General features: G+C 38.4%; 2 protein-coding genes, 1 long non-coding RNA gene and 1 pseudogene across 3 annotated transcripts; all 4 read right to left on the bottom strand.

Moving 5' to 3' along the window:
- Positions 1-14,397: 14,397 nt before the first annotated feature.
- Positions 14,398-18,722, bottom strand: LOC140925670 (contactin-associated protein-like 2). Its single transcript, XM_073375576.1, has 4 exons — positions 18,632-18,722; positions 17,637-17,890; positions 17,342-17,456; positions 14,398-15,005 (listed from the first exon to the last, which is right to left on the bottom strand). Exons 1-4 carry the CDS (start codon positions 18,720-18,722, stop codon positions 14,398-14,400), a joined length of 1,068 nt encoding a protein of 355 aa, XP_073231677.1.
- Positions 18,723-24,425: 5,703 nt separating this feature from the next.
- Positions 24,426-32,083, bottom strand: LOC140925669 (contactin-associated protein 1-like; annotated as a pseudogene).
- Positions 32,084-33,252: 1,169 nt separating this feature from the next.
- Positions 33,253-40,600, bottom strand: LOC140927801 (contactin-associated protein-like 2). The gene is made up of 3 exons (XM_073377485.1): positions 40,360-40,600; positions 35,749-35,863; positions 33,253-33,860 (listed from the first exon to the last, which is right to left on the bottom strand). The coding sequence occupies exons 1-3, from the start codon at positions 40,498-40,500 to the stop codon at positions 33,253-33,255; spliced, it is 864 nt and encodes a 287-aa protein (XP_073233586.1). The 5' UTR covers positions 40,501-40,600.
- Positions 40,601-57,475: 16,875 nt separating this feature from the next.
- On the bottom strand, positions 57,476-58,179 carry LOC140927818 (uncharacterized). The gene is made up of 2 exons (XR_012164582.1): positions 58,069-58,179; positions 57,476-57,687 (listed from the first exon to the last, which is right to left on the bottom strand). It is a non-coding gene; the product is annotated as an uncharacterized lncRNA (long non-coding RNA).
- Positions 58,180-71,096: the final 12,917 nt, after the last annotated feature.

The raw sequence follows: 71,096 nt of genomic DNA, 5'->3' as shown, positions 1-71,096 counted from the left end.
CGTTCTGTTTTATAATCTAAAAGTATCTTTTAATTTTCACTTGACATTTCTACAATTAAATGTGATTAAAATGTTCACTGTGCGGTAAAAACTGTTATTTACCATACTCTCGGGTATTTTCTTCGAACTCTCGATAACTCGAACTCCCGATAACTCGAAGCTTTTTTCGATTTCCCTTGAAGGTTCGAGTTATCTGGAGTCGACTGTACTAAGTTCCTTATCAACACTGCTATTGATTTTCGTCGACTGTACGTTAGCTTAAAACGATACTGAAATAAAAAAGGAACATCAATAAACACTAAAAACTTGAAGTTAATACTGACTTCAACTATATGCAGAACTCAGCTTTTATCTTCTGTTACTGAGTTTTGTGTTATTAAATTTTTTTATAACCTTTAATGTGGCTTAAGTTTCCCGGAGGAGGATACTTCGTTATAAGGGGCTAATGGGGATGTGCCGCTGGATGGGGTCGCATCTTCTCGACTGGTTTGACTATAATGGATTGCATTTTCAATAAGGTTACTAGAATGGGGCCGCACATATTGGAATTTTTGGGCTAAGAAAGTTCTTCATGATATTTACGGTTAGAAAACGTACCAGAATGTTTGTATTGTAGGTGAAAAGTAAAGAGATCTTCATTCAATTTAAAACTGGGTCAATTCATTTTAGGATGACTTATTTTTTAAAGAGGATTGATAAGGATTGATACATAAATAGAGAGTGACTAAGTTGGGATCGAGAAAATTACGTTTGCCCAAAAGTGACTAAGATGGGGTCTATAATTGGCCACAGAATAAACTATAATGGGGTAGGGGCTCTGAGAGGCCAGCGGCACAAACTGAAAATTAACCCAAGTACCCCTCGGGTTAAGTGTACGATGCGAGCTTCAATATATCTAAATACATTTTACTTGAGGTTAGTCTTCGTCTCTATAACACATATAATTATAAGTCGATAACTCAGTCAACCTGGCCATAAAAAAGGCGAAAACTTGCGAGGACTGTTGCTGGTGTTCTTTCTTATCATGTGTAACTGTAAAGCACAGAAAACTATAACCCTAGTTACTGGCATGTTATTAATAATCTTATGTTAAGTGACAATTTTTTCCTTGATGAAAGAAACCAGTTATCAAATATTAACTTCAACCCTTCTTTTCTTAACGAAACTGGTTAATAAAAAGAAAAAAATACAAGTTTTATGTACGATAAAGCACATGCGCGGTGTAGCCAGGTTCAGACACAAGTTCTCTTTAATTGGTTTAATTTCTTGTCACATCGTCAAAGCTGTGAATTCCCTGTACTTGTCTTGTCTTTCCTTTTTAATTTGCATGCTTGCCCAAGAAAGTTAGCTAAGCAAAACGTTTTTCATAAAACAACCAGAACCGTCGGCTCTATCATTCGGTTCCGTTATGTGAATCATACATGTGGCTACACACTTAAAAAATGTCCTTCCGTAGCTATGTAGAGTATATGCGGCGCCTAAGAGAATGGTTTTGGATCCTTCTGCTCTGACATCATATTTTAAGGGTCTCAAATAGAGTAAGGTTTTGTTTTCACTTGAGAACAGCGAATCAGTTAGGAAATAAGGTAGAAAAAAAATCAGATATTTTGGTCCGGGGGGGGTACTCCCTTATATAAGCTATAAAGGTATGTGTCGCCAGATCGGGTAGGGTTTTTGTGCCGTTTTGGTCTTAAAACGGGTAAGCACTTTGCCCATTTTGGTCTGGAATCGGGTATTTTGAGGGAACTACGGAAGTGCAACTGAGAACGTTTTTATCGTTTCAATTCCAAATGAGTAAGAAAGAAAGAGAAATATGCGAATTTGAAATGGCTTTGAAGAATTTTTTGTTTGCACTCTGATCTAAGTAATGATAACATAATTTCTGTCTAAATGCCAGGTCTGAAAACGGTGTGGATTTTAGAGGTCTAGTCTGAAAACGGATGTGGAAAATTACATTTTTTGGTCTGAAATAGGGTCGGGATTTGGAAAACCGGGTGACACACCCCCACAAAGAATTCTCAGGAGTACCCCCCCCCCCACCCCCTTTGGGATTTTGGTCTGAGATAGGATCAGGGTTTCAGGAAACATGCCGAACTGTCAAGGAGTACCCCCTCCTAGAGAGTGCTCCGGACGGTGATCCAACATGTGCTTTGTTTGTCAAGAGTAGCTATAAAGGGTCGGAAAGCTTGTAAATTATTCTTGTAAAGATTTTGTTGAAATGACCCTGAACAGCACTTGCCTGTATTATACAGGCTTGTTTTAACATTCCACATCACACTAAATAACAATTAATTCTGGTATTAACAAGTTTCTTTGTGTGTGTGATTACCCAAGTGATTATGCTGTACCATAACACTTGAATTTTCCCAGAGTGAGGTAGCCTTCCTCATCAAGCTTGCCATTATCACCAAAGAAGAGCTCTTTTACTGGAAGTTTTGTCTTGTCAGTGAGAAGACCGCTGTCTTCACGCCATACGTTGTCATTAGCATCACAGTTATAGCCATAATTGGGGTTTGCACTTCACCGGCGAAAAATGTCTGATTGGTCGACGCACGACCACGTGACATTGCCAAATTCAAAATGGCGGCAACACCCCTATCGTTTGTCTATTCCAGTGGAAAGATTAATTGCGGCTTAATATTAGTTGCAAATGCATATACGGATATTTTTAGAATAGCCTAGACTTTTTATTATCCTTTTTCACCTATTCCTATGGGATTCGTTCCCTGCGATGCTCGCGTTTTGGCCGATTTGCTGGATTCAACTTTGGACTCTTCACGATCACGATTAAAGGACAACAATATTTTTGATGAAAGCCGGGTCACTAGAAAGAACGGCCTTTGTTCACATTTCAATGCAGCGTATAAATAAGACACTATGGGTCCTTTGAAATTGCTTAGACACCTGGAAGTTATTTTATTATTTTTTTACCGAAAAGATAAAGCAAAATTATACTTTCTCCAGCAAGACTTCCTAATTTATAAAAATTTCTTCAACATGAGCTGAATGAACTGTAGTGTCTGCATTCATGTTCTTTTCATTGCAATTTTAATATCAAAATTTTAAAGCCGTTTATGACCGAGCAGGATTTTTTTTCTTTTTTCTTTTCAATGGTTACTGTGCTTGATCTGAATAAGATAATGAAATTTTTAAAATTAGGGGAATACTATATATAAAAGAAGAGAACTTTGATTGCAAATATGTTGATTGGAAAAAATAGTGATTATACTATATGATCTTTTTACTATATAGGTTAGAAAAGTGATGCGTGGTCAAAAGTGCTACAAAGGAGTAAAAACCCAGATCTTTCCATTAATAAATTTTATTGACACTGTCAGGGACATATACTTTGCTTGAGTACATATTTGTTCGTCAAAAATCTTGTTTGTGAAGCCGCACTTTGTTTGATTCAGGATCAATCAATCTTTTCTGAAGAGAAATGAACAATAAAGTATGTTAACATGTCACTACTTCAACACTGCCTTAGCCAACATTACTAAGAAGAAACTCAACTTCATATAAAAAAAAAACAAACTGAAAAATACTTCACTGTGAAACCACAACCGTGCCTTCAAATATATATCACATTAAATTCATGCAAAATGTAGACCTGATGAGAATGTTATAGGAAAAGAAACAAACGATAATTACAATGAAACTATAATGTTATAATATATAATTATGTATAATGAATGAGATCTGTATTTGAGTGTTCTCTCATAATTCTGACAGAAGATCAAAATTGGAAACTGCATATCCTAAACAACTGCATTCATCAACATGATCCAACTAAAATAAGACTCAAAGTTTACTCTAAACTTTAAACTCCTGTAAGGTTAATTTGTGAGGATTATTTTTTTTTTTCTTGGAAAGAACTTTTGAATACTTAATAGCATGTTAACTCTATCATTCATTCATAACTTTGCGCCAAAAAAAATTAAGCCGAAAACGATGGACAGAAAAACAAAAGCATTCACAGGAATATTACCCTGTTCATCTCCTTCCAGGATCCAATTTTCAAGCAAAGAAGCACCCTCCACAGAAAGCCTTGTGTGCAACAATTTAGTACTAAAAAATTGTACACGGAGGAAATCATGTCCGAAAGTGCGGTTCCTAACGAAGTAACTCGTTGTGTGGATAATCCCAAGTCAAATTTATGAGCAAAATAATCTAAACTTCGATCCTTCAATTATAAAATTGCAAGCCTAAATGTACAGCAGCTGTGCACATTGTAAACAGAATTTTTTTTTCACAAATCAGAATGTTGCTGGACCTATCGAACTGTAGCTCCAAGACGGTCTAAGTGTTTTAATGAAAACACTCTTACATTTTCTCATTCGACAGTTCGCATAAAACTCAAATTTCTATACACCGTATTCACAAATGGCGGACACGCGTGAAAAAACTGGTGCCCAGTCATGAAAGCGAGGCGTTGGAGGGTAAACAAAAATTGCAAATGAAGACTTTCAGTGAATTTGCAGAGTGTTTAGCACGGATTCCACCTAAAATAACTTTGTATGGACGTCTTTTTAAATACAATGACGTGGGACGTCTTCTGCTTTTAATGTTTAGTACTGATTTGCTGTTTGCAATCAAAAGGGACGCGTATATCTTCAAGGAAACAGGATGATTTTGTAGGTTGCCGAAGCCTCAGAAGCTCGACAAGTGGGTGATGGCTGGAGAAAAGCGGCAAACATGTTGGCCAAAACTTCACGCTGAAACCGAATACGAAAGCCAGCTCACTGCAATTATGTAAAACAGAAGTAAAAACAGATATTGGTGGCAAGAAAAAAAAGAAATAAGCGACGGATATATGGCCTACTTGACAACGGAAGAGACCTCCGCTATTTCTCAAAACAGGTCAAGTCGAGAGCGGGTGAAAGATTCATTCACGAGACTCATTCATTCATGTGAGTGTCATTTTACACATATCTATGTATGTCTGTATTTACAACTTCCTTTGGATGATATTAATTCCGTCGCTTTGGAGTGAATTGTTAGAGGTACCTTGGCAGAGCTTAGCAAATTCAGTGCAAATTTAAAATCTTTTGATTTCTTTGTCATTGCGAAATAAAATAATTTTATCAAAACTAGAAGCTCTAGTGTGTGAATCTTATGGCTTGCTATTTGCCTGGTCTCCTTTACGGCATTATCTCGGAGAGCTCTTGATAAAAAAGTGGTATAAAGCTCACATTTTACTAGGTTAAACTTTTAAGGCAATGTTTGTGTCAGGACTGAACACGGCAAGCTTCTGTTTCGAATCATTAAATGCGAGTCTGGATCCGTTTAAGAAGACTATCATTTTATTTATTTATGTATTCTTCACTTTAAAAATATTATGGAACATGAAGTTAAAACTCTTAACAGCCAAAGATAAGAAATAGGAAAATTACTCGCTGAGATGAAAAGTGGCCGGCTTACCGAGTCTGCCGAGTAACAAGTTGAAATTTTGAGCGTACTCCACTCGATCGCTCCTGCATTTATGCCAAAAATATAGTTCTAATTGATGTCCTTCATCGATAAAGACCAGAGAATAACGTCCTGGCAAATAAACACCAAACATAACTTCATCGAAACCTCAGTGACCGCTTCTTTCCTGTCTTCCTTTTTTCCATCTCGATTTGAACTGTTTTGTTCAATGGCACACGTCTCTTGCGTTAACAAGGAGGCCATATATCCATCGCTTATTTCTTTTTTTCTTGCCACCAAGATTGCATTGTTTATATTTCTGTTTTACCGAATTGCAGTGAGCTGGCTTTCGAACTCGGTTTCGATGTGAAGTTTGGGCCAACATGTTTGCCGCTTTTCTCCGGCCATCGCCTACTTGTCGAGCTTCTGATGCTTCGGAAACCTACAAAATCATCCTGTTTCCTTGAAGATATACGCGTCCCTTTTGATTGCAAACAGCAAATCAATACTAAACATCAAAAGCAGAAGACATCCCACGTAATTGTATTTAAAAAGACGTCCGTACAAAGTTATTTTAGGTGGTGCCAAACACTCTGCAAGTTCACTGAAAGTCTTCATTTGCAATTTTTGTTTACCCTGTTTTTTCCCGCGTGTCCGCCATTTGTGAATACGGTTTATGTGGTAACATACAAAGCTGTAATAACGTGCAACAACAATGAAATTTGCATCGATCGACAAAATCACGTTTCGAACTACGCACTTTAAAAAACTGCGGCAACCCGGCCGCTTTCGATCCACTAGCCACAAGACAATTTACACAGCAAGACAATCGCTAAGAATATTTCTTTACCTCCTTTATAATTTCTTTTTGTACCGAGTGACACGAGATTAAGTTGAACCAAGCGTAAGCGTATTTTTGTGCCTTAAACAGTGTAAACATGCGGAGATTAAGCATCTAAATATAGTTTTTCCTGCAACAAAGTACACGCTAAGTCATATTAACAAAACAAAGCCCAAAAATGTCTGTCCCTCTACTTTTTTTTGTTGAATCCATGATAAGAAACTTCATATAAACAATAAAAACATTTTGGATAGCATTGTACTACGCTCTTCGATCAACAGTCGAATGTTATCGAATGTTAGATTCACAATCAAAGTCGAATTTTGACACAAAAACGGGATACACATTTAACAAAACTGTCGCTTCCGTGCAGCTCGGTACAAGCTAATTTATATACCAAAACAAAGCCCAATAATTTTTCTTCCACTACTTTATAATTTCTTTTTGTACCGAGTTGCACGGAACATGCAGTAAACAAAAAGAGCAAAAATTACCCTTCTTTTCGGCATGTCTTCCACATGCAAACCAGCGATCTCAACGTCAATAACACTGAATCAGACCATGCTAATGCGATTTTTCACCAGTTTCAGGACACTATATTCTCTTGAGAACACACTTACGTCAAAACTTTGACCAAAATAATTTTTTGATCTCTTACAGCACTTGGCAAGAAATTGCAACGCTGTCACTGCCAGAAACAGCTGCCATCGCTCCTTTCATCTCAACAACATTTCCCGGGCATTTTTCGCTCGGAGCCAATGACATTGCCCGAAATAGATCACGTGTCATTTTTAGTAGAGCATGCGCAGACATTTTTCGCCGGTGAAGTGATGCTCCTCCCCATTACGTCATTTTAGAATAATCACGTGACACCCACCATACTTTTCCACTTCTCAGTAACTTTGAATCATAACACTCATACTTGATAAACTGCTCGCAGTGTGAGGAGACACTGGTAAGACTGGCCAGGTGAAACAGACTCGCTCCAGTGTAATGAATGTTGCGTGAGTAGCATCCTGTCCCTTTACATCCTTTCACATGTGTATTGCTCTCACTGTCGTGACTGATAACTGTCACGCCAACTCCATTCTTGTCAGTCATGTCACAATATAATATACTGTGAATGGCACCAGGCCTCCCTCGCCATCTGGATCAATGTCGTAATTTCCACTTGATGCTGTAGGGTCGCCGTTCTTTAAGTCACTGCATGATAAGGCTGCGGAAGAAGGTTCGAAGTTATTCATTTTATTTATTATTCTTGTGGTTAATCACTATTTCAGTGACTTTCTCGTGCTTATAATTTGTATAAGATGCTAGTATATCCCGAAACACCTCTAAAAGGGTTTTTTCTAGCACCGCGCTAGTTTGCGGGACATTTTCTTGAAGAACGAAAAGAATACAAGTGCTTGGTGTTAAAAGGTTACTCACGTGACATTTAATTACAATGAACATTTCACCGACAAAAACTTCAATGGAACAATTCCAGTTTCAATAGACTGGTTATAGATATATTTTAAAGTTATTGACAATGGCTGGGCAGCTATTTGGATTAGTTTATTAGGAATATTTAAGTATGACTTTTGATCATTTAAACATTTAATTAGTGAACATACTTGGGTTCCAGTAACACAGGACATAACAAAGCTGGCTACTGGAGTCGATCTTATGAATGGGGTTGGACGTCCCTCACAATTTTCAATTCTTTTGGCCAGGTTTTGACCCAAATTGACAAAATGCTTTTTAAATTGGTCAGCGATCTCAGCCTTATTAGTGTAAGCTCTATTGTTACGTTTAATTTTCGAGATCAGCGCGCCATCCGCGCGGCCATGTAATATCGATCTTCTACACTATTTTACCTGGCCGGGCCTTCTCGCAGTTCTGTCCTTTGAAGCCAAAAGTGCAAACACAGAGGTATTTCTTGCTCGTATATCCTGTGAAGCATGTCCCGTTGTGAAGACAAGGATTACTGACGCAAAGGTTCTAATGGAAAATGTATATTTTTAAAATCACATTAAGACAGAATCCATCAGGCAATTTAATTTTAATTTTCAGTGGACAAAAACCTTGTACCAGAATATTTAAAGGATATTGCATTCTTAATTACACTTTTCAAGGGCTATAGATGTAACAAAATAACAGCTTGCACATGAAATTTTTAGAATTTTAACTGTTTTTTCACAATTCCTGTGAAATTTGACATTCATTTTCTCGGGCTCCCATAAGAAATTTTCTTTGGTGTTATTACAGATAACTAATTACATCTCTAAGGCCTGTTTCATACGTCATGCTAATGCCGTGGTAAGCTGGCTCGACTGTAGTTTGACTGCAGCACGACACAAGCACGACTTGGTTTCAGACGTCGCATTTAATTCACACAATGACAGTCGAATGAAACGGCTGTTGCCAAAAAGAAAACACAAAAATGAAGAAACGGTTTAGAAAACTTTTAAATATATTCTAATGTATTTATAATTTATGAATTGAGTTCGGCACACGGCGGTAGCACGACGTTTGAAACCAAGTCGATCTACTGCCATGTAGCACGGCAAGGCTTGCCGTGCTACACGGCAGTAGCACGACTTGGTTTCAAACGTCGCGCTACTGCCGTGCTAAAGTCGAATTTAATTCGATCAATTGAGTTCGGCACGGTAGTAGCACGACGTTTGAAACGGGCCTAACACTTGAAAATTTTTAAAAAGAATACAATATTCTTTAAATTATCCTGGTACAAGGTTTTGTCCACTGAAAATTAAAATAACTCAATTTATTTCCGGGTGGATTCCGTCTTAAAAATTATGTACCGTGCTGTGATCATAGGAAATAGAAAAAGGTATTATTTAGATATCTCGAACCTCTCAATATTTTCTTTATTTTTCAGGTGAGGTTGAAACATTTGGGATTTTTCTGGAATTGTCGATCTATGGGAGAGAAGACATATATTTTCATGTCATAATTGTTGTAATAATAATAATAATAATAATAATATTATTATTATTATTATTAATTGGCTTTTTAAGTAGAGAGATTCATATCATTATGTATATTAGGATTGTATTAGGTTTCGCACCGACCTTTTCTTACTTATAAGTATAGCTTCTCAAGTGGTGTAGGTTACGTTATGCGCCCTATACTACTCATAATGTGGACAGCACTCCAAAGTTTTATACTGCGAGGTAATACTAATAATAACAAAACTTTAATGGCTGTCACAATTACTGGTAGATCTAGAACCAGTAGTTTACATAGTGGGCCCAATGTAATGTTATCAGTATCAGTATTGTCATCATCTATTTTTCTAGTCGATATCGTCGTCATCATCATTAACAGCAGCATCAGCAGCAACTCATCCTTGGTAACATCACCCGCCTGTTTAAAACCTTCATTTTCTTTATCGAGAAATAGCGAAACATACAATCGGCTGTCGTTGGTTTATCTACGTATGTTTTAAACCTAATTGTCATTGGTACCTCTGTGATGCCTCTATAACTCCAGCCCTGTCTTGGTTTAAGATGTTGTGGGTGCTGTATGTGATCCGAATCACTAAGCTCACACACAACTTTGTCGTTCACAGGCGGACCAATGTTTATTGACACGCATCTACTCTCCATAACGCATCTGTGATGACAAGGCGTGTATATTCCAATAGTAAGATTTAAAAACACGTGATCTGCCAAATAATGGCCATCGTCCGGTGGAAGGAACTTGAAGCGACGACAACCATCTGCAAAGAGATAGGAAGTGAATGGCATTAGGGTCTTGTAAGGATGTAGTAAGTATTAGACAATAAAAGAGAACCTCCGTGGAATAGCTGATACCGACTCGATGGGATACCAAGTGACAGGAGCAACTGTTCTCACATTCTTATTTTACCAAGTCAAAAGTGCTAATTGTAAAAGTCATTGTGAACATCCCCCCAGTCTTTGACGGTCGATAGAGTGCTGCTAAGAACATGCTGATTTCAGAAAGGTCGGGGCTGCAAAGAGCATATTTAAACCTTGAGAAACTAAATGTAGCAGTGTCATTTGAATGGCAGGGAGGATTGTATGTCAAGTTCGTCGATTTCCACGGTTTGATAGCGTGCACACAGAAAGCTTATGGAGTATTCTCCGGATATATCGCATACTTAAGCACATTGTCCGAGTGATTAAGCAAATATTCTATGAAAAGAAGAAAGAAAAAGAAGAAATCCTCGCCGGCGAAGATTTTCCATCGAGACTCCTCTGGAGAACGCCGTTTAAAATTCATGATTCGATAGTGTGTGACATGTGTTACCATGTGAGGAAAATGAATTATTTTCCCCGTAAGGGACAATTTAACAAGTCAAGGAATTTCACAAGTAATTATTATTACACTTATTATTAAAGATGGCATGGGTTAGCTGCATATTTGCCTGCAGTTATTCACTATCACACCCATTTTCTTTTGATCATAGTCTATACTTACACATGTAGAAGGGTCAAATAGGGTGAACACGGGACCCATGAAACATTGGCTACCCTTCCTTAACAACACCAACCCCATTTAAATCCCAGAAAATCCTTTTTAACGACAGAGCACTGGATTCAAATTTACTCCAACCAAAAGAAGATTAACTAAATCTCACCTTCCAATATTTATAGAGCCAGTGTTGAAACCCGCCCTCCTAAGCTACACAACTTACTCCAGTTCCCGCCCCCCTTCCATTCCTGACATTTTATGGGCCTTCCGCTCCCGAGCTTCGCGAGTTTCAACGATACACGTATTTCTAGTTTTTGATGAGTTGAAAGGGAGTGTATATTCCAAAAGTAAGATTCAAAACACGTTCTCTCCCAAATAATGACCATCGTGTAGTGTAAGAAACTTTAGTCGTGGACAACCATCTACGAAACAGTAATTAATATGTCAATACGACATTCTTCTGATACCCTATAGGTCTAGACTTGACTTTAAATTCCGCTTTGTTGTGTCTAGCATATCACAGTTCAATTTCGTTTCTACTGATAACTTGTTTCCGCAATTACGACATTCTTGCTAAAACTCGTAGTAGAATGACGACGGTTACCACAGCCCTTTGAAACTTGCGACTGTCGGCAATGTACAAGGCATCCAAGTTTAGTCTCTAAATGATTTACATTCATCTTTAATACTCGATCCTTGTAGTTATAAACAAAATGATAACATTTTGCAATAAAAGTCATTGCTGGATCCAAAAACATATGCAGATAGCGAAAAAAAAACAGCTTTTTCACCCGAATTCGTAGCAGCGATCGAAACAGAACGTCTATAAATAAAGTGACTGAATTTCTTCCAGCCTTTCTTTTCGCGACTGCTTTTAAAGAGGCCTACATAGAAAAAAACAAAAAGAAGAAACACCGCGATGCAAATGATCTTTCACTTGATAAATCTGAACAGCTCAAATATTCTAGGGTTTTTATTACAATGTATTTTATATTTTCAAATCAAAATTTACCCAGATCGAGCGACAAGTACTGACCTTTGATTTTCTTCCAAGATCAGGTCATTTAAAACCTGGTTGATAAGACTGGTAAGAACTGGTTTTAAAACTGTAGAAACAAGTCTACCTTAAATTTGTCGAAGTCAATCAATAAACGCGATATTTGGGGCTTATCAAATGTATAACGAACTTCCTGCTACACCAGATAAATCTCTCCACCCTGTTAACTAACTGTTACATTCCGTTTGAGGACTAAAATATAATATTATCCGGGCGCGTTTTCATGTAAACGTTTTTTGACAGGAATAGGGTGTAATTTGACAGGAATAAGGATCATCGTTTAAACTGCGTTTAGTTCATTTTTCCTGTCGACTACCTACTATTACTACCTTGATGTGCAATTGCGATGTAGTTCAGCCAAGCACCCCAAACCAAAAATGCCAAGAAGAGAGTTAGCACAGACAAACGACAGGCTGACATACTGAAGGCCAAGAAAAAAACATTCCCGAGTTTATCAGATTTTGCAGGTCTTGGCATGGATGTCACCGTTCGTCAGACTCCCTGATCGATCCCGCATAAAACTGAACGCCGACTGCCCTAAATTTAATAAGAATAAACAGGATAGGTTCCTATCCTATTTTAGTATTAATCTGATGTTACTTTTCTCAATGAAGAAATATTAATCTTTGAGTGACGTCATGCTGTGGTGACGGTTATTGGTTGTTTCATTGTCTTATAAGGACCAATCAGTGAAGAGTGAGTGATAGCCGACACAGACAAACGTAGCCCACTATACTGGGGAGCGCTCCCTTAATTAGATTTTGAAGGCTTGGTAGATACTGTTCATCAAACTTGTTCGGTCATATTTAACAGAATGGTATGGGGTCCACTCAGTGGAGAATAAGCACTGAGGATAGGATCCTAACCCCTTTTGGTATAAGTTTGATGTTTTTTCAATAAAGAAATATTAATGACTGATTGACGTCATGCTGTGGCGAAGGGTATTTCGCCTGCAGCTGAATGAGGAAGAACTGCTGCTGTTTTGTTGACTTTAGGACCAATTTAAGACAAAAGTGGATGGGTCTGGTGTTCAAACGAAGTCGGTAATTGGAAAAACACCGAAAACGATAATAATTCAGAAAGACTATTGAGGTGTCTTCGATATGAGGTCGTCTCAAAACCTACCTTTCTTAATTAAACAGTATTTTTTGGATTAATAATTAAAATGAAAAAATTTGTCTGGAAACCTTTATTAATTGTTACTCATCATAATTCGTAAATGCCTAACCCTCATCTTTTTTTTTAATTTCTTCTAACCTGCATGCTAAACATCATTTTCTTCTTCCTGTGAAAACTCCAGTTTCGACCAGTTCTGTGAGACAACCGTTGAATTTCCCGCCACGATTCTATCCATATGTAATGAAAGGTGTACACTACTCAGTTTTTAATTGAACCATGCTAACCCGCGAGCTTATGTTTTTAAGATGTTGGTAAAGTTTTCATTTCTCAGCCTCAAGGCAGAGAAGGTCTGCAGTTTGAAAAATAAGACACAGAGTCAAGGGTATTTAGTTGAATTGTTTGATTAGACGTTTATTAGAAAGAGCTTACACTTGTGAGATTGTGAGATTGCTGCACTGATGGCTGATAAGAGGCTGTGGAAAGATCTAGTGGTTGCCCGCCTTCGGGCGACCATGTGATTGTGTGTGTGAGTGCTTGCACTTGTTATAAATACCTTAAGATTCGAGGACGAGGTCAACTACGATGACGCTCGCCTCTTCTAAGAAATGGACACCCCGGCAGGAACGTTTCATTGTACATTGGGCGCTTTTCCCAGGCTTTAAAAGTGGGGCCCACCTGTAAAGCCAGGGAAAAGCGCCCTGGGGACGAGGTTGTAGCTACCTATGAATGATGCAAGGTAGAAAGGATCTCACAACCTACTAAAAACCTCTCTACAGAAAGTAAAAGCATGTGTCATCACTGCTACTGGAAACTAAACTTAAAATGGGGCTGAGGTCTAACTAAGCTAGAGACTCTTCCCCGAGGTCTTCTCGTTTTACAATACGGTAGCAGTAGGAGAGACTGGGTTCGCAGATTTTCTCAGTGACCTCGTTCCCAGGGTCCCACTTCTTTTCGCCCCCTTTGGACCTTTCGATTCATGGGACGGGAACAAGATGACTCTGATTAGTAACCTGCTGCACGCCAGGAAAAAACCTCTCCTGTACCAAGGGTACCTATCGTGTAAATTCGCTGCTCATTATGCATGCAGGCAGGAATGCAGAGATAAAACTAAACTTAACGTAAATCCGCTATCAAGCCCGACCGGGGGCTTATTAATGAGAAGGCGGGGGCAATAATATCAGTTCCCCATGAAAACTAAAATACAAAGTGGAAAAGCTCAAGTATAAAACGTTTAGGTCATGCAGCCGAGGGTCACAATCAAATCCGAAACTTCTGGTTGGTAAATAAACCATACCGGATCAGTTTATTCCGTCACGATTTGCAGAAAATAAAAGATTGTGCACTATCGGGGGCTTTCATCAAAAACTGCACCACCGTAGTTTTTATCTTTGATGTTCTCCACCTTTCATAAACAGTCTCCTTTACTATTTGATTTGAAATCTATGATTAATGATTCAACTTTCAAAGAATCAGTTCCATTAATAAAATTTAAGGGAGAACGCTTGACCTGGCTTTACTGTAAAGGAAATAACTTCTATGCTAAGCCATAGCATTTCAATTTCCCCAGAGTGTGGTAACCATCTTCGTGACTATTTCCAGTTTCACCAAACCTGAGCTGTTTTACTGGAAGCTTTGTCTTGTCAGTAAGAAGACCGCTGTCATTTCGCCATACGTGGTCATTAGCATCACAGTGACAGCCATAATTGGGGTCCGCACATGAGTAGGTCATCCCGCAAGCGCACTTATAATTGACAGATGCTCCACCCCAGTACGTCATCTTAGAGGAATCACGTGACACCCACCAATCCCATACTTGGTCCCTATACATCCCTGAGTGTAAACACTCGCTCATGATAAACTGTTCACAGCGCAGGGAGACTGCGGTGAGACTGGCAAGCTGAGACAGATTCGCTCCAGTGTAATGAATGTCACGTGAGTAACTTCCTGGGCTCTCATATCCTTTCACTCGCGTTCTGTTCTCGCTGTCGTGACTGATAACTGTCACGCCAACGCCATTCATGTCAGTCATGTTGCAATAAACAGTAAAAGGAGTTAATATTCCCTCTTCATCTGGATCAATGACATAATGTCCACTTTTTGCAATGGGATGAATTTTCTTCAAGTCACTGCACGACTTAGGGACTGTGATGAAAGTAAACTAGCAGTTAAAAATTATTCTTTCAGTCTCAATTAATTTTCGCTTTTTATTTTGTTTTAATTGACAGGGAAATCTGACACCACATTAGCTTACGCCGGACTCGATAGAGTCCCTCCCCTGAACACCCACGCGGGAAGATAGAGGTCAGGGTTCCCCAATCCTTTCGTCAGCCGCCTCTTATCGCTCTTCGATGATGAGAAAGCGATAAGAGGAGGCTGTGTTCGCAGGGTAGATATTGCTAGTGCGGTTTTTTTTAAAGAAGAATATAATGGTCTGGCTCGAATCCGTGAACTTAAGGCCTCCTGTAACGAGGAGACGCCTTTTGGCTAACTGAAGGAATAAGCTATTCGAAAAATCGCACGAAATATAATTTATCAGTTAAAATGGTTCGCAAAAATTGATTTACCGACTAAGTTCAAATTTTAAAACATGCTTATATATTGTCTACCATGATCTTTTATTAGCAGTGATCTTGGTGATTTAAGCAATCTGATTGGTTCGCTATCTCGCACTATTCAACAATATTCACCTCCTAGGGAGTGGATAATGTGTGAGCTCGGTGTCTTTTCCCATTTCTTTAGAGAACGATCTTTGAAAAGTCGACAAAATCCTAGGGCTGACTTTTTTTAAGGCAAGAAAAGACTTGGAAGGATTCAATACGGCGTTTTTCAATTTGCTGTAGCTGAGTTTTGTGCTCGATGGATTGTTTACAACTTCCGTGTATTCGCGTAGAAGAAACCGTTTCGTGAACTCAGCGTTTTCTAACAAGAAAATTTGGGCTCAAAAATCGAAGTTTATTTATGACAAACAAATTTAAAAGGAAATGTTTGCAGAAATTCTACGTTTCAAGTAAACAGGAAAAAAGAATGATTCGGGAAGACGACGTCTTATCTCGAGCAACCGAGCAAACCATTTTAGTCAGCACTTCATGCGAAGAACGACACAACAAACCCTTTTGGCTATAAACTTGGCGAGTCAACAGAAAACAACAAAGTTCTACTTTTCTTCTCAGGTAAGGAAACAGTTCAAACTTTTAGCGGTTTCATTTAAGCCAATACGCTGTTGTTTGCGGAATGATAAACTTGTGAATTGCCATGTTTGAAAATTTTGCAAAGATCTATTTTTAAACTTACGCGTTTAATGGTTTCCTCTCTGATTTTGTTGAGATCACTTCTTGTGTATATACTAAAACAATAGACCTTGTGACGGTTTTCGACGCCATCTTGACGAGTAGGCAAACGTATGAGAAATTACAGTGTTTGTATGAGAATCTGATGTCCAATAATTTCCGTAAAACGGCTGTTCTGAAAAAAAAGATCAATCGTAAACTAAAGCTACAAAGCAAAGGATTGTCCTAAAAAAAATTGGGGGGCGTACCTGTGCTTAAAATTTCTCCAGAGGCTTGCTTTAGATTTTCCATATATTTGTCTGTAATTTTCCCGGGACTTTCTTACAGACAAATGTATAGAAAATTTTCAAAAGTGGTTCTAGGTCTTCTAGTGCATGTAACGCCCTCAAATCTTTTCAGGAGAATCCTTAGGAGTGAAGCTTTAGTTTGCAAATCATATTTTTTTTCAGAACAGCCGTTCTACGGAAATTAATTAGATTCTCATACAATCACTATAATGTCTCACGCGTTTGCCTACTCGCCAAGATGGCGTCGAAAACCGTGACAAGGTCTATTATTCTTTTCAATCTCGGTGAATAGTAGCCACTATTCACTTCGATTTCAAAGAATAATTGTTAAATATTCGGAGTTTCTATTTTCGCCTTGTCAATAGACTTTCACATGACGTCATCAAAATTCAAAACAAAAGAATTATATATCGATCCTTCTGAGTGTTTGCTTTCATAAAGTATTAGAGCATCTAAAATATAATATTTACTCCAATTTTTACTTCGAAAATGTACTTTGTTTTGTCATACAGTACGCTTGAATTTCTAAGCTTTTGCCTGGCGCGGCAATTACACGGCGTCCGAGAGAACTGTCTGAAAAGTGATTTATTTTGGGGGAATTTGTTCTCTGTACAGTCATTGTATCAGAAAAAGTATTACTGTAATGTTTATGAGTTCCTTGAGAGATAAATTTACGCTTTCGTAGCAAAACTCAGCGACAGATGTCTTTGTTGGTTTCTGGCCGCCAAGTTGTTGCCCAATCGGATGGGCACCAACAGTTTGAACAGTTTTGATTTTTATATTTGATGTCTTGACAGTAGAAACCAGAAATACTCATGAATAATCAAGAATTAAAAATTCGCCTTTTCCTAACACAGTCTACGGCAAGGCTGATACGAAACAAGTTATTGAAAGTGTACTTTACCTTTCTCGCAGTTTTCTCCTGTAAAGCCAGAAGTGCAGATACAGAGGTATATTTTGCTGGTATATCCTGTTAAGCACGTTCCATTGTTAAGGCAAGGTTTAATGGCACAGGGATTCTAAAGAGAATTAAATTCGTCAAACCGTCAAATTCAGGAATTTAGATTTGTTACAGCTTGAAAACAAGATTTGAACATAGTCATCATTATCAGTATTGTTTAGGTTAGCGTCCTGATTCCTCTCATCATCATCATTATCATCCATTTTAAATACTAATTGTAGCTAATTGTGAATCCTACCTCTGTGATACCTCTGTAGGTCCAGCCTTGTCTTGGTTTCAGATCTTGAGAGTGCTGTATGTGATCCGAATCACTAAGCTCACACACAATTTTGTCGTTCATGGGCGGACCAATGTTTACTGACACGCATCTACTTTCCATAGCACATCTGTGATGACACGGTGTGTTCACTCCAATGGTAAGATTTAAAAACACGTGATCCCTCAAATAGTAACCACTCTTTGGTGGAAGGAACTTGAGGCGTCGACAACCGTCTACGAAATAATAATGGGAAGGTCAGTAGTTTAGAGCACAACCGTTAAAGGATATCTTGTTACGCGCAGTCAGAGCTGTGCAGTGCAAATCCAACGAATTACCCAAAAAGAGATCCTTATCTATGGAGTAGAATAAATATGTTGATTTGCAATATCGATAGAAAGGTTGTACTGTCTGAGTAAAGTAGCCTAACTTATCAGCACTAAATGGCTGGGCTGTAAATGGAATTTGAAGCCTGCATAATGATTTCATGTTTAAACAATCTTCCCTTATGAAATAAATTTCTACGATTTGGCCTTGTGTATGAAAACAATGATAATCACATGACTTTTGTCGGGAATATAGTTTATTTATCTGTGCCCATCGTAGTATCATTTGCGCCCCAGCGGGCCAGAACTAAACTATATGCCCTCCAAAAGTCATGTGATTGTCCCATTATTATCACTCTGATCACTATACGCGGCCAAATGACAAACTGCACTCTTTAAAGCGCTCCTTTTCGCGGGCCAAACGGCAAAGTGTGGGCTGTAAATGGAATTTGAAAATTTTTTAGCAGGATTGCGTAAAAAATAACAATACTTTCATACAGTTACACAAATGCAGGTGGCGTATAACTCGCTCGGGCTGAGGGTCAGCGAGTAGGTGACCGAATAGTTTAATTGTAAAAATGTGTATATATTCAGGATCCAACACTCATGATATTTGTAATGTCTACCTTTTTTGTTAGTTTTTCTCCTTACCTACTTGAGCGTTTGTGATATGTCTCAGCCAAGCGCCCCGAAAAACACAAACCAGCAAGAGCACCAACCCAAGGAAACAACGACCTGCCATAACGAAGACCCGTTGAAAAATAATCGACCCTGTCAGGCTTAAATTTAAAAAGTTCAAAATACATCCGGGATAGCACCAGTTTTGAAACATCTGGACGTCTAAATTCTTATAGTTAATTATCTTGTGTGTTTAAACTTTTTGACTCAAGGAGTGTGCAATTTGCCAGATTAAAATGGTTTTCACGGTTGGCGTTCGCCCCTTTTTAGAATATCGTCTTACGGTGTTACAAAATGAAATAGTAAGAATATCAATTTCTGCAAAAGCTTTCCGAAAGCTTTCTATTGCGCTTACACTTAGTTGTTTTCAAACCTTAAGAGGGATTTTTGACAGTTGATCGAGGTTATTGCGGCTTCGCCGTTTTCGTCGCTTTTTTTTAACCGTGTTTCGGTGTCTGTGGGTCCATGTACTCCTCTTTCCGAGTTGTGCCGATATTTTTTAGACTACGATTAGTCCCCTGTTTTGCACCAATACCTTGTTTATTTACGGTGCATTGCGGGGAATAAGCTTCCATGAATAAGCTTGAGTGAGTATAATTTATTCAAGTAATAGACAAGTGGGTATCACGCCGGTAAACCCATAGAAAGTGTGGTATATTGCTTTTATGAAATAACGTTAAGTAAACTATGAGTTAACCGGCGCAATAAACCATAGGTTTTTTTACCAATCAGAACGTGCCTACTATCTTAGTTATGTTATAAATACCGTAAATGAATTTCCTCTGTTCTTAGCTGTCGTTATTAGTTATAGTTATAGATAGACATAAAGTTATATCGAATGCAAATTGTACATGGAGAAGGCTGTTTTAGTGCAAGGTAATCGTCTATAAAGTTGCCCCAGTTGGTAACCCGACAATATACACGTTATTATATGAAAAGAAAGTTAATTAATAATATTACACGCTAGAAATGTGACAGCGGTAAGTTAGTAGCTATAAAAAGATGAAAAACTTAAACACCTGAATGAAATTGACCCAATAATTGGAACAATTCCAAGCTAAATTGACCAACGGAAAGTTGCCAAACAAAGAATGCCAAAAAATTGCCCTTCGGACTTAAGATCCGAACATCGTTGAAATGAATGATAGAGTTTGTTTGGGAACAGGAAAATTCAACAGCTCGGTAAAATTAAACGCTAGTTTTACGGGCAAGTAATTTTTGATTTATTCAAGCGTGGATGTCATCGAACTGTTCTTCCCTACCGCAGCCAGCGAATAAAGAAAAAGAAAATGAGGAGTATAATGGTACGAGTCCAATTTATAGAAATCTCGCTTTAGATACCCCTGCAGGGTTTTTGACATCACCGTGCTGAGAAACTTTCAAACGGTTTTGCCGTTGTTTTAAAGTAAAGTGTAATCTCCATATAACAAAGGCTAGGGGACTGGCAAAATTTGGTTGCTGTAGCCATGGTAACGAAGTCTCGCAATATCGAGGTTCTTTTTAATCCATTTTACTATACTGGGTAAAGAAAATGGTTCCAATCAGTGAAGAGTCGTCTGTAAAGTGTTCTTTAGACTTAACATAGTTAAAATTCCTATTTCCTACTACCTACTATAAACTCTGTGTGTAGTTCAGCCAAGCTTTCCAAAGGCAAACACCAGACTGAACAGCGCCGACACAGAAAAACATTGCTGTAAAACATCTGTTCGCAAGCAAATTGCCGCTTAACGACGGCTGCAAATTTCTAGATGACCGTTCCAATCATGTAGAATTTTCGAAGCTTTCCTAATAAATTCCCTATGATTTTCTGAGGTTTAATTTTCGCATTTAACTTCCCTGGTGTTATCGATATCTGAGTTATAAAGGATGAGTTGGCCTCAAACCTACCTTTCTTAATTGGACGGTATATTTTGGATAATAATGAAAACATTTGTCGGGAAACTTTTATTAGATAGTAAATGTTTAACCCTCATCTTTTTTTTTTTAAATTTCTTCTAACCTGTATGGTAAACATCATCTTCTTCTACCAGTGAAACTTCCAGTTTCGACCAGTTCTGTGAGACAACCGTTGAATTTCCCGCCACGATTCAGACAATCAATACCGTCGCGGCTTAATTGACCAATAGGGTCAAAAGCCAGAGTTTACTACCATTAACTGACGTGATAGAACTTACTTTGACTCTGAAGATGACTACCGCATTGAAATGTCAGTCACTGTAAACAGCAGTCCTATATCTTCAGGACTACGTTCATCTGGACTATCGTGCTCAACATACTTATGATCATGATAAATATAATAATATCGATAGTGCCAAAAACCAAAAGCCCAATGGCGCCATACAAACAGTATTAAATACGTAAAGGAAATAAACAAGCAAACGAAGAAACATAGAAAGCACAAAATGCAATCACGGAAAAAATTTATTGTTAATATTAAAGTACAAGTACTTTGCTTATAGAGGTGCGTTTCGAGAAAGAGATTTAAAAAAGGTCTAGCGTTCTAGCTTGTCTGATATTATCTAATTAGGAGAGGTCCACATTATGGGGGAGAGACCTCGATCTCTAATTCATATAACGTTCGATCACTTGAATGCTTCCTAGTGGAGATTTTATTTTTACCTAATAGTTCTACATAATTATGACGTTTACTTATACACAAACTGGCTTTACGGAGCCACTTACGGCGATGTGCAACCTAATGGTTTGTCTCAAGCACTCATAAGATGTTCAACCGAGTAGCTCATAGTATTTGGGCCACCCAGCCAGCAAGCCATGATATATAGAAACAGAAACAACAAAACTACGATGGTTTTAGTATACGTACTAGAATAAGTGCGCAACGCGTCCTTATAGTAAAAATCAGGTAGATCAGCTTATTCAGCCACCGCTATTCAAACTTGGAAATGTTAATTTTATCGCTACTCAAAAGTCTTTATCCTTGTTTCCCCATTTAAACCAAAGTTAAACACGTTTCTAAACATCAACTTTTAATTCAAAATACAGTCGACTCCCGAGAACTCGAATCCTCGCTAACTCGAATCTCGCGCTATAAACTCGAACCAAAATCGATTTCCCCTGGATTTCCGTCACACATTCACTGTTATTTTACCCTCGGTAACTCGAACCCTCGATAACTCAAACTCTCGCTAACTCGAACCAATTTTCGTTTCCCCTCAGGTCATTTTCTATATAATTTTATCCTCGATAACTCGAACCATGTTTTGAGCCCCTAGAAAGTCGGGAAAAAAGCCGTCTACGGGCGTCCGAAACATTGAATTTTGGATTTCCTATTAACGTGTTGTAGGAGTATAGTTTACTAGTGGAGGCTGATGCTGATTGTCACAGGCTAACGTGAAGCACCTTTTCTTCTCAAAACAGTAAAACGCATGATCTGTTTAGGCTATGTTACGTTACGTTCTGTTTTATAATCTAGAAGTATCTTTTAATTTTCACTTGACATTTCTACAATTAAATGTGATTAAAATGTTCACTGTGCAGCAAACACTATTTTTTACCATACTCTCGGCTATTTTCTTCGAACTCTCGATAACTCGAACTCCCGATAACTCGAACCTTTTTTCGATTTCCCTTGAAGGTTCGAGTTATCCGGAGTCGACTGTACTAAGTTCCTTATCAACACTGCTATTGATTTTCGTCGACTGTACGTTAGCCTAAAACGATACTGAAATAAAAAAGGAACATCAATAAACAATAAAAACTTGAAGTTAATACTGACTTCAACTATATGCAGAACTCAGCTTTTATCTTCTGTTACTGAGTTTTGTGTTATTAAATTTTTTTGTAACCTTTAATGTGGCTTAAGTGTCCCGGAGGAGGATACTTCGTTATAAGGCGCTAATGGGGATGTGCCGCTGGATGGGGTCGCATTTTCTCGACTGGTCTGACTATAATGAGATTGCATTTTCAATAAGGTTACTAGAATGGGGCCGCACATATTGGAATTTTTGGGCTAAGAAAGTTCTTCATGATATTTACGGTTAGAAAACGTACCAGAATGTTTGTATTGTAGGTGAAAAGTAAAGAGATCTTCATTCAATTTAAAAACTGGGTCAGTTCATTTTAGGATGACTTATTTTCAAAGAGGATTGATAAGGATTGATACATAAATGGAGAGTGACTAAGTTGAGATCGCTAAAATTACGTTTGCCCAAAAGTGACTACGATGGGGTCTATAATTGGCCACAGAATAAACTATAATGGGGTAGAGGCTCTGAGAGGCCAGCGGAACAAACTGAAAATTAACCCAAGAACCCCTCGGGTTAAGTGTACGATGCGAGCTTCAATATATCTAACTACATTTTACTTGAGGTTAGTCTTCGTCTCTATAACACATGTAATTATAAGTCGATAACTCAGTCAACCTGGCCATAAAAAAGGCGAAAACTTGCGAAGACTGTTGCTGGTGTTCTTTCTTATCATGTGTAACTTTAAAGCACAGAAAACTATAAGCCTAGTTACTGGCATGTTAATAATCTTATGTAAGGTGACAATTTTTTCCTTGATGAAAGAAACCAGTTATCAAATATTAACTTCAACCCTTCTTTTCTTAACGAAACTGGTTAAGAAGAAGATCCAAACATACAAGTTTTATGGACGATAAAGCACATGCGCGGTGTAGCCAGGTTCAGACACAAGTTCTCTTTAATCGGTTTAATATTTCTTGTCACATCGTCAAAGCTGTGAATTCCCTGTACTTTTCTTGTCTTTCCTTTTTTATTTGCATACTTGCCCGAGAAAGTTAGCTAAGCAAAACGTTTTTCATGAAACAACCAGAACCGTCGGCTCTATCATTCGTTCCGTTATGTGAATCATACATGTGGCTACACACTCAAATAATGTTCTTCCGTAGCTATGTATAGTATATGCGGCGCCAAAGAGAATGGTTTTGGATCCTTCTGCTCTGACATCATATTTTAAGGGGTCTCAAATAGAGTAAGGTTTTGTTTTCACTTGAGAACAGCGAATCAGTTAGGAAATAGGGTAGAAAAAAAATCACATATTTTGGTCCGGGGGGGTGCTCCCTTATATAAGCTATAAAGGTATGTGTCGCCCGATCGGGTAGGGTTTTTGCGCCGTTTTGGTCTTAAAACGGGTATGCACTTTGCCCATTTTGGTCTGGAATCGGGTATAGTTTTTGAGGGAACTACGGGAGTGCAACTGAGAACGTTTTTATCGTTTCAATTCCAAATGAGTAAGAAAGAAAGAGAAATATGCGAATTTGAAATGGCTTTGAAGAATTTTTTGTTTGCACTCTGATCCAAGTAATGATATCATAATTTCTGTCTAAATGCCAGGTCTGAAAACGGTGTGGATCTTAGAGATCTAGTCTGAAAACGGGTGTGGAAAATTACATTTTTTGGTCTGAAATAGGGTCGGGATTTGGAAAACCGGGTGACACACCCCTACAAAGAATTCTCAGGAGTACTCACCCCCCCCCCCCCTTCCCAACCGCCTTTGGGATTTTGGTCTGAGATAGGATCAGGGTTTCAGGAAGCATGCCGAACTGTCAAGGAGTACCCCCTCCTAGAGAGTGCTCCGGACGGTGATCTAACATGTGCTTTGTTTGTCAAGAGTAGCTATTAAGAGCCCGAAAGCTTGTAAATTATTCTTGTAAAGGTTTTCTTGAAATGACCCTGAACAGCACTTGGCTGTATTTTACAGGCTTGTTTTAACATTCCACATCACAACAAATAACAATTAATTCTGGTATTAACAAGTTTCTTTGTGTGTGTGATTACCCAAGTGATTATGCTGTACCATAACACTTGAATTTTCCCAGAGTGTGGTAGCCTTGCCCATCAAGCTTACCATTATCACCAAAGAAGAGCTCTTTTACTGGAAGCTTTGTCTTGTCAGTGAGAAGACCGCTGTCTTCACGCCATACGTTGTCATTAGCATCACAGTTACAGCCATAATTGGGGTTTGCACACGTGTTGTTCATCCCGAATGCGCACTTACCACTGCCAAGTGATGTTCCTCCCCAGTACGTCATGTTAGAATAATCACGTGACACCCACCATCCTTTTCCACTTCTCAGTAACTTTGAACCATAACACTCATGCTTGATAAACTGCTCGCAGTGTGAAGAGACACTGGTAGGACTGGCCAGGTGAAACAGACTCGCTCCAGTGTAATGAATGTTGCGTGAGTAGCATCCTGCCCCTTCACATCCTTTCACATGTGTATTGCTCTCACTGTCGTGACTGATAACTGTCACGCCAACTCCATTCTTGTCAGTCATGTCACAATATAATATACTATGAATGGCACCAGGCCTCCCTCGCCATCTGGATCAATGTCGTAATTTCCACTTGATGCTGTAGGGTCGCCGTTCTTTAAGTCACTGCATGATAAGGCTGCGGAAGAAGGTTCGAAGTTATTCATTTTATTTATTATTCTTGTGGTTAATCACTATTTCAGTGACTTTCTCGTGCTTATAATTTGTATAAGATGCTAGTATATCCCGAAACACCTCTAAAAGGGTTTTTTCTAGCACCGCGCTAGTTTGCGGGACATTTTCTTGAAGAACGAAAAGAATACAAGTGCTTGGTGTTAAAAGGTTACTCACGTGACATTTAATTACAATGAACATTTCACCGACAAAAACTTCAATGGACTGGTTATAGATATAGTTAGGTTATAGACAGTTATAGACAGTTTCAATAGACTGGTTATAGATATATTTTAAAGTTATTGACAATGGCTGGGCAGCTATTTGGATTAGTTTATTAGGATTATGACTTTTGATCATTTAAACATTTAATTAGTGAACATACTTGGGTTTCAGTAACACAGGACATAACAAAGCTGGCTACTGGAGTCGATCTTATGAATGGGGTTGGACGTTCCTCACAATGTTCAATTCTTTTGGCCAGGTTTTGACCCACATTAACAAAATGCTTATTAAATTGGTCAGCGATCTCAGCCTTATTAGTGTAAGCTCTATTGTTACGTTTAATTTTCGAGATCAGCGCCATCCGCGCGGCCATGTAATATCGATCTTCTACACTATTTTACCTGGCCGGGCCTTCTCGCAGTTCTGTCCTTTGAAGCCAAAAGTGCAAACACAGAGGTATTTCTTGCTCGTATATCCTGTGAAGCATGTCCCGTTGTTAAGACAAGGATTACTGACGCAAAGGTTCTAATGGAAGATGTATATTTTTAAAATCACATTAAGACAGAATCCATCAGGCAATTTAATTTTAATTTTCAGTGGACAAAAACCTTGTACCAGAATATTTAAAGGATATTGCGTTCTTAATTACACTTTTCAAGGGCTATAGATGTAACAAAATAACAGCTTGCACATGAAATTTTTAGAATTTTAACTGTTTTTTCACAATTCCTGTGAAATTTGACATTCATTTTCTCGGGCTCCCATAAGAAATTTTCTTTGGAGTTATTACAGATAACTAATTACATCTTTAAGGCCTGTTTCATACGTCATGCTAATGCCGTGCTAAGCTGGCTCGACTGTAGTTTGACTGCAGCACGACACAAGCACGACTTGGTTTCAGACGTCGAATTTAATTCACACAATGACAGTCGAATGGAACGGCTGTTGCCAAAAAGAAAACACAAAAATGAAGAAACGGTTTAGAAAACTTTTAAATATGTTCTAATGTATTTATAATTTATGAATTGAGTTCGGCACACGGCGGTAGCACGACGTTTGAAACCAAGTCGATCTACTGCCGTGTAGCACGGCAAGGCTTGCCGTGCTACACGGCAGTAGCACGACTTGGTTTCAAACGTCGCGCTACTGCCGTGCTAAAGTCGAATTTAATTCGATCAATTGAGTTCGGCACGGCAGTAGCACGACGTTTGAAACGGGCCTAACACTTGAAAATTTTTAAAAAGAATGCAATATTCTTTAAATTATTCTGGTACAAGGTTTTTGTCCACTGAAAATTAAAATAACTCAATTTATTTCCGGGTGGATTCCGTCTTAAAAATTATGTACCGTGCTGTGATCATAGGAAATAGAAAAAGGTATTATTTAGATCTCTCGAACCTCTCAATATTTTCTTTATTTTTCAAGTGAGGTCGAAACATTTGGGATTTTTCTGGAATTGTCGATTTATGGGAGAGAAGACATATATTTTCATGTCATAACTGTTGTAATAACAATAATAATAATAATAATAATAATAATATTATTATTTAATAATATTTTAAATTGGCTTTTTAAGTAGAGAGATTCATATCATTATGTATATTAGGATTGTATTAGGTTTCGCACCGACCTTTTTTTACTTGTAAGTATAGCTTCTCAAGTGGTGTAGGTTACGTTATGCGCCCTATACTACTCATAATGTGGACAGTATTCCAAAGTTTTATACTGCGAGGTAATAATAATAATAAAACTTTAATGGCTGTCACAATTACTGGTAGATCTAGAACCAGTAGTTTACGTTGTGGGCCCAATGTAATGTTATCAGTATCAGTATTGTCATCATCTATTTTTCTAGTCGATATCGTCGTCATCATCATCAACAGCAGCATCAGCAGCAACTCATCCTTGGGAACATCACCCGCCTGTTTAAAACCTTCGTTTTCTTTATCGAGAAATAGCGAGATATATGCAATCGGCTCCCGTTGGTTTATCTACGTATGTTTTAAACCTAATTGTCATTGGTACCTCTGTGATACCTCTATAACTCCAGCCCTGTCTTGGTTTAAGATGTTGTGAGTGCTGTATGTGATCCGAATCACTAAGCTCACACACAACTTTGTCGTTCACGGGCGAACCAATGTTTATTGACACGCATCTGCTTTCCATAACACATCTGTGATGACAAGGCGTGTATATTCCAATAGTAAGATTTAAAAACACGTGATCTGCCAAATAATGGCCATCGTCCGGTGGAAGGAACTTGAGGCGACGACAACCATCTGCAAAGAAATAGGAAGTGAATGGCATCAGGGTCTTGTAAGGATGTAGTAAGTATTAGACAATAAAAGAGAACCTCCGTGGAATAGCTGATACCGACTCGATGGGATACCAAGTGACTGGAGCAACTGTTCTCACATTGTTATTTTACCTAGTTAAAAGTGCTAATTGTAAAAGTCATTGTGAACATTCCCCCAGTCTTTGACGATCGATAGAGTGCTGCGAAGAACATGCTGATTTCAGAAAGGTCGGGGCTGCAAAGAGCATATCTAAACCTTGAGGAACTACATGGAGAAGTGTCATTTGAATGGCAGGGAGGATTGTATGTCAAGTTCATCGATTTCCACCATTTGATAGCGTGCACACAGAAAGCTTATGGAGTATTCTCCGGATATATCGCATACTTATTAAGCACATTGTTCTAGTGATTAAGCAAATATTCTATGAAAAGAAGAAAGAAAAAGAAGAAATCCTCGCCGCGAAGATTTTCCATCGAAACTCCTCTGGAGAACGCCGTCTAAAATTCATGAAGCGATAGTGTGTGACATGTGTTACCATGTGAGGAAAATGAATTATTTTCCCCGTAAGGGAAAATTTAACAAGTCAAGGAATTTCACAATTAATTATTATTACACTTATTATTAAAGATGGCATGGGTTAGCTGCATATTTGCCTGCAGTTATTCACTATCAGACCCATTTCCTTTTGACCATAGTCTATACTTACACATGTAGGAGGGTCAAATAGGGTGAACACGGGACCTATGAAACATTGGCTACCCTTCCTTAACAACACCAACCCCATTTAAATCCCTGAAAATCCTTTTTAACGACAGAGCACTGGATTCAAATTTACTCCAACCAAAAGAAGATTAACTAAATCTCACCTTCCGATATTTATAGAGCTAGTGTTGAAAGAGGGTCTTAATGGGGTTAACCGATAGGCGTAAAACGGCCAAAAATTTAGTCGATAGCCGTAAAAATTGAAAATTTTGAACCGTTAGCCGTAAATTGGGTAAAAAAGAGTTAACCGTAAAAAAATTTTTCCCTAGATTTGTTAATTTTTAAGGAAGGTTCTTAACTCGCTTATGGTTGCGTTTTTACTTTCCGGCTACTTTGACTCCGTACGCACGTTAGGCGAAAAGCCTTTTAGGTGTTGACAGAAACCCATAAGGGGTTGAACAACCCCTTATGGGTTTCTGGTGTTGACCAAGACCTGGGCTCCATTTCCGCCGCTATCTTGGGGAACTAATTTTTCCTATAGCGAAAGAGGGCTTCTTGCTGGGAATTAATATTTGCGATTTTCAGAAGGTCGTGCCCTCGAAACACTAGTGAAACAACACGCAGAGCTGTTTGTAAAACACGTTGCCGATCAACAACATTTTCCTGTTTTTCTCTGACGCTACAGTAGACATTGCCATGCCTTGTCCCTGCATGTACGGCTTCTTCCCACGCAATCTCGGTCAAGGCATTTCGGTGGCGAACTCGCTCGCACCACGTGACCCGATACGCATTAGCCGCGCGGAATAATGAGGTCTACGGACAAGGCAATGACAGGCAGTCGTTTTGTACAGTCCTTCGCTATCATTAAAAACACTGGACACGGGAATTTTGTTATTGGCCGTTTTCACACGAGAGCTAGAAAGGGATTATCCAGACTAGCCTGTGTACAGTCGCCCCCTCCAGCGTTAGACACCCCTTCTCCGATTTTTTCTGCGGGTAGGTTGCGGCTGTACACAGGCTATCTGTAACGGATAATCCATCTTCCGTCCTTCAAAATTGACGGATAAAGTCAGGGGGATTGTTCATTTCAAAATTAAAACTATTCCATTTTCAAATTGAGACGTATTACCTATCTGACGCAAATCATCAAACGGATGACCCGTCTCACACGAATAAGCCGTCTCTAATGTGGAATGTCGCGCCCCGGTCTTGAGTTGGGCGTTCGCGTGTCTGCTTACTATTGGCATTTCTATGTGTAAAATAATATTAGAAGTGGAATGCTTTATAAAAGTATATTGATCTATCAAATGTGAAAATTTTTCAATAGAATAGCTTATTTTATCCCGAGATGATCCAAAGGCCTTTATTTTGCTTTAAAGATACAAAAAATACAGATTAATTAATATTTAACTTTTTAAAACAAAAGAAATTAATTTTTAACTTTTTCGTTCACCGTAACTGCAAAAAATTAACCGATAGCCGTAAAAGAGCCGAAATTTTAGCCGATAACCGAAAAAGCCACCACCGCATTGAGACCCTCTTGAAACCCGCCCTCCCAAGCTACACAACTTACTCCAATTCTCCCCCCCCCCCCCCGTTCCTTTCCTGACATTTTATGGGCCTTCCGCTCCCGAGCTTCGCGAGCTTCAACGATACACGTATTTCTAGTTTTTGATGAGTTGAAAGGGAGTGTATATTCCAAAAGTAAGATTCAAAACACGTTCTCTCCCAAATAATGACCATCGTGTGGTGTAAGAAACTTTAGTCGACGACAACCATCTACGAAACAATAATTAATATGTCAATACGACATTCTTCTGATACCCTATAGGTCTAGACTTGACTTTAAATTCTGCTTTGTTGTGTCTAGCATATCACAGTTCAATTTCGTTTCTACTGATAACTTGTTTCCGCAACTACGACATTCTTGCTAAAACTCGTAGTAGAATGACGACGGTTACCACAGCCCTTTGAAACTTGCGACTGTCGGCAATGTACAAGGCATACAAGTTTAGTCTCTAAATGATTTACATTCATCTTTAATACTCGATCCTTCTAGTTATAAACAAAATGATAACATTTTGCAATAAATTAAAAGTCATTGTTGGATCGAAAAACATATGCTGATAGCGAAAAGAAAAACTTTTTCACCCGAATTCGTAGCAGCGATCGCAACAGAACGTCTATAAATAAAGTGACTGAATTTCTTCCAGCCTTTTTTTTTCGCGACTGCTTTTAAAGAGGGCTACATAGAAAAAAACGAAAAGAAAAAACACCGCGATGCATATGATCTTTCACTTGATAAATCTGAACAGCTCAAATATTCTAGGGTTTTTATTACAGATGTATTTTATATTTTCAAATCAAAATTTAGTACCTAGATCGAGCGACAAGTACTGACCTTTGATTTTCTACCAAGATCAGGTCATTTAAAACCTGGTCGATAAGACTGGTAAAAACTGTTTTTAAAACTGTAGAAACAAGTCTACCTTAAATTTGTCAATAAACGCGATATTTGAGGTTTATCAAATGTATAACCAACTTCCTGCTACACCAGATAAATCTCTCCACCCTCTTAATTAACTGTTACATTCCGTTTGAGCACTAAAATATAATATTATCCGGGTGCGTTTTCATGTAAACGTTTTTTGACAGGAATAGGGTGTAATTTGACAGGAACAAGGATCATCGTTTAAACTGCGTTTAGTTCATTTTTCCTTTCGACTACCTACTATTACTACCTTGATGTGCAATTGCGATGTAGTTCAGCCGAGCACCCCAAACCAAAAATGTCAAAAAGAGAGTTAGCACAGACAAACGACAGGCTGACATACTGAAGGCCAAGAAAAAAGCATTCCCGAGTTTATCAGATTTTGCAGGTCTTGGCATGGATGTCACCGTTCGTCAGACTCCCTGATCGATCTCGCATAAAACTGAACGCCGACTGGGAAGAAAGAAAGTCAGGACCCTAAATTTATTGAGAATAAACAGGATAGGTTCCTATCCTCTTTTAGTATTAATCTGATGTTACTTTTCACAATGAAGAAATATTAATCTTTGAGTGACGTCATGCTGTGGTGACGGTTATTGGTTGTTTTATTGTCTTATAAGGACCAATCAGTGAAGAGTGCGTGATAGCCGACACAGACAAACGTAGCCCATCATACTGGGGAGCGCTCCCTTAATTAGATTTTGCAGGGCTTGGTAGATACTGTTCATCAAACTCGTTCGGTCATATTTAACAGAATGGTATGGGGTCCACTCAGTGGAGAATAAGCACTGAGGGTAGGATCCTAACCCCTTTTGGTATAAGTTTGATGTTTTTCCAATAAAGAAATATTAATGACTGAGTGACGTCATGCTGTGACGAAGGGTTTTTCGCCTGCAGCTGAATGAGGAAGAACTGCTGCTGTTTTGTTGACTTTAGGACCAATTTAAGACAAAAGTGGATGGGTCTGGTGTTCAAACGAAGTCGGTAATTGGAAAAACACCGAAAACGATAATAATTCAGAAAGACTATTGAGGTGTCGTCGATATTAGGTCGTCTCAAAACCTACCTTTCTTAATTAAACAGTATATTCTGGATTAATAATTAAAATGAAAAAATTTGTCTGGAAACCTTTATTAATTGCTACTCGTCATAATTCGTAAATGCCTAACCCTCATCTTTTTTGTTTTTAATTTCTTCTAACCTGCATGGTAAACATCATCTTCTTCTTCCTGTGAAAACTCCAGTTTCGACCAGTTCTGTAAGACAACCGTTGAATTTCCCGCCACGATTCTATCCATATGTGATGAAAGGTGTGCACTACTCAGTTTTTAATTGAACCATGCTAACCCGCGAGCTTATGTTTTTAAGATGTTGGTAAAGTTTTCTTTTCTCAGCTTCAGGGCAGAGAAGGTCTGCAGTTTGAAAAATGAGGCACAGAGTCAAGGGTATTTCGTTGAATTGTTTGATTAGACGTTTATTAGAAAGAGCTTACACTTGCTATAAATACCTTAAGATTCGAGGACGAGGTCAACTACGATGACGCTCGCCTCTTCTAAAAAATGGACACCCCGGCAGGAAAGTTTCATTGTACATTGGGCGCTTTTCCCCGGCTTCAAAAGCGGGGGCCCACCTCTAAAGTCAGGGAATAGCGCCCTGGGAACGAGGTTGTAGCTACCTATGAATGATGCAAGGTATAAAGGATCTTACAAAGTAAAAGCATGTGTCATCACTGCTACTGGAAACTAAACTTAAAATGGGGCTGAGGTCTAACTAAGCTACAGACTCTTCCCCGAGGTCTTCTCGTTTTACAATACGGTAGCAGTAGGAGAGACTGGGTTCGAGGATTTTCTCAGTGACCTCGTTTCCGGGGTCCCACTTCTTTTCGTCCCCTTTGGACCTTTCGATTCATGGGACGGGAGAAAGATGACTCCGATTAGTAACCTGCTGGACGCCAGGGAAAAACCTGCTCCCCTGTACCAAGGGTATCTATTGTGTAAATTCGCTGCTCATTATGCATGCAGGAATGCAGAGATAAAACTAAACTTAACGTAAATCCGCTATCAAGCCCGACCGGGGGCTTATTAATGAGAAGGCCGGGGCAATAATATCAGTTCCCCATGAAAAACTAGAATACAAAGTGGAAAAGCTCAAGTATAAGACGTTTAGGTCATGCAGCCGAGGATCACAATCAAATCAAAAACTTCTGGTTGGTAAATAAACCATACCGGATCAGTTTATTCCGTCACGATTTGCAGAAAATAAATGATTGTGCACTATCGGGGGCTTTCATCAAAAACTGCACCACCGTAGTTTTTATCTTTGATGTTCTCCACCTTTCATAAACAGTCTCCTCTACTATTTGATTTGAAATCTATGATTACTGATTTAACTTTCAAAGAATCAGTTCCATTAATAAAATTTAAGGGAGAGAACGCTTGACCTGGCTTCACTGTAAAGGAAGTAACTTCTATGCTAAGCCATAGCATTTCAATTTCCCCAGAGTGTGGTAGCCATCTTCGTTACTATCTCCAGTTTCACCAAACCTGAGCTGTTTTACTGGAAGCTTTGTCTTGTCAGTCAGAAGACCGCTGTCATTTCGCCATACTTGGTCATTAGCATCACAGTTACAGCCATAACTGGGGTCCGCACATGAGTGGGTCATTCCGCAAGCGCACTTATTATTGACAGATGCTCCACCCCAGTACGTCATCTTAGAGGAATCACGTGACACCCACCAATTCCATACTTCGTTCTTATACATCCCTGAGTGTAAACACTCCTTCATGATAAACTGTTTACAGCGCAGCGAGACTGCGGTGAGACTGGCAAGCTGAGACAGACTCGCTCCAGTGTAATGAATGTCACGTGAGTAACTTCCTGGGCTCTCATATCCTTTCACTCGTGTTCTGTTCTCGCTGTCGTGACTGATAACTGTCACGCCAACGTCATTCATGTCAGTCATGTTGCAATAAACAGTAAAAGGAGGTAACATTCCCTCTTCATCTGGATCAATGACATAATGTCCACTTTTTGCAATGGGATGAATTTTCTTCAAGTCACTGCACGACTTAGGAACTGTGGTGAAAGTAAACTAGCAGTTAAAAATTATTCTTTCAGTCTCAATTATTTTTCGCTTTTTATTTTGTTTTAATTGACAGGGAAACCTGACACCACATTAGCTTGGCCGGACTCGATAGAGTCCCTCCCCTAAACACCCACGCGGGAAGATAGAGGTCAGCGTTCCCCAATCCTTTCATCAGCCGCCTTTCATCGCTCTTCGATGATGAAAAAGCGATAAGAGGAGGCTGTATTCGCAGGGTAGATCTTTCTAGTGCGGTTTTTTTTAAAGAAGAATATAATGGTCTGACTCGAAGAAGTGAACTTAAGGCCTCCTGTAACGAAAAGACGCTAACTGAACGAAGAAGCTATTCGAAAAATCGCACGAAATATACGTTATCAGTTAAAACGGCTCGCAAAAATTGATTTACCGACTAAGCTCAAATTTTAAAACATGCTTATATATTGTCTACCGTGATCTTTTATTAGTATATACACACTCAGTGATCTTGGTGATTTAAGCAATCTGATTGGTTCGCTATCTCGCACTATTTAACAATATTCACCTCCTAGCGAGTGGATAATGTGTGAGCTCGTTGTTTTCCCCATTTCTTTAGAGAACGATCTTTGAAAAGTCGACAAAATCCTAGGGCTGACTTTTTTTAAGGCAAGAAAAGGCTTGGAAGGATTCAATACGGCGTTTTTCAATTTACTTTAGCTGAGTTTTGTGCTCGATGGATTGTTTACAACTTCCGTGTATTTGCGTAGAAGAAGCCGTTTCGTGAACTCAGCCTATTCTAACAAGAAAATTTGGGCTCAAAAATCGAAGTTTATTTATGACAAACAAATTTAAAAGGAAATGTTTGCAGAAATTCTACGTTTCAAGTAAACAGAAAAAAGAATGAAACAGGAAGACGACGTCTTCCCTCGAGCAACCGAGCCGCCATTTTAGTCAGCACTTCATGCGAAGAACGACACAACAAACCTTTTTGGCTATAAACTTGTCGATTCAACTGAAAACAACAAAGTTCTACTTTTCTTCTCAGGTAAGGAAACAGTTCGAACTTTTAGCGGTTCCATTTAAGCCAATACGCTGTTGTTTGCGAAATCATAAACTTGTGAATTGCCATGTTTGAAAATTCTACAAAGATCTATTTTCAAACTTACGCGTGATTTGATCTGTCAATCAAATCGTACTTTTTAATGGTTTCCTCTCTGATTTTGTTGAGATCACTTCGTGTGTATATACTAAAACAATTATTCTTTTCAATCTCGGTGAATAGTGGTTTTGGGAATCTTTACCTCACCGCTTTCGCGGCTCGGTAAATATTTTCGGTAAATAGTTTCTATTTTCGCCTTGTCGATAGACTTTCACATGACGTCATCAAAATTCAAAACAAAAGAGTTATATATCGATCCTTCTGAGTGTTTGCTTTCATAAAGAATTAGAGCACCTAAAATATAATATTTACTCCAATTTTTGCTTCGAAAATGCACTTTGTTTTGTCATACAGTACGCTTGAATTTCTAAGCTTTTGCCTGGCGCGGCAATTACACGGCGTCCGGGAGAACTGTCTGGAAAGTGATTTATTTGGGGGGAATTTGTTCTCTGTACAGTCATTGTATCAGAAAAAGTATTACTGTAATGTTTACGAGTTCCTTGAGAGATGAATTTACGCTTTCGTAGCAAAACTCAGCGACAGATGTCTGTGTTGGTTTCTTGCCGCCAAGTTGTTGCCCAATCGGACGGGCACCAACAGTTTGAACAGTTTTGATTTTTATTTTTGATGTCTTGACAGTAGAAACCAGAAATACTCATGAATAATCAAGAATTAAAAGTTCGCCTTTTCCTAACACAGCCTACGGCAAGGCTGATACGAAACAAGTTATTGAAAGCGTACTTTACCTTTCTCGCAGTTTTCTCCAGTAAAGCCAGAAGTGCAGATACAGAGGTATATTTTGCTGGTATATCCTGTTAAGCACGTTCCATTGTTAAGGCAAGGTTTAATGGCACAGGGATTCTAAAGAGAATATAAATTCGTCAAACCGTCAAATTCAGGAATTTAGATTTGTTACAGCTTGAAAACAAGATTTGAACATTGTCATCATTATCAGTATCGTTTAGGTTAGCATCCTGATTCCTCTCCTCCTCATCATCCTCATCATCATCATCATCATCTGTGCGATTATCGGAGGCGAAACGAAGAGTGGAGGCCAAGTATATATTCAAGGTTATATTGTTAAAGGAGATTACATGAGCAAGGCCTAAGGTCAACTGAACTATTGTACAATCACGTCAGGATATATAAGTCGAGTGCGGTTACTAAGTAAGAGGATTAAGGGCTAATCCCACATCCCCCTTTCTAGACATTTTGGTACTTCTATAAGAATGTCTCTGTGCAAAGTTCCTTAATGATAGGAAGCGAGTCAATCAAGTATTTCGATCACGAAACGAATCACTTATAACAAATATTCTTTCAGTCCTAATCAAAACCTAATCTCTTGGGCGGGTTAACCTTTTCTGCCGGAACGAGTAGTGTTTCCAGGAACAGGAACTGGAATGGAAGACTTCTGAGCAGACCGTAAAGCATCTTTCTTCTCTGCCGGAACAGGTGGCTGATCCTTAGAAGTTTCAGGAGGATCGGGTAAAGGGCTTCCTGCTGCATACTTTGCTTCTTTAGGATTTGGATTGAGCTGCCGTCTGTTTCTTCTAACAGTTGCGTTACTGTCAGTGTCGAGGTAATAAGAACGTGGCTCAAGTGTTTTGCCTACTACTACCGCGTTCTCTTTACGATCAGGGATATAAACACGATCGCCTGGTGACAGATAACTTAGCTCTTTAACTGCATGTCGTCGGTTGTAATCTTTTGTTTTCTCGGTCTTAATCTTGGCTTCCTTTTTACGCAATTTCGTTAACTGAGGCCATTGCGATGTTAGTTTAGATGGGGTAGTTGGAAGGGGGGTGCGTAGTCGCCTTCCCATGCATAGTTCGGCTGGGCTGAATCCGTTTTCAAGTGGGGTAGCTCTGTAAGCGAGTAGTGCTTCATATGGATCGTCAGATTTGGTAAGGAGGTTTTTGGTTGTTTGCACCATACGTTCGGCTTCTCCGTTGCTTTGGGGGTATTTTGGACTGCTTGTAATGTGTGTGAATCCCCAGTCTTCTGCAAATTTAGCGAATTCCGCTGAGGAATACTGTGGTCCGTTATCGGAGATCACGGTTTCTGGAATTCCATGGCGTGCGAAAATCGCTTTTAGGTGATTGATCACTTCTTGGGAGGTGGATTTTCGAAGTACTCCAATTTCACAATATCGCGAGAAGTAATCTACCACGAGGACGAATTCTTGTCCTTTCCATTCGAATAGATCGATTCCTACTTTCTGGAATGGACGCTCGGGTAACTGTGAAGGAATCATAGGCTCTGCACGATTAGTTTTCGTCTTGATGCATGTAGGGCATTCTTTGACAAGATCTTCTATCTGCATGCTGAGATTCGGCCACTAGACACCACTTTTCGCCCTTTCGCGGCATTTCTGGATTCCTTGATGACCTATGTGTATCTTGTCTAATACATCGAGCCTTAACGCTGAGGGAATTATGACTCTGTCGTCTTTCATTAGGATTCCCTGCTGAACAGTGATTTCTGCTCTGTACTGCCAGTACGGTTGGAGTGAACAATTCAGGTGATGTTTCTCTGGCCAGCCTTCACTGCAGAACAGCTTAAGCTTTGAACAAATCTTCATCCTAATGAAGGCGTATTTCTTGCAAGCGGCGTTCTGTAGTTCGCAGGCATTCTACTATGTGTGAGACATAGAGGTTTAAATCTTCATTAAGTTGCTTCTCGTCTTTCGTGAGACTTCGGTGAAGCGGCGCTCTTGATAAGGTATCAGCTGTGGTGAGATCTTTTCCGGGTGCATGGACTATTTGGTACGAGTAGCGCATCAGTCGCATCCGGAACCTCTGAATACGTGGTGGCATGTCCTGGAGACATTTAGATCCCAGTAACCGCACCAACGGCTTGTGGTCCGTTTCGATAAGGAACTCTTTACCGAGGACAAAGTCGGCAAACTTTTCACAAGCCCAAGTAGTTGCGAGTGCTTCTTTCTCTATCTGAGCTTATCTTTGTTCGGTAGACGTCATAGAACGCCAAGCGTAGGTGATTGGCTTCTTTGTGTCGTCCTCTTGGACTTGTAAGAGGACTGCTCCTAATCCATACGACAAGGCGTCTGCAGATATAATAGTTTCTTTCTCGGAGCAGTAATGAGCGAGAACTGGCGCTTGAGTCATTTCTTTCTTCAAGCGAGAGAAAGATTCTTCTTGAGCTTGGCCCCAGGGCCATTCGTTCCTGCGTGAAAGGAGATCGCGAAGAGGCATAGTCTTCTCGGACAGGTTTTCGATGAACTTCTGTTGGTGGTTCATCATTCCCAGGAATCTTCGTTTTTCTGCAACATTTTGCGGTCTCTCCATCTTTTCGATAGCTGCAGTCTTGTCTGGATCAGGGCCTATTCCTTGAGCGCTGAGACTATGGCCCGCGAACTTCAATTGTTTTCTTGAAAATTCGCACTTCTCTGGGTTCAGGGTGATTCTTGCTCTGATCAATCTTGTTAAAACTGCTTCAAGTCGTTCATCGTGTTCTTTTTTGCGTCTTTCCATGCACAAGGATGTCATCCATAATGCATATCCGGCACTCCTTCCAAACCTTCCAGCTCGTTTAGCATTCTCTTTTGGATTCGTTCTGGTGCTGATTTTAAACCAAAGGGGAGTCGCTGAAAACAATATCTGCCAAAGGGAGTCAGAAACGTAGTCAGGAGTTGAGAGTTTTCTGCTAGCTTCTCCTGCCAAAACCGGAATTTGCGTTTCAATTTTTGTGAACACTGTGGACTCTCCAATCTCTCCTACCAGGGCGTCAATCTTTGGAAGTGGATACGTTTCACGTCAAACGTTTCCATTTAGCTTTGTCAGATCCACGCATATTCGGAGTTTCCCGTTTGATTTAGGTACTGTGACCATTCCAGCGCACCTGTTTGTAGGCTTGTCAACCTTTCTGATTACTCCCAGCTTCTCCATTCTAGCAAGTTCTTCCTTTACTTTGCTTTTCATTAGTAATGGAATACGTCTTGGGGTCATGATTGCAAACGGTTGAGCGTCTGGCCTCAACTTGATTTCATATTCTCCCTCAAGTTCTCCTAGTCCATGGAACAGTTGAGGGTATTTCGCTTTAATCCTTTCTTCGTAACTTTGACTTTGGATTTCATTGAATTCTAGCCAATAAATTTAGCTTTTCAATCGCTGGCTGTCCCAGAAGAGGCTCTTTTAAACCTTTGACAACATAAATATCTTCCGTCACGCACGTTTCTCCCAGGGATAAAGTGTCACGAACTGTTCCCATTACACGAAGACCATTGTGATCGGCTCCAAAGAGTCTTTTGGAGTGCAGTTTTCCTAAATTGCATTGGCGAAAAACTTCTTCAGGAATAACTGTGACATCCGCGCCGGTATCAATCTTGAAATTTATTTCGGAGTTTCCTATTAATAGATTTGTACGCCATTTCTCTGATGTTTCGATTGTGTTGACAACTTCATTGACGGTCAGTACAGAGATATCATCTACGTCCGAATCTTCACCAAAACCAGCTATTATTTGAGTGTGCACCATTTGGTCACGAAGGTCCCCAAAAGAGCAGAGATCGGCTCTTTTCTGAAGGTCTTCTATAAAGGTGAGGACAGATTCTTTGTCTTGCTGAAAGCGTCTTACGAACTGTGTTCTCTCGAAGACTAAAGCGACTTTTCCTTTAAAATTATCCTTGAATTTTTGTTTGACATTTGCGTACTGGATACCTTCACCTATCAGTTTGAAATTGTCATAAATGTCGGCGGCATTATTTCCCATTACGTAAATAAGCGTATTGATGCGCACTTTATCTGACAACCCATCACGTTCCGTACCTGCTTCAAATAATTCATAGCGCTTTATCCAGTGGTCCCAATCGTCTGCTTTGGGATCAAACTTAGCCGGAGGAGGAATATTAAAATTGGCTGCGGCCATTTTCACGCTTCCACTTTATGGGTTATCCGTCTGTATTGAGCCCGTCGAAGAACTCGTTTCCACTGCGGCTGTGGGCGGTGACGTGACGGGCGTGCTTGGCGTGCTTGATTCCTCGATTCTTTCTTCGTTTGGATGTTGATCGTTTGAATTCATTCACGCGATGTGAAATAAGGTGGCAAAACAAATTTCTTTTCCGCTACTTCTTGTTCCTGCTGTAGGATCCCACTTCTGACACCATGTGCGATTATCGGAGGCGAAACGAAGAGTGGAGGCCAAGTATATATTCAAGGTTATATTGTTAAAGGAGATTACATGAGCAAGGCCTAAGGTCAACTGAACTATTGTACAATCACGTCAGGATATATAAGTGGAGCGCGGTTACTAAGTAAGAGGATTAAGGGCTAATCCCACATCATCATCATCATCATAATCATCCATTTGAAAAACTAATTGTAGCTAATTGTGAATCCTACCTCTGTGATACCTCTGTAGGTCCAGCCTTGTCTTGGTTTCAGATCTTGTGAGTGCTGTATGTGATCCGTATCACTAAGTTCACACACAACTTTGTCGTTCACGGGCGGACCAATGTTTACTGACACGCATCTACTCTCCATAACGCATCTGTGATGACACGGTGTGTTCACTCCAATGGTAAGATTTAAAAACACGTTATCCCTCAAATAATAACCTCTCTTTGGTGGAAGGAACTTGAGGCGTCGACAACCGTCTACGAAATAATAATGGGAAGGTCAGTAGTTTAGAGCACAACCGTCAAAGGATATCTTGTTACGTGCAGTAAGAGATGCGCTGTGCAAATCCAACGAATTACCCAAAAAAAGATCCTTATCTATATATACTGTCTGAGTAAAGTAGCCTAACTTATCAGCACTAAATGGCTGGGCTGTAAATGGAATTTGAAGCCTTCATAATGATTTCATGTTTAAACAATCTTCCCTTACGAAATAAATTTCTACGATTTGGCCTTGTGTATGAAAACAATGATAATCACATGACTTTTGTCGGGAATATAGTTTATTTGTGCCCATCGTAGTATCATTTGCGCCCCAGCGGGCCAGAAATAAACTATATGCCCTCCAAAAGTCACGTGATTGTCGCATTATTATCACTATACGCGGCCAAATGACAAACTGCACTCTTTAAAGCGCTCCTTTTCGCGGGCCAAACGGCAAAGTGCGGGCTGTAAATGGAATTTGAAAATTTTTTAGCTATTTGCCAGTTAATTCAAGGATAACTTTTTGACTTTCTGGTCAAGGACGACATTTTTCTTACTGTAAGGCCAGTTGCCTCTAGAAGATTGACAGCGCATCTTAAGTATAAACAGCCAAGAATCTCCAAGGATTTTGGCGGCAACGAACTTCTCTCTATGTTATTCGATTATTGGTTCAAGAAAACTATTTTGAGATCTGTTCTATTCGCTGTTTGCTGAGTGTGCGAAAATGAATTTAACTAGCTAATTGAAGGCTATAGACGACAACTGATCCTTGACTGACCTAGAGCAGTTAGACTGTTTTGTCTAGCACATGTCTAATTAAGATATACGAAATTAACACTAGACATTGCCTAACGGAGCTAGATTAAACTTGCATCATTGGGAGTATGAAAACAGGAGAGGTATTTAAGCATAAAAAAGATCTAAGCATACACAGTAATAACCAGTAATTAAAAAAAAAAGTTAAAGTTAGTTTTAGCGTCCTGAGATTGTATAAAAGAATTCATGCGTTCATCATGTTAAAGGTTGTTGCTCTAAACCATGCAGGTGAATCCAAAAACCAAAATAAAATCTAATTGAAGAGAAGTATATCAATGCAATGTTTACCCACGAGCGGAAAACGCTCAGATAATAAAGCATTACTCACTTTTTTCAATAAGTGCTTGAGGCTCCAGATTTAGTTTTCGCCTCAGTTTCCCTGCATGCAACTGAAGCCAGGAAATAGACTCAGATGGGAAACTCCAAAAACCGAGAAAACAGCAATTAAGTTGGGTTTAAGCCATCTTTATCATGCAATGTGCGGTAATTACCCGAGTTGCCGAGCATCACGTCCGTTTCTTACAAAAATGGGAAAGTATGCCACGATTGCGTAAAAAATAACAATGCTTACATACAGTTACACAAATGCACGTAGCATATAACTCGCTCGGGGTGAGGGTCAGCGAGTTGGTGACCGAATAGTTTATTAAGTACAAAAATGTGTATATCTATATAGTCAGGATGCAACACCGACGATATTTGTAATGTCTACCTTTGTTGTTAGTTTTCGCCTTACCTACTTGAGCGTTTGTGATATGGCTCAGCCAAGCGCCCCAAAAAACACAAACCAGTAATAGCACCAACCTAAGACAACAACGACCTGCCATAATGAAAACCCGTTGAAAAATAATCGATCCCTGTCAGGCTTAAATTTAAAAAGTTCAAAATTCATCCGGGATAGCACCAGTTTTGAAACATCTGGACGTCTAATTTCTTATAGTTAATTATGTAGTGTGTTTAAACTTTTTGACTCAAGGAGTGTGCAATTAGCCAGATTAAAATGGTTTTCACGGTTGGCGGTCGCCCCTTTTTAGAATATCGTCTTACGATGTTACAAAATGAAATAGTAAGAATATCAATTTCTGCAAAAGCTTTCCAAAAGCTTTCTATTGCGCTTATACTTAAACGTTTTCAAAACTTAAGAGGGATTTTTGACAGTTGATCGAGGTTATTGCGGCTTCGCCGTTTTCGTCGCTTTTTTTAACCGTGTTTCGGTCTCTGTAGGTCCATGTACTCCTCTTTCCGAGTTGTGCCGATATTTTGTAGACTACGAGTAGTCCCTCGTTTTGCGCCAATACCTTGTTTATTTACAGTGCATTGCAGGGAATAAGCTTCCATGAATACGCTTGAGTGAGTATAATTTATTCAAGAAATAGACAAGTGGGTATCACGCCGGTAAACCCATAGAAAGTGTGGTCTATTGCTTTTATGAAATAACGTTAAGTAAACTATGAGTTAACCGGCGCAATAAACCATAGGTTTTTTTACCAATCAGAAAGTGCCTACTATCTTAGTCATGTTATAAATATCGTAAATGAATTTCCTCTGCACTTAGCTGTCGTTATTAGTTATAGTTATAGATAGACATAATAAAGTTATATCGAATGCAAATTTTACATGGAAAAGGCTGTTTTAGTGCAAGGTAATCGTCTATAAAGCTGCCCCAGTGGGTAACCCGACAATATACACGTTATTATATGAAAAGAAAGTTAATTAATAATATTACACGCAAGAAATGTGACAGCGGCAAGCTCGTAGCTATAAAAAGATGAAAAACTTAAACACCTGAATGAAATTCACCCAATAATTGGAACAATTCCAAGCTAAATTGACCAACGGAAAGTTGCCAAACAAAGAATGCCAAAAAATTGCCCTTCGGACTTAAGATCCGAACAACGTTGAAATGAATGATAGAGTTTGTTTGGGAACAGGAAAATTCAACAGCTCGTTAAAATTAAACGCTAGTTTTACAAGCAAGTAATTTTTGATCTATTCAAGCGTGGATATCATCGAACTGTTCTTCCCTACCGCAGCCAGCAAATACAGAAAAAGGAAAAAAGAAATGAGGAGTATAATGGTACGAGTCCAATTTATAGAAAGCTCGCTTTAGATAACCCTGCAGGATTTTTGGCATCACCGTGTTGAGAAACTTAAAAACGGTTTTGCCGTTATTTTCAAGTAAAGTGGAATCTCCAAATAACAAAGGCTAAGGGACTGGCAAAATTTGGTTGCTGTAACCATAATAACGAAGTTTCGCAATATCGAGGTTCTTTTTAATCCATTTTACTATACTGGGGTAAAGAAAATGGTTCCAATCAGTGAAGAGTGCATCTCTAAAGTGTTTTCAGACTTATAACGTAGTTAAAATTCCTATTTCCTACTACCTACTATAAACTCTGTGTGTAGTTCAGCCAAGCTTCCCAAAGGCAAACACCAGACTGAACAGCGCCGACACAAGCTGACACAAACAAACATTGCTGTAAAACATCTGCTCGCAAGCAAATTGCGGCTTAACGACGGCTACAAATTTCTAGATGACCGTTCCATTCATGTAGAATTTTCGAAGCTTTCCTAATAAATTCCTTATAATTTTCTGAAGGTTAATTTTCGCATTTAACTTCCCTGGTGTCATCGATATCTGGGTTATAAAGGATGAGGTCGCCTCAAACCTACCTTTCTTAATTGAACAGTATATTTTGGATAATAATGAAAACATTTGTCCTTTATTGATTGTTACTCATCGTGCAAAATTAGTAAATGCTCAACTTTTTTTCATCTTTTTTTAAAATTTCTTCTAACCTGCGTGGTAAAAATCATCTTCTCCTTCCTGTGAAAACTGCAGTTTCGACCAGTTCTTTAAGACAACCGTTGAATTTAATTCCCGCCATGATTCTCTTCATTAATGAAGGGCATGCACTACTCGTTTAATTTTTGTAACTGAACCCTGCGAACTGAACTTATGTTTTTAAGATGTTGGTAAACTTTTTAATTCTTTGCCTCAAGACAAAAAGGTCTGCGGTTTGAAAAATGAGATACGTACAGAGTAAAGGGTATTTCGTTGAATTGTTTGATTAGACGTTTATCAAAAAGAGTTTCACTTGTCATAAATGCATTCAAATGCGAGGACGGGGTCGACTAGCCATGACGAGAGTTACATAAGGTTTATATTTTCGCCTTCTCTAAGAAAAAGACACCGCTTCATTCTACTTTTTGTTTCACCAGAAAGTAAGCACCGTTATGTTTATTACAGGAGGTTAAGCCCTCTCCCGAGCGCAAAATGATAATAAACGTCCAACTTTTGATAATTTGTTTCCACCACTACGACAAAACTCGTAGTAGAATGACGACGGCTTTCTCGTTTTCCCGCCAAAATGACGCTGGTTCAGCCGCGTGCACTACTTAGTATAAACAACGACGACGACGACAACAGCAGTAAAAACGTCGCTAAAAAATGAATTTGCGTTCTTTCAAACTTAATCGCGTATATTTGGACCCGCTCAATTTGTCAAATGCAGGCGACCTTTCCTGGAGTTGAATTCTTAAGGATTTTATTCAGGATCAAAAAGAGGAAGGGAAATTCGTCGTCGTATGTCCATGTCCTCCATAAAACGTCAAATTAAGAGGTTTCACGTCATAGTCGTGCAGTGGACGTCAAAGAAATGTATAAAAAGCGAGATGGTCGTGCAGGGCTGTTGTTTTGATCATTAAACCTTTTTTTCTGAAATTGTGGTCGTCGTCGCAGTTGCTTAAGTTCCCGCAGTATTGTAACATTCTCGTTCTCTTAGTCATCCTTGTCTTAGCATCCAAAGGTCTCTAATTGCATGCAACTGAATCCAGGCCATTATTTCATCCATAACCAGTTACAAAAATGTCGAGACACTAGTGCTAGTGACACATCTGTGAGTATAACACTTACGCTCTTCCTCTCCTCCCTTCAAAGTTGTTCTTCCAAACATAAAGTCAGTGAACATGGTAGTGTATTGCCAGCAACTTTTCCAAGAGGGGAGGGGGCGGGGGAGGGGGAAAGAGGGCTCTTAACCGCAAGATCAAGCATAGGCCGCTTAAGCCCAAATAAGTTACAGAGTGTCAAATATTTTTGCAACTGGATTGTGCACTACTAAGGGGGTCTCATCAAAAACTGCAGCACCGTAGTTTTTATCTTTGATTTTCCCCACATTTCATAACCCGTCTCCTCTACTATTTGATTTGAAATCTACTATTACTAACTCAACTTTCAAAGAACTTGAACTACGTGCAAAATAAGACATCACGGCTTCGCCATATTCGACGCACGTAAAGGAAATGTAAACTGTAAAAATAAAAATGTTCTAGAGGTTTAAAATCCACAAAATATATTCGAGCCTCGTCAATATATTTCCTATACGTGCGTCGAATGTGGTAAAGATGTGATGTCTTATTTTGCAAGTAGTTCAAGTTATTCGAACACATTCCTAGTCTCGTCATTTACAACTTCTCAAAAAAACTTTCAAAGAATCAGTTCCATTAATGGAATTTAAGGGAGAACAGTTGACCTGGGTTCACTGTGAGGAAATAACGTCTATGCTAAGCCATAGCATTTCAATTTCCCCAGAGTGTGGTAACCATCTTCGTTACTATCTCCAGTTTCACCAAACCTGAGCTGTTTTACTGGAAGCTTTGTCTTGTCAGTCAGAAGACCGCAGTCATTTCGCCATACGTGGTCATCAGCATCACAGTTATCGCCATAACTGGGATCCGCACATGAGTCAGTAATCCCGCATGCGCACTTATAATTGACAGATGCTCCGTCCCAGTACTTCATCTTAGAAGAATCACGTGACACCCACCAATTCCATACTTCGTCCGTGTACATCTCTGAGTGTAAACACTCGCTCGTGATAAACTGTTCACAGCGCAGGGAGACTGCGGTGAGACTGGCCAGCTGAGACAGATTCGCTCCAGTGTAATGAATGTCACGCGAGTAACTTCCTGGGCTCTCATATCCTTTCACTCGTGTTCTGTTCTCGCTGTCGTGACTGATAACTGTCACGCCAACGTCATTCATGTCAGTCATGTTGCAATAAACAGTAAAAGGAGCTATAACATTCCCTCATCATCTGGATAAATGACATAATGTCCACTTTTTGCAATGGGATCAATTTTCTTCAAGTCACTACACGGCTTAGGAACTGTGATGAAAGTAAACTAGCAGTTATTAATTGTTTTTTCAGTCTCAAGGCTGCAGAAAAAAGTAGGCTTTTTGCATTTTATTTTGTTTTTTAAATAGCTTTGCCAAGGCAAGTATAACAGCCTATGACAACCTGACACCACATTAGTTGCGCCGGACCCGATGTCGGTCCGCCTCCCGACCTGAACACCTAGGCGGGAAGATAGACGTCAAAGTTCTCCAATCCTTTCGTCTGCCGCCTCTCATCGCAATTCGCTGATGGCAAAGCAAAAAGAGGAGGCTTTATTCGCAGGCTAGATGTTACCTGTGCGTTTTTTTAAAGATTAAAAAATGGTCTTGCCGAAGCCGTGAACTTAAGGCCTCCTGTAACGAAGCTAACTGAACGGAGAAGGTATTCGAAAAGTCGCACGAAATATAATTTACCAGTTAAAACGCTTCGCAAAATTTGATTTACCGACTGAGCTCAAATTGTAAAACACGCTTGTTGTCTACCATGGTCTTTTAATGTTAGGAGTAACGTTTCTATTTTCGCCCTATCAAAATCACGAACACATTGGGGAATGCTGGTTTTCAAATAACACCATTAAGATGCAAAACTAAATAATTATCGATCTTTATAAGTTTTTACTTTCATTAGGTATTACATCAGCTAAAAACTAATATTTTCATAAATTTTCACTTCGAAGGGGCTTTTTTCTTGTGATACAGTACGCTTGAATGTCTAAGATTTTTCCTGGTGCGGAAATTGCATGGCGGCCGAGAGATCAGTCGTGAAGGTTAAAAAAGTGGCTTATTTTGGGAGATTCTGCTCTCTATACAGTCATTGTATTAGAAAAAGTATTACTTTAATGTTTATGACTTCCCGTAAGAGATGAATTTACGCTTTCGGAGCAAAACTCAGCGTCAGAAGTCTATGTTGGTTTCTGGTCGCCATGTTGCTGCCCATTCGGATGGGCACCAACAGTTTGAACAGTTTTGATTTTTATTTTTGATGATGAACAGTAAAAACCACCAATACTTATGAATACTCAAGAATTAAAAATTCGCCTTTTCCTAACATAGTTTACCGCAAGGCTGATACGAAACAAGTTATTAAAAGTGTACTTTACCTTTAATCTCGCAGATTTCTCCTGTAAAGCCAGAAGAGCAATGTCAGAGGTAGTTTTTGCTCGTATATCCTGTGAAACACGTTCCATTGTTAAGGCAAGGTTTAATGGCGCAGGGGTTCTAAAGAAAATATAAACCCATTAAATCGACGCTGTTTAAAATTTGTAAAGAATTGAAAGATATATTCCAGGAAAACAAGCAGGGTTTTGACAGTAAAAGCCGTAATTTAACTCATTTCGTCGCATTTGAAGAACATTATGGCCGCATTATGTCCCCCATTATGTCTCGCAAAACCGTTGCGAAGTCTTTGCTGACGGCTGTACACTGCCGCATTCTCGGGGTTTACATGAGGAGAATCAATTACGATTTAGCAACAGTAAACATTTCCGTTTTTATTGAACAAAGGAACATTGCATTTTAGAATGATATTTCGCTAAAAACCATGAGATTGGGAGTCTTGTGGTGAGAAAAGCAAAAAAATCGTGAGAGTCAAGGCGGGATCGTGAGCTTGGACCAGCTTGAGAATCTGAACAGCAATTGCTGATCTTTTCGTCGTGTTTATCGCCTGGACGAGTCAAAAAGCTCCAAATGTACATAAACTTCTGTCTGAAAGTTGACCATAGTGCTAATTTGAAACATTCAAAGTCCAGATGAAGACAACTTATCGTCCTGTGAAATGAACAAAATCATGTGACCAAGAACTCACTCCGGTATCCTCAGTTAAAGACTTAGGCATTACACTGGAGTCATACCTCAATTTTAATGATCATGTAAACACGTTAACATGGTCTCTCCTGTCCATGTTATGTCAGATTAGTAGGGTGAGACACCTGTTTACTGAACCTGTCTTGTCAACTATTTGAATTCTCTTATTTTTAGTAAACTTTTTTAATGCTCCACTGTCTGGACAGGCACCTCTAAGCAAAATCTACATGTACAGAAGTTACAATTAGTGCAAAACTTCGCCACCCGCATATTAACAGATACTAAAAAGTTTGATCATATCTCGCCTGTTCTTCGGAAATTAGGGTAGCCCTCCATCAAAGATCAGCTATTAGTCCGGGATACTACCCAAGTATACAAAATTGTTAATGGCCTCGCTCCGTTGTACTTGAGTAGTAAACTCAGTAAGCGATCAGGCGCACACCACTACAACACGAGGAAAAGGGACATTCTAAATCTCCTTCTCTGCAGACCAGTCACTGCGCAACGGTCATTTTACTATAGCGCTGTAAGTGCCTGGAACTCTCTCACCGCGGACAATAGAAATAGCCCGTCACTATGTACCTTTAAGAGGAGCGTCAAACGCGAATTGCGGGGGTAGACCCCATACGTTAAATGGTTAATATATGATGTAGTTTAAATCTCCAAGGAGATAACGTAATTGTACTTGCATAGTTTAGGCTTTTAGTTTTGTACCAAGATTGTAATCAATTTAAGCTTTTTCTTTTTATCCCCTTCTTTTTTTAGCATTTGTAAATTAACTTCCGCATAGCCCTTTGGGAGAGTTAATAAAATTATTGTACTGTATTGTAATTCATTCATTTTTATTTATAAATTCAGAACAAAAAGTCAACATAGCTTGTAATTCCTTTCTTACCTCACATCCTTACGTTATATATTTTTACTATAATGTACTTCGTTTTCTTTTTCATTTCGTGATTGTACTGGGAAACAATTTTATCATTTTAGCATTTTTGAAAGATTTGAAATAAAAGGCTTGCAGAGTGATAAATGTAGCTAAATGTCGTAGTATGTATATGATAAACACAATGCCCAATGGAAAGTGCTTTGTACCCTATTGACGCACGAGTTGTTGATGTATCAGAAATCGAAGGAGTGATATGGAAGCGCCCTTTCCATGAAGTATTCTATATTACATTGTTGGCTTATCAATATCTATTTGTGATTCTTAGCTCTGTAATGCCTCTGTATCCCCAGCCCTGTCTTGGTTTTAGATCTTCTGGGTGCTGTATGTGATCTGAATCACTGCGCTGACACACAACTTTGCCGTTCACGGGCGGACCAATGTTTACTGACACGCATCTACTCTCCATAGCACATCTGTGGTGACACGGTGTGTACACTCCAATAGTAAGATTTAAAAACACAACCACCAACCAAATTGTCAGTTCGAGTTATGTTGATCCCCGGGAGGTGGGAGACTCCGCATATGAAAGGGGTGGGGATGCTCGTGGGAAATTTTGAATTAAAACTCTTAAAGGAGACCGATCTGGGCGGGGCCCAAGCTTTTTTTTACCCCTAAAAGAGACCATGTTAAAACACAGACAATATATAGTTTTCGCGTGCAACCCTAAACGAGACCTTCACGGCTAAATATGATGGCGTTTGGCCCAGAACACCCTAAGTGAGACCAAAATGCGAAATTTATACCCTTAAGCGAGACGACGAGCATCCCCACCACTTTCATATGGGGAGTCCCTCCCCCCCCCCCCCCCCCCGGGATGTTGATACGAGATAAATCGAACGCAGTAATCTTATTTTTGGATTAATGCTATCTGTAAGACATAAAAAACTGAAGTACTGGAGAATTTTTAGATGCGCAGTCAAATAAAACATACCATCATGCAAAAGGCTTATTTATAAGCCTGCATCTCTCTATATATAGAGGATATTACACGGTGGCGCGAAAATATGAATTTTATTTTCTCGTGGCAAAAACAACATTTTACTCACTCGCTGCGCTCGTTCGTAAAATATTGTTTTGCCATTCGAAAATAAAATTCATATCTTCAAGCCGCCGTGTAATGTTCTTTTTATTATATAGACAAAAAGACATCGATAAAATAATAGATTTTAATTCGCCAAAAAGTAATTGTGACGGCTCAGATTTACAGTACAGCAATATAAGACATTGGTTACAATAATCTTGAGAAATAACACTGAGCTGAATAGGGTTCTACAATGACAAAATATAAGCAAAGCTTTGAAAAATGTTTAAGTAAAATTCAAAAGACGCAAGACGTCTACAAATTTCGAAGGAAAATTACCGAAATTACGTTATCGACAAACTGACGAGTGAGATTATGGAAAATAAACCACTCGGTTCCCGGATGTAGTTTTTATGAATTTTACGAGTGGTATATTTTCCAGTAAAACACTCGTGTCTGTATAATAAATCCTAATATAGTCTAGCTAGAGGTGAAGATCATTTTGAACAGCATTTGCAAGACAAGACAATGCTTTATTTGGAGTCTTATACAGTCCTATGTACATCGACTTTATCCAAATAATTTAAAATCATAACACACGTTGCACATTAGTGGAACTATAATCAATGTTAATCTAAAGAACTAATGATCTTTTCTCATAGCAGTCGAATACGTATTTTGCATATTAACTTTGGCACTCGTTTGTTCTTGCTCGGGGGGTTTATTAACAACAGAAAAACATCATCTGGTCCCATTCTGTTTACTGATATTGAATTGCATGTTGAAAGCTATAGTGAGCAAAGATTGTACGTTCGCAGTTTTTTGTATGCTTCTTATGTTGGAAGGAAAACCGAAAACTCGAAGAGCAGGGCCGAAAGCCTAACAACAGGTTAAACTTAACTTTATGTTTGAAAAGTCTGGAAACTGAGAGTAAATCTAGTACAATAATCGTAGGACCAGCTATAAAAGGCTCAGAAACTCAATACGACCATGATTCGTATTTTCTTATTGTTTTTCTTCAGTTTTATATTTTAGCTTATTTTCGGTACACTAATCTAAGAGTAGCAAACAGCACTCAAGATGACCGTCCCAGAAGGTGAAATAGTTGCTCCGGGTTTCCCCCGCCTTGTAATCCAAGTAACCGGCTTTAAGCCGCTAAAAATTGAATATTATACCCACTTTTCTACACAGCTCTACTACACCAAAAAACTACCTTGATAGCCAGTTGCAGTAGCTCAACCACCCTCCCCAAGCAATAAAACAACACCAACGAGGAGAGAATACAGCCTGCCATACTTGAAGTCGTAAAACAAACCGTTTCCTATCTACAGATTTGTTCATAGCAGGGAACAGTGGGAATGATTTAGATCGAATTTGTTTGGTCTAGCGTTGAACAGACTCACTGGACATAATTTTAACTGAACCAAGAAAGCAAATGTGGACCTTTAATTACTCACTGAGTCTCATAGCTTAATAACAGATAAATTATTCATCAAGCTAAGATGAAAAGACTTTAATTTTTGGACGCCTTTGCGTAATATAGGTCGAAGTTTATTCGTTTCAATTTTTTGGTTTTAAGTAATTAAAAGTATATATTATTTGATGGACGCTACCCTAAATCTATAGATTAAACGTCTGTTCTGTATTTTTCTTTTTGCTTTTTAACTCTTTGACCCAAAATCAACAGAAGTGGTCGTTAGGCCATTGGCAGGAAGGATAATTAAGAAAAAACTGTTAGCTATATTTAACCGTTAATTCGAGGAGAAGTTTGTGCGGACACTACGGTCAAAGAAGACATTTTTTACTATAAGCCGGTTGCCTCTTTAAAATTGACACAGCGTCTTTGGTATAAACAGCCAAGAATCTCCAAGGATTTTAACGGCAACGAACTTCTTTTTATATTATTCGATTATTGGTTCAAGGAAACTATTTTGAATGCTTTTCTGTTCGCTCTTTGCTGAGTATGCGAAGATGAATTCAACTAATTTAAGGCTGTAGACAACAACTGATCCATGAGCGGTCAGACTGTTTGTGTGGCTCATACCCCACCAAAAACCAATGAAATCGAAAATCAAAACACATTCGATTGTTGGGAATACCGAGTTCTGTTATCCTGCAAAGTTTTAGCAGAAACAGACAAAAACTGCAAATTAAACCCACATTAGAGGAGACCACTTTTGGCATGCAGCTAACAAAGCGTGATGATTTGCAAGGTGTCCGGCTTTGTTGCTTTACCTGGTTTCATCGAAATTATCGCAAGAATCGTGACAGTACATTTCATTGAAATGGATTTCTTAATGGTTATTTTACAAAAATTTTTAATAAATCTATAGTTGTTTTTGTTACCACATAGAAACCGTGAGTTTCCTAGCTCCATAGGTGGAATGAGAGAAATTCGATTCACATTTTAGGGCAGATATTCAAAACAAAAAAGGTGCAGCTTGTTGCTTTAAAACTCATTGAATATCTTCAATGAGAACTCTGCAACTATTTAATCCTTAATCAGTTGACTTTAACAGTTTGCAAGACACAAATCAAATCCTATTTCTAATTTCTATCTGCATGTTACTTCCAAGGTTAGCTCATTAAGGTTTAATTTTCGATCGTATGAGATTGCCTGAAACTCAGTTGGACTACCATACCCGAAAACATTTTAACAAAGATTACAAAGCAAACTTAAGCGACACCGGTTCTGCCTTAATATGCTTCTTTAAGTTTATAGATTGCTTAGAAATGTGATTGCTAGATAAAATATCGCTGAGCGTTTAAGTTTCCTTTAATTAATACTTTGTTGCTCTGGGATTTCGTTTCAAACAAAAATCAGGACTCCGTGAACTGTTACATACTAGATTCTGCAAGACGGCCAAACCTATATAGTTTTCATGCTTATAGTTTACTCAAGGTATCATATTTTATTATTAGGATAGACACTATAAACGCATTTTATTCTCTTTAATGGTAAAAATCTGTGTTAAAAATGATTGCCAACGAGGCAACCTCGCTTGTTTGCTCGGTTGCCTCAGCGGCAGATTCTTAATCTCGCGTAATGTAGGCAAAAACTCTCAAATTTGCGTAACCCTCTAAAATTTACATTTTTGACCATATTTGGGTGTACGTAAGACCCCATATTTGGCCAATGACGTTTGATCTTGTATTTACAACTCCGTGGTTCGAAATTTGGGTGATCCCGTCTGCAGCTGTTTGTTTTCTGTTCAAGAGGCCCTAACAGGAGAGCAAGCTTTAATACGATTTCTAGATTTGAAAGGGCTATTAGTGATCTGGTTTGCTTCATAAAGTGAGTTTAAAGCAGCAGCTGATCATGGAATAGGGTTTTACGCTCCATTTTGTCAGGCTCCATTTTGTCAGAACCAGCTTGTTCATTCAGTTCGATTTACATTGATGTAGCTTGTTCGTTTCTCGACTCAGAACTAGGGTTTTCAGTGTTACTTTTCCTTTGTAAAATGAATTTTATACGGTAGCTAATGAAGGAACAGGGTTGTATTCTCAAAACGCTTGTCAGAGCTAGCGTGTTCTTCGCTATTCGATTTACATCGAGCCGGTTCTCACCTCCTGTGAGGAATGCAACGCATTTGAGGACCTTTTGTTTTTTAAAAGTTATTTTTGCCTTTGGAGAGATTTTGCCTATCACCTCGTGTCCTTTTGCAGCTCGATTTACATTTTAAAAAGACAGCCCTAAACTCCCATGAAGAATGCAACGAATTTGCAGACCTTTTGTTTTAAAGACCATCATTATGAATCATTTTGCCTTTAGAGAGACTCTTTTTCCCGTGCCACTTGATCATTAGTCTTTGTATTTTATTAAAGTTTTTAATTTTTTATAGCTCTGATACATTCCGCCCCATTCTTGCGCTTTTCCCACATTTTGCTTACACCAATTGTTTTCTTTGTACATTACCATGAGGAATATTTTTCTTATCCCTGATGATGCCGTTGATCGGTGCAAGCTCGAAATTTCAATTTAAGCAGTCAAAGGCCGACCTCACTTGCTTTATATTTTAATTTCTAAAGTTTATGGTTTTGAATAGTGCTAACTTGCTCCAATTTACCAACAAAGCTTCAAGCCTGTATGTTGTTATTTTTTAATAGAAGGGAAAGCCTAGAATGTGCCGAAGTTTTTTTCTTTAGTTGAGTGCCATCCTTTTCTATGGCGAAATCCATTGTAAACCTCTAAAATTATGTGACAAATCGCGAAGATCTGGATAGGCAGATTCCACAAAAGATAAACGAATTCGCCTCGTTTGCACTTGCCGGAAGGTACCCCTAGTTTAGGTTACTTACGCGAAATAGTAAGCTAGAACTACTTCTATACTTGTAGGAGAGCACGTTAGCCCCAATTGTTTTTTCTCAAAAATAAACATTAAAAATTCTGACGACATACCGCCGGAATGTGATCGAATGACTTTGTTTAAAAAGTGCGTCCGTTAACGGTTATACTTTAGACTCAACAGGGTTAAACCTCCTATTTTTCACCTAAAATCATTCAAAACCTAGCAAGGATGGTCTTAACGTTAACTGTACAAACAAATCCTCATTATTTTTGTCTAACTCGCTAAAAAAATGTGACATTTAATTTGGGTTTTATCAAGAGGGAAATTAACTTGCTGATACTACACCTGATAAATGTCTTCAGTCTGTTTATTAAATATTACATTTGAGGACTCATAATATAGAATCATGATGTTTGTGTTTTCTTGCCATCCCCTCCCCCCGATTCTGTCTTCACAGAAATGGGGATCATCGTGTAAACGGAGTTAAGTTCTTTTTTCCTACCTACAATTATTTTTATTACGTTGATGTGTAATTGCAGTGTAGTTCAGCATAGCTAGCCAATCTACAGACGCCAGAAAGCGCAGTTCAGCTAACACTGAGAAAAGATAGCCTGCCATGCTGGAGACCGTTTGAAAAAGAAAACCGTTCCCTTATCGGATTTTTTAGGGCTCGTTCAAATTAAACTGAACGCAGCAGGAAGAAAGAATGTCAGGGTTCTTAAGAGTAGATGTCAGTAAGAATCAAAGATCGGCCGGACACAAATTTGATTTCGCTTATACTTTGTACATTGGCAGGCCCAGGTACTATACATAATATATAGATTTAGCCAGGGCTAAAAGCGAAGCTCCTATTAACTCGAATTTATAATTTAAATCAAACAATAAATTAAACTTGTACATGTATTCCACAAATCACTTAACTTTTGAGCAAATTCATGTGACTTTTAAGGGAAAGGCTAAGTGATTTTAGAGAAAAATAATTTGCAAACAGTCCAAGCTAAGAGTGAACTTAATCTTAGATCGAGTTGATAGCCTCATATGTACACCCAAAAAATAGCATAGCCATAATGGCTCTTGATCACAGTAGATTAGGCCTGGAAAACAAATCAGGCCGATTTTTTTGTGTTCGACAAGTTTACTTTACAAAATCTTGCCAACAAGTCTGGGGACGTGTAAACCGACCTTTTATACTTTTTATACATCACATCTGAGCTGAAACAGTGCCATAAGGCGCTGTTTTTATCATAGAGACCTCGGACAGAATGCAGTATTTCACAATTTTGCAATACAAATTGCATTCATTCAATATTCAGGCGAAACCGTTGAAAAAATTTCCAAAACCACCTATACGGCTAACCGGCTCTTACTTTTGACAAGCGCCAAAGTCGACTCTTTAAATTAAGATTAATAGAGTTATACGCTTCATCATAATAAAGAATTTATTATGTTTATTTTTAATCTAATGGTTTTATAACGATGTGTAATCTTCAAAAGCGTTTGATACGCGTGGCAATTTGAGCGACTGAAAACAAACGGCACAGCGATTAAAATTGCAAAGAGACTACTAACAATCAATAATAAAAAGAGAATAATTAGGTGAAACATATATAGAGACAACAATTTTCATTCACTCGAAGTTACAGTAAAAGACTTACAGAAAAGGCCGCCATATTTGATCTGGCAATATTGGCTAGACGTTCTCGGCGAGTATCTCTCGGTGACGTCACAGCTCATGGTAGAGTCCAGGAATGATCGAGCCGAAAACGCTTGGGGACTAGGCTGTGACCGTACGATTCTCTCCCTGCTTGTAAGGTGTCTTTTCATCGGTCGGGGAAAACATTAACACAACATTGTTCATCATTAGTTCCACTGTTTTAGTTTAGGGTAGCAAACCATTTGGCTTTTAGGGTTAGAAGAGCTGCTACATGACCTCTCTCCCCGGAATGAAGAAAAACAATATATTATGGTCGCCAAATACATCCTTTTGGTTTTTAACGTTCTCCTTTATTAACAAACGTTGAACATTTATTTCGGCAAACAAACAGTTCAGTTGAAGAAGGATTATACAGAAGTGTCAAGAGTAGGTCTCCTTTTCGATTTTTACTTGTAACATCGGTCAATTTACGCAACTTTTAAAGTTCTGGCTCAGTTTTAGTGTTGTTCTGCTTTGAAAATGGAATAGTAATTACTCAGAGATAATACAGTGTCAAGAATTGTTGAGAAAAACAGCAGAAACTTGCCAATTTAAGACAAACATTCAAAACACTTTGATCATGTGACTGATGACGTCATGTCCCTCTGTTGGTCTAGAAAAAATTATCAGTAAGAACATTACCTTCCCGCAAATTTTCTCTGCTGAATGATAAAAGGTTGACTCTCTACAGCCCTCGGCCTTGTCTCCCGACTTTTTCCCTCATGTTCATTACCCCCTTGAACTTTAAATGCCAGACGTCAACTGGTTGTTTTTAAATTCCCCCGCAACTAAAACCACAAATATGCTATTTGTTTTTAACTCGTTAGTGAAATCTTGTCACAGCAACAAATAAACCTTATTCGGAAATAGTCACGTGACTGATGACGTCATTACCCTAGATGTGACATGGGAAGATATTTTATGGCAAATGTTTTCTTGTTGTGGTCTGACATTCTTCTACGTATAACATTGTCAAAGTTATAAAGCTTTTAAAAAAAATTGCCTCAAAGGATTCTGGGATAATTTTTTATGATAATTATAATTTACTTTTATAATTATCATTTATTAGATAAATTCTCAACTACTGTAGGCACATAAGTAAAACCTCAAGACATCTTTTCAATGCTTTATTTAAATCAACAGTACCACCCTAACTTCACAACTACATTTAATTTCGTTACATCAAGTTTTCTGTTAATGGGACACGTCATCTTTTCAGTACCGTTGGGCTGTCAATAACTTGACTTTCAATCAGTTAAGGCTTAGGACGTCCACTGGGCCGGAGCTTCTTGCACATTTTCCGCAGTTTTTGGCAAATCTTTTTCTAAGTGGGAGAGAAGATGAATTGAGTGAATTTTTTAATACCTCTGAGGTAGGATACTTCTAAAACTTTGTTGATTTTTTTTTTAATCAAATGTCAGGAGTTTCATTGATTGATGCTGGCCCTCTTTATCATTTGACGCTTAATCATCAGTGAATATGAAAAAAACTGAACTATGATTAATTTCTTGACAAAAGGTTAATCACTCTTTCTAACATATAACAACCTACCCCAGCTGAAAAAAAATAACTAAGGAGCTCACCTGGTGCTTGTATTTCATCAAGTCGTATAAAAACAATATAAGTTGACTACACACTTTTGCTGTAAAACTACGTCTCGACATCAAAGTCTGAGGGTTCAAAATAAAGACAAGGAAGATCTTACCTTGATGGGACGTGTGGGACGAGGACCAGTTGGCTTCATTAAACATTTCTTAAAATATAGTTTGCACTTTTTAAGAGAAAAGAGTTAAACTATGTGAGTTTTATAATAATGACTCCATGGTACGTTACCGTTTATATTAAAACACCGTTTGCTAGGATTTTATTAATCGATGACACCATTCTTTATCATTTGATGCTAATCACCAGAAAAAAAGCTATGGCTATTTTAACCAAATAAAATACGCAATTTCCGGGAGGTTGTGGTAGGATACTTCTAAAACTTTGTTGATTTTTTTTTTAATCACATGTCAGGATTTTCATTGATTGATGCTGGCCCTCTTTATCACTTGACGCTAAATCATCAGTGAATATGAACAAACTGAAGCAAGCACGGCAATGGTTTCATCATCCTCTTGATCTAACAACTCCGCGACTGCCTCATCCTGAAAAGGCTCTTCAGCCAGGGTGGCGACTATCGCTCCGAGAAACAGGAGAACAAGTAGAGATTTCATTTCCAAAACAATGTTCACTGCTAAATATCCGCTAGCAATGTAAATAACATAGTTCTTCGCGCGGCCCTTTTTATGGGCCCGTGACCCTGATGAACGTTAGGCATATAACAAAAGCGCTGGCAAACACACGTTTGCTGATTATTGTTTATTTTCCGTTAGGCGCGAGATTAATAAATATCTTATTGACTCTTATATCAACAGCCGGGATGTTTATCACCTTTTTCCTTTGTGAGCAGCTGTTTATTGTGTGCCATGTTTTATCTTTTTCGGTTTAACCCCTTTTGTTCAACCTTGTGTTTATTTTGCGCCAAGCTTGAAGATAAATATTTTACTTTAAGTTTGAAAGTTACTAAAATATTTACTACAGGTGCATTTTCGCAGGTGCTGAAAAACTTGTGTACACTTTTTGCTTTGTAAAAAAAAAACGAACAACAACAACAGTATATTTATCTTGCAACTTTTGTGGCATTACAGGTGTTAAAACTATGGGATCCCTAACGAAAGATAGAAGGGAAGGAGAATGTGTGCGTTTGGGAGTGTTGTGGGTATAAGAAGCAAAAAAAAAGTTAGATGTTAAGATTTGCACTAATAATGAGCGACCGGCAAACTCTATGTCTACCTCAAGCAAGTGCTATTTCTAAAATAGAAAAAAAGGTAGAAATAAATTTATAAGTAAATAAAATGAAATGGCAGTATAAAAGACAGACTTGCAAAAATAAGAAGATAAAATAAAATTAAATTAAATGAAGGATGATCATCGCAGTTATATACGCATCTTTTGCAGTTGCGAAAAGAAAGCCTGAAAAAAATTCAGGCATGTACGGGATTCGAACCCTTGACCTATGTGAGACCGGTGCAGCGCTCTACCAATTAAGCCAACGGAGAGCAAATTGGTTCGTTTATAAATCCGTGAATGGATGATGAGGAAGGTTTGAATATATGAAAATCATATATGTGAACTGCGGATTGAGGAATTAAATGAAGGATGATCATCCTTCATTTAATTCTTCAATCTGCAGTCCACATAATTATATGATTTTCATATATTCAAAACTTCAAAATAAAATTAGTTGAAAAGCTTTAATTGGATAAGAGATTAAAAGAAGAGGAAGAGGAAAAATTAATTTAGATATAAGGATAAGTATTAGCAATGAGGGAGCCCTCGCGGAAGAACGCGGAACATAACCGATTCCGCCCTGATTCATGGTGCCTTTTGTACTTTGAATTAGTAACGACAGGGACCTAAAACTGGCCGGCCACTACTTATTATCATTAAGTTGTCAAAGAACATATGACCAATGTGCCAACAGAAAGGTTTTAAGCTGAGGTTTGTTTGTGCTAAGAAGCACACTACCGCACGGGTAGAAAAAAAAATGTTTCTGTTTCTCTGCGAGGAAAAAAAACGGATTCCGCCGTTTTGTTTTCTTGTTTCCTTAACGTTTGCTGTCTTCATTTTCGAAATGCCCGAGTCCTTATGCATTTTTCACGCCAAAATGCGGAATGTGGCGAAGTGTTAACTCGAGTATACGTACGACATTTTACATTGGCGTACACTGACTTTAATAGTAAATTGACGTTATAACCAATGAAACAGAAATGGTAAACGTTGCAGTCGTGGAGCCATCGGGCTATGGATGCATGCGGGAGGTTGCCAAACATGAACAAAAGCCTTATGTTGATTGTAAATAATCTTTTACGTCAGCCAAAACGGCTTTGTAAAACTTTTTCTCAGTACTAATACAAAACTGACGATAGGATAACAACAAAATATAATCTTTTAGAAAGTGAAGCGTAAGACTTTAAGCGGCGTTAGCTTTCGTCAGCATTCACCCATTTGAAATAGTATTTGAGTAATTGTCCAATCAGAGGGAGCACTTTACTTCTTTTATGTTATAAAATAATTTTCGCCTCGATAAGGTACCCTATTTGCTCCGCACGCGTGGAGCTCAGCTATTACGAAGAATTAATAGTGACTCATTGCATGGGAACTTATGTTGCTTACACAGGGTAATTTCCATAGAAAGTCAGTTAGTAGAAATTCACTTTAATATCATTTTTTTAAATAGCTGCAAACGAGATAATCTTAAACTCGTTCTTAAAATGTCCAATATTGCACAGTGTTAGTTCTGATTCTCTTTGATGCTAAATGGGCGCTGCTGTTCAGCTATCATACGTTGACAACACATTACGTCGTAGAAAATGGATCATAAACTATAAACTAAAAGAGGTTACAAAATAGCATGCGTTAACCCCAGTTTAATGTTTGAAGCAATATTTCCTATAAAAAATAATGATAATTAATCGGAGTAACGGTAGTAATAACTTCCGGCTATTAAAGTTAAACTGATGATATTAATAAAAGTAACGGTGTACACCACTGTACTTGCTGTTTAAGGATGTTGGTTTGAATGGTGGAGACAAGTTTAAGTTAAAAATTCATGCCACAAGTGCGTAAAAACAAACTAGAACAATTGGTACAACCGTCTGTAAATATAGGGGAAAGACGGCCAAGTCTTCGAGAAACAGGATAAGCAAACAAAATTCAAATTCCATGCCCTGTGCTTTACAGGGACTGGTTGATTAAGGTGCCTCGATGGGATTTTTCAGGGTGAACACCTCCCAAGTTTGAACATAACCTACGATATCATTAACAATTACCACCACAGCTGTCTTAGATAAAAATGGAAATTTTTTATAATCAAGATTGCAATGACATTACAATGAGTTGTCATAGCAACAAAATGACGGCATTACCTATTTTAAATGAAACCTGGAGACATGATACTATGAATCATAAGAGGCTCTCTCTTGTAAACACGAAATTCCGACAAAAACTAGCGAATTGTAGCCATTTTGTGTATTAAAGCTTAAACGATGAACTAAAATGTCTTTCTTTTTAATCATAAAAAAATGAAATTCATCTCAGAGACATTTGTGCCTTATGTTGCAATCTAGGTTTTTTTTTTAATTGCCGGTAAACGAGCACCCAGTTGAGTAAATATTTAATAACAAAATAAAGACCCAAAACCGGGTACAAAACAGTCCGCGCCAGCGATAAGTAAAACAAAAGAAAAACAAAAAACCTTTAGATAGTGAGGTTATGTTTCCTTTAGTAAGTACACAGAGTTTTTTTCTTTTCTTTTCGAAAACCGAATACGAGAATAAACATTCACCTTTCAGCTCTTTAGCTAGCTTAGCCAAATAATGATCATACACATTTGTTTCCGCTGGGAAGCAAACTAAACCTCACATATCACAGAATGAGCAAAAGAAAAGTTGAATCTAGTTTTAAGCGTTTTTTTAAATTGACTTACGTAATAATGTTACATCTGGTAATAAAAGATACAAGAAAAACCACGTCCGTGGACTAACTTCCTTATCGGGGGCTTATTTTTAAAGGGGCTTACATTCGGAGGGGCTTATCTACGGAGGGAAATTTTCGTTTCAAAATCGATTGAGCTAGACTTAAAGTTGGAAGTAAATTTACCATTTTTGCTTTGTTTTACTTTGTATTTGAGGGCTTGTAAGGTGTCTTTTCATCGGTCGGGGAAAACATTAACACAACATTGTTCATCATTAGTTCCACTGTTTTAGGTTAGGGTAGCAAAAAATTTGGCTTTTAGGGTTAGAAGAGCTGCTACATGACCTCTCTCCCGGAATGAAGAAAAACAATATATTATCGTCGCCAAATACATCCGTTTAGGTTTTAAAGTTCTCATTTATTAACAAACGTTGAACATTTATTTCGGCAAACAAACAAATAAGTTGAAGAAAGATTATACAGAAGTGTCAAGAGTAGGTCTCCTTTTCGATTTTTACTTGCAATATCGGTCAATTTACGCAACTTTTAAACTTCTGGCTCAGTTTTCGTTTTGTTCTGCTTTGAAAATGGCATAGTAATTACTCAGAGATAATACAGTGTCAAGAATTGTTGAGAAAAAAAGCAAAAACTTGCCAATTTATGACAAAAAAAAACTTTCAAAACGAACTAAAACATTCAAAACACTTTGATCATGTGACTGATGATGTCATGTCCCTTTGTTGGTTTAGAAAAAATTATCAGTAAGAACATTACCTTCCCTCAAATTTTCTCTGTTGAATGATAAAAGGTTGACTCTCTACAGACCTCGGCCTTGTCTCCCGACTTTTTCGCTCATGTTCATTACCCCCTTGAACTTTAAATGCCAGACGTCAACTGGTTGTTTTTAAATTCACCCCGCAACTAAAACCACAAATATGCTATTTGTTTTTAACTCGTTAGTGAAATCTTGTCACAGCAACAAATAAACCTTAATTCGGAAATAGTCACGTGACTGATGACGTCATTATCTTAGATGTGGCATGGGAAGATATTTTATGGCAAATGTTTTCTTCTTGTGGTCTGACATTCTTCTACGTATAAACTTGTCAAAGTTATAAAGCTTTTAAGAAAAATTGCCTCAAAGGATTCTGGGATAATTTTTTATGATAATTATAATTTAGTTTTATAATTATCATTTATTAGATAAATTCTCAACTACTGTAGGCACATGAGTAAAACCTCAAGACACCTTTTCAATGCTTTATTTAAATCAGCAGTACCAACCTAACTTAACAACTACATTTAACTTCGTTACATCAAGTTTTCTGTTAATGGGACACGTCATCTTTTCAGTACCGTTGGCTGTCAATAACTTGACTTTCAATCAGTTAAGGCTTAGGACGTCCACTGGGCCGGAGCTTCTTGCACATTTTCCGCAGTTTTTGGCAAATCTTTTTCTAAGAGGGAGAGAAGATGAACGGAGTGAATTTTTTAATACCTCTGTGGTAGGATACTTCTAAAACTTTGTTGATTTTTTTTTAATCAAATGTCAGGAGTTTCATTGATTGATGCTGGTCCTCTTTATCATTTGACGCTTAATCATCAGTGAATATGAAAAAAAAAACTGAACTATGATTAATTTCTTGGCAAAAGGTTAATCACTCTTCCTAACATATAACAACCTACCCCAACTGAAAAAAAATAACTAAGGAGCTCAACTGGTGCATGTATTTCATCAAGTCGTATAAAAACAATATAAGATGACTACACGCTTTTGCTGTAAAACTACGTCTCGACATCAAAGTCTGAGGGTTCAAAATAAAGACAAGGAAGATCTTACCTTGATGGGACGTGTGGGACGAGGACCAGTTGGCTTCATTATGCATTTCTTAAAATATAGTTTGCACTTTTTAAGAGAAAAGAATTAAACTATGTGAGTTTTATAATAATGGCTCCATGATACGTTACCGTTTATATTAAAACACAGTTTGCTAGGATTCATTAATCGATGACACCATTCTTTATCATTTGATGCCAATCAACAGAAAAAAAGCCATGGCTATTTTTTTGACCGAGTTATCGCTCTAACATGTTAACCAAATAAAATACGCAATTTCGGGGAGGTTGTGGTAAGATACTTCTAAAACTTTGTTGATTTTTTTTTAATCACATGTCAGGATTTTCATTGATTGATGCTGGCGCTCTTTATCACTTGACGCTAAATCATCAGTGAATATGAAAAAACTGAGCTCTGATTAATTTCTTGACAAAAGGGTAATCACTCTTTCTAACATATATTAACCTACAGAGATTTGGGTTGAGGGAGCGCGATTCTTCCGAAGTTCCCCTGAGCACCTATATTATAAGGGCGTGGAATGGAATCTTGAACAAATTAAGTTTGCTACTTTAAGCTGATTGTGCAAATCCCGGTAGTCTGTTTAGGATTGGTGACAAGGTTGAAGATCTTACCGCCCTCGGAGGGCCACTTGGACGGGGACGACGATGGTCAGCAAGCACAGCAATGGTTTCATCATCCTGTTCATCTAACAACTCCGCGACTGCCTCATCCTCAAAAGGCTCCTCAGCCAGGGTGGCGACTATCGCTCCGAGAAACAGGAGAACAAGTAGAGATTTCATTTCCAAAACAATGTTCACTGCTAAATATCCGCTAGCAATGTAAATAACATAGTTCTTCGCGCGGCCCTTTTTATGGGCCCGTGACCCTGATGAACGTTAGGCATATAACAAAAGCGCTGGCAAACACACGTTTGCTGATTATTGTTTATTTTCCGTTAGGCGCGAGATTAATAAATATCTTATTGACTCTTATATCAACAGCCGGGATGTTTATCACCTTTTTCCTTTGTGAGCAGCTGTTTATTGTGTGCCATGTTTTATCTTTTTCGGTTTAACCCCTTTTGTTCAACCTTGTGTTTATTTTGCGCCAAGCTTGAAGATAAACATTTTACTTTAAGTTTGAAAGTTACTAAAATATTTACTACAGGTGCATTTTCGCAGGTGCTGAAAAACTTGTGTACACTTTTTGCTTTGTAAAAAAAAAACGAACAACAACAACAGTATATTTATCTTGCAACTTTTGTGGCATTACAGGTGTTAAAAGTATGAGATCCCTAACGAAAGATAGAAGGGAAGGAGAATGTGTGCGTTTGGGAGTGTTGTGGGTATAGAAAGCAAAAAAAACGTTAGATGTTAAGATTTGCACTAATAATGAGCGACCGGCAAACTCTATGTCTACCTCAAGCAAGTGCTAAAATAGAAAAAAAGGTAGAAATAAATTTATAAGGAAATAAAATGAAATGGCAATATAAAAGACAGACTTGCAAAAATAAGAAGATGAAATAAAATAAAATTAAATGAAGGATGATCATCGCAGTTATATACGCATCTTTTGCAGTTGCGAAAAGAAAGCCTGAAAAAAATTCAGGCATGTACGGGATACGCACCCTTGACCTATGTGAGACCGGTGCAGCGCTCTACCAATTAAGCCAACGGAGAGCAAATTGGTTCGTTTATAAATCCGTGAATGGATGATGAGGAAGGTTTGAATATATGAAAATCATATATGTGAACTGCGGATTGAAAAATTAAATGAAGGATGATCATCCTTCATTTAATTCTTCAATCTGCAGTCCACATAATTATATGATTTTCATATATTCAAAACTTCAAAATAAAATTAGTTGAAAAGCTTTAATTGGATAAGAGATTAAAAGAAGAGGAAGAGGAAAAATTAATTTAGATATAAGGATAAGTATTAGCAATGAGGGAGCCCTCGCGGAAGAACGCGGAACATAACCGATTCCGCCCTGATTCATGGTGCCTTTTGTACTTTGAATTAGTAACGACAGGGACCTAAAACTGGCCGGCCACTACTTATTATCATTAAGTTGTCAAAGAACATATGACCAATGTGCCAACAGAAAGGTTTTAAGCTGAGGTTTGTTTGTGCTAAGAAGCACACTACCGCACGGGTAGAAAAAAAAAATGTTTCTGTTTCTCTGCTCTTTCTAATGTTTGAAGCAATATTTCCTATAAAAAAAAATGATAATAATTAATCGGAGTAACGGTATTAATAACTTCCGGCCATTAAAGTTAAACTGATGATATTAATAAAAGTAACGGTATACACCACTGTACTTGCTGTTTAAGGATGTTGGTTTGAATGGTGGAGACAAGTTTAAGTTAAAAATTCATGCCACAAGTGCGTAAAAACAAACTGGAACAATTGGTACAACCGTCTGTAAATATAGGGAAAAGAAGGCCAAGTCTTCGAGAAACAGGATGAGCAAACAAAATTCAAATCTCCATGCCCTGTGCTTTGCAGGGAATAGTTGATTAAGGTCCCTCGATGGGATTTTTCAGGGTGAACACCTCCCAAGTTTGAGCATAACCTACGATATCATTAACAATTACCACCACAGCTGTTTTAGATAAAAATGAAACTTTTTTATAATCAAGATTACAATGACATTACAATGAGTTGTCATAGCAACAAAATGACGGCATTACCTATTTTAAATGAAACCTGGAGACAAGATACTATGAATAATAAGAGGCTCTCTTATAAACACGAAAATCCAACAAAAACTAGCGAATTGTAGCCATTTTGTGTATTAAAGCTTAAACGATGAACTAAAATGTCTTTCTTTTTAATCATAAAAAAACGAAATTCATCTCAGAGACATTTGTGCCTTATGTTGCAATCTAGGTTTTTTTTATTGCCGGTAAACGAGCACCCAGTTGAGTAAATATTTAATAACAAAATAAAGATCCAAAACCGGGTACAAAACAGTCCGTGCCAGCGATTAGTAAAACAAAAGAAAAAAAAACTTTTCTTCAGATAGTGAGGTTATGTTTCCTTTAGTATGTACACAGAGTTTTTTTCTTTTCTTTTCGAAAACCGAATACGAGAATAAACATTCACCTTTCAGCTCTTTAGCTTAGCCAAATAATGATCATACTCATATGTTTCTGCTGGGAAGCAAACTAAACCTCACATATCGCAGAATGAGCAGGTGAAAAGTTGAATCTAGTTTTAAGCGTTTTTTTTAAATTGACTTACGTAATAATATTACATCTGGTGATAAAAGATACAAGAAAAACCACGTCCGTGGACTAACTTCCTTATAGGGAATTGGAATTTTCACAATTCTAGAATTAGATCTGTTTTTATTTTACAGTTACCACTGAATTAATAAAAATACCGTAAAATTCCGAAAATAAGCCCTGGAGCTTATTTTTTCAAAGGCCCTTTTTGAGGGGCTTATTTTTAAAGGGGCTTACATTCGGAGGGGCTTATCTACAGAGGGAAATTTGCGTTTCAAAATCGATTGGGCTAGACTTAAAGTTGGAAGTAAATTTACCATTTTTGCTTTGTTTTACTTCGTATTTGAGGGCAATTTTCCAAGTACAAGCCCCCGGGGGGCTTATATTTGGAGGGGCGATTTAACGGCGGTTTTTTTGCGTTACCGGTTTGGGGGGCTTATATTTGGAGGGGCATATACATGGAGGGGCTTATTTTCGGAATTTTACGGTAATTTAACTTTGAAACTAAAACGTAGAATAACTTTCTCATCTGAAATTGTTTCCCTTGACTACTATATCTCTTGCACGTTCCGTAAGAAGTGTGTTTATCTGAGAACGAGCCAGTGAAACTGATTGGGATGATGATGGTGGTGTTGATGATAGTGACAAGATAGTGATCAGTGGTGATGAGTGATGAGTAATGTAATGATGTTGAAACAAATTCTTCTCGCGTACAGTAAGAAATTAATAGATGTCAGTAATTGTTTTACCAAATATTGTCTTGATTTGGTACATGACTCATGGTGCACCCAATCTTGTCCTGTTTAGTCTAACATGCACATTTAAGGACACGTGACGGTGGAAGGTTCATTCCAGTTTATAATGTAGTGGCCAACTTCCTTATCGGGAATTGGAATTTTCACAATTCCAGAATTAGAGCCGTTTTTATTTTACAATTACCAATTATTACAAATAATTTAACTTTGAAACTAAAACGTAGAATAACTTTCTTATCTGAAATTGTTTCCCTTTACTACTTTATCCCCTGCACTTTTCGTAAGAAATGTGTTTATCAGAGAACGAGCCAATGAAACTGATTGTGATTGATGGTAGTGTTGATGATAGTATTAAGATAGTAGTGATCAGTGGTGATGAGTGATGAGTAATGTAATGATGTTGAAACAAATTCTTCTCGCGTACAGTACGAAATTGATAGATGTCACTACAATAATTGTTTTACCAAATCTTGTCTTGATTTGGTAGATGACTCATAGTGCACCCAAGCTTGTCCTGTTTTAGTTAAAATGTTTTTTATTTTAGGTGCACTTACGTCCTGTGGATAGCTTTAATTGTTGGTTGAGTGTCCGTTAATAGTGAGCTTACGCAACAGGACGGAAGAGGAAAGAAGACGGCAAACCTTGTGTGACAATGGTGACAGTAATTTTGTTTGAAACTTTTCGCCAAACTTCACCCTCCTCAGTAAACAGTTCTTTTTGTAAAAGACCAGAAAACATTAATGTAAGTGAAGATCACGACAAAACACGCAAGTAATAGCCGTGTCACGTTTGTCAGACACAAACGTTCTGCCGTCTTTTTTTTTCTGCCGTCTTGTTGCGTAAACTCACCATCTGTCGGCTCAGGGGGTTCAGGCAAGTTATCCTCTAACTACTTCGTTAAGTACTCGAGCAAAAAGTGGCTCCGGGAAAACAAAGTATGAGAGCTGCCTGCCCAAAGGTTTCCTTAAGATCTTGACAAAACACGCAAGTAATAGCCGTGCCACGTTTGACACAGAGAAGCGTTTTGTCGTCCTTTTCTTTCTGCCGTCCTGCTATTAGTCGGCTCAGGGAATGCTTTCTCTAGGCTTCGAAAAAGTCAGGGACAAGTACATTTTCTGGATCAATTTTGGTTTCTGGGAAACTACCCACCTACCCCTCCCTTAAGCGAACATTTACACTTACTACTCACTTAGGGCAAAATGTTGGCTTAAGGGAAGGGTAAGTGGGCAGTTTTCCGGAAACCTAACTTGATGCGATTTGCTTGCTTTGCCCAGTGAATGAGGGTTCAGACCAGTCATCCTCTAACTAATTCGTAAAGTAAGTCAAGCAAGAAGTAGAACGCGTTCCAATCTAAAATGTGGCGTTCCGATTTGGACAAATTCCGAGTAAACAAACGGATACACACTAAAACTGACTTATTTTTCCGCGTCAAGTCTTAACTTACATCAGAAAATGATTTTTGAACGTAGCAGTATATCAAGTTTGTTCGAAAAACAGTGTAAAATACGATTAAAACGGAATGGACAGTTTTTTCGGAAAGGGAATATCAGGACTTAATTCCACGTATAATTTTTCACTTTGGGCTCAGGCTGCGTGCAAACGGACGCAACAACTCCCAACAATGTTGGGACCTACAGTGCATGGTGGGAAGGATACAACCCATAAGTCTTTGTAAACCTTGCATAATGAGCCTGCGTGGCCCCAACAATGTTGGAAGAGCTGTGCAAACGGATCCAACATTGTTGCGCTACGCTTTGGCGATCACGGAACAAAAGAAATGTTGGGAGTTGTTGGCTGAAAAGTTTGACCTGTTTCAAACTTTGCGTAACAACATCCAACAACATGCAACAGGGTGTGCAAGCAGACGCAACATGTAACATCCAACAATGTTGGGAGTTACCTTGTTGGCCGACAATGTTGCGTCCGTTTGCACGAGGCTTCAGGTAACGATTTATCTCGTGATACATATATCGTCTTGCAGAGCCTGACTCCAGGCATTAATGCTTGTTCTTCCTACAGGTTTTTACCAGTTTGCTCGAATATCAGGCTATAAAGGATCGAGCCTCTCGCAGTTTGCCGTACCAAATATAACACTTTTTAAAATGTATTTGCTAACTTTTTTTGAAAACTGTTTTAAACCGGTGTTACAGCATAGGTTTTATACTGACTGATTTGGACTGACTTTAACGGTGTTTTAAACTGTTAAAAGTGCTATTTGTTTCAAATATGTCAAGTATTTTTTATCAAATTCTCTCAACTAATTCTTTGAAGAAGAGTATGGGGATCAGTCTGAAGAACTTGTTTGTGCATTTTTGGGTTAAAGGGGTTTATAGGCCATTTTCATGTTCTAAAAACTCTTACTTTTAAAATGATCCAAGTCAGGCTATGTAAAAATCACATTTGTGAACATGAGGAATTAAAAGACTTTACACCTATGCCCAGTGTCTCCTGTGTGTTCAAAGCTGCCCTTTTTTAAGAATTAAAATCTTTGCTTTTACTTTATCTTCTTCCGAGTAATGTCAAAAAAAGATCCCTCAACTAGATTTTGTCTTGCATTGATAAAAAAATAAAATATAAAGGTATGATAGCTCAACAGCAGCGCCTGTTTAGCATCAAAAGACTGTCAAAGAGAATCGAACTAGCACTGTGCAATATTGGACTGTTTAAGAACGAATTTAAAATTATCTTGTTTGCAGCCTTAAAAAAATGATATTAGAGTGAATTTCTACCAACTGACTTTCTATGGAAATTACCCTATACAAGAAACATAAGTTCCCATGCAATGAGTCACTATATTCTTCGCTATAGCTGAGCTCCCCGCGTGCGAAGCAAATAGGTTACCTTATCCAGGCGAAAATTATTTGCACGACTGCATTGTTTACCATTTCTGTTTCACTGTTTATAACATCAATTTACCCTTGTACGTCGGTGTACGCCAATGTAAAATGTCGTACTCGAGATAACACTTCGCCATATTCCGCATTTTGACGTGAAAAATTTCATTTGACCACGGGCATTTTGAAAATGAAGACAGCAAACCTCGCAGAGAAACAGAAACATGTTTTTTTTCTACCGGTGCGGTAGTGTGCGTCTTAGCACAAACCTTAGCTTAACGCCTTCCTGCTGCCACATTCGTCATATGTTCTTTGAGAACTTTCTGATAATATGCAGTGGCCGGGCAGTTTTTGGGTGTCTGTCGTTACTTATTGCTGTAGCAGCCTTGCGCCATTCAAAGTATAAAAGGCACACAGAATCAGGGCGGAATCGGTGATGTTCCGCGTTATTCCGCGAGGGCTCCCACATTGCCAATACTTATCCTAACATCTAAACTAATTTTTTCTCTTCCTCTTCTTTTAACCTCTAATCCAATTTTAGCTTTTCAACTAATTTTCTT

This window comes from Porites lutea, chromosome 2 (genome assembly GCF_958299795.1).
Source record: "Porites lutea chromosome 2, jaPorLute2.1, whole genome shotgun sequence".
Classification (NCBI taxonomy): Eukaryota; Metazoa; Cnidaria; class Anthozoa; order Scleractinia; family Poritidae; genus Porites; species Porites lutea.
Note: the sequence above shows the minus strand (reverse complement) of the source record. Positions and strands in the feature narration are given on the sequence as shown.

What these genes read in the sequence shown, in the direction of transcription:
- LOC140925670 (XM_073375576.1), bottom strand. Translation starts at nt 18,722, where the DNA reads ATGGCAGGTCGTTGTTTCCTTGGGTTGGTGCTCTTGCTGGTTTGTGTT. An exon ending in CCTACAGAGGTATCACAGAG is followed by an intron (nt 17,457 to 17,636) that starts GTAGGATTCACA and finishes AATTCTCTTTAG; the next exon opens with AATCCCTGTGCCATTAAACC. An exon ending in AGGAGAAAACTGCGAGAAAG is followed by an intron (nt 15,006 to 17,341) that starts GTAAAGTACACT and finishes CTTTCATCACAG; the next exon opens with TCCCTAAGTCGTGCAGTGAC.
- LOC140927801 (XM_073377485.1), bottom strand. Translation starts at nt 40,500, where the DNA reads ATGGAGAGTAGATGCGTGTCAGTAAACATTGGTCCGCCCGTGAACGAC. An exon ending in CCTACAGAGGTATCACAGAG is followed by an intron (nt 35,864 to 40,359) that starts GTAGGATTCACA and finishes TATTCTCTTTAG; the next exon opens with AATCCCTGTGCCATTAAACC. An exon ending in TGGAGAAAACTGCGAGAAAG is followed by an intron (nt 33,861 to 35,748) that starts GTAAAGTACGCT and finishes CTTTCACCACAG; the next exon opens with TTCCTAAGTCGTGCAGTGAC.